Below are 72,089 nucleotides of genomic sequence, written 5' to 3' on the forward strand. Positions count from 1 at the left end.
AGTATGATGACACCCCGTGGTTTAGAAGAAGAAGAATCAGATGATCGAGGACCAAGTCTATGTGCTCTCTGGATGCTAAGAGAAGTCGTTGTCGGCATGTCTACGAGTTTTGGAATAAAGGAAGTGAAGAATGGTACAGGATCATCACCTTCCGGAGACTCCGGCAAACACTAAATACGTAGATTGTTCCTCCTATTCCTGTTTTCCAAGTCCTCAGTGTGTTGTTGAAGAGCGAGTACAGACTTTTCCAGGGAAGTGATGCAACGCGGGTTATCTTGCATTTCTACAATTTGCTGTTCCACAGACGACACTCTATTGTCCATAGTAGACTATTTCTCCTCAAGAAATTGCATCTTGCTATTTGTTTCTTCAACAAAGGTGCGTAAAACGCGAATCTCCTCCAAAATCAGTTCCATAGATATAGACGATGATGATTTATCAGGAAACGGAGGGTCCTGTTTCAAACGTTTGGAAGATGTAGCAGGAGGAGAAGTCTTATTTGAAGTGGATTGTGTCGCAGAGGAGCGGTTAGAGGTAGTACTTGCCATTTGGTCTGTGTTAGGCGAAGACTCTGATGTTAAGGACAACGAAGATTGCATTGTGTTTGTGTTTGTGTTTTGTATTTATATAGCGCACTTCTACCCAGAGGTCTCGTAGCGCTGTATTCATACCGCTGTGGAACCCATCCTGGCTTTCCAGTGAAATGTCCACTCCTGGGCACCCCCAAGGTAAAGCCAGGCATCCAAGCGCTGCTGGGGCCATTGAGGAGATTAAGCAAGCTATTGCCCAGAGTCACAGAGTGGGACTCATGATTAGACTAGGCACCGAGGCGAGAATTATCAGGTCCGGGGAAATTGAGTACAACAACCGCCAAGGCGGGAATTGAACCCTGGTCCCGGGCCAGACCTCTGCATCAGGGTCTGCCGCTCTAACCATTGAGCCACGCTTCTCCATTGAAGAGTGAGGCTTGGAAGGAACAAAAATAAATTTCGGATTGCGCAGTTTGCCCATAGACGGAAGCCTTCAGGGCGTAGAAAGCGCAATAAAATATGATAAGGCTCGGTTAAAATACCAACAACAGTGTTGTCAAATATTCAGTCAAAGTAACATCGAGAGACACGCAGGAGGCATAGATAGGAACAATAAGCCACAGATAATATTAATATAATTAACGATCCCAAGGAAAAATAAATAAAGGTGAGCACACTACAGTATGATTGAAAAAAGTAATCTTGTCAAAACAGGAGCAATGTAAATAGGGAGTTCATCACTATATGAAGAAACATGAGGTGCCACCTAAAATGGCGGGTTATATGAAGGAATAAATATGACCATCCAAGCAGAAGTGTATATATTGCTATGAGACAAGAGGCATTGTTCTAAAGCAGTAGTTATGGGTATTGTGGTAATAAAAGAGTCTTTTCCTTAAATAAAGAAAGAAAATCCTTCAGGGGCAGTGTTTGCAGGCATGACGTGCACCGATGGAAAAATCACGCTTCAAAATGGCGGCCGCATTGATGTATGCGGTGCAGCGGTATAATGGGTATTATTTTATTAAGCGCATTGCGCTTAAATGTTGGAAAAGTCCCACCAGGGGCCGCGCTGGTTCCGATGCATGATATGGTGAAATGCGGGGAGGAATGTCCAGAAAAAGCAGCTCGCAACTTGCAGAGAAGTCCCGATGAGGCGGAGCTGCCGTTCTAGGCTGTAATCTCGAACGGCACCTAAGCCACGCCCCTCTCCTGGTTCTCTGAGCAAGACGATTCCTTCTTTTGAGAAAAGAAGAAAAGTAGCTGACATTGCAGACATGTTCCAACACTCTGGGCTTCACCTTCCAAAGTAGCTGAAATTGCAGACATGTTCCAACTTCCAACACTCTGCGCTTCACCTTCCAAAGTAGCTGAAATTGCAGACATGTTCCAACACTCTCTGCTTCACCTTCCAATGGGACAAGTGACAGTGCTGACACTACAGCAGAGGTGCTTGCAAGTGAATCCATACTCAGTTTTTACCCATCCGCCGATACAACTCTTTCTGTGAAGCCAATTAATGCCGTTGGAGACAGCGATTGTTACTTTTGTTTCTTTTATGCCCTAAATGAATGCCCTTCATCCTCACAATCTCAAATCCCAGTCAAGCAGGCCAAAATCCAGTCATGTCTGAATTTAGGTCTATAACAACAAACAAGCTATTTGCCGGTCGTGAATAGAGAGGTTGCAGATCAGAGTGGATTTTGGACAAAGATACCGGGGTCCAGGTTGGGGAGTATTCTGACCCCAGCCCATATAAGTGATCATTTTTCTGCTAATGTTTCCAAATATTATCAATTAAAAAGACCTTATGTGAGGACAAGTGCAGAGGAGCATAAATGATAGAAAACCCTGATGAAGTTCAGCATGGTCTGAACGAAACGCGTTGACCGTAATCCTTGGCTGTTTTTATGGAAAAGAAATAAAGAATTTGGAAATAAAGGAGAAAATATATCTACAATTAACCTGGGTGCACCTCCCAGTGATTCACTCTTAAATATTTCCGTTTAACAGAAGTGTCAATCAGCGTCTGATATTTGGGTTGCAGTGCACCATACTTGGAAATTGATGGGAACTTTGTGGCGGTGCAGTTGTAAGGGTCCGCCTTTGCAAGTGTTGAGTAAGCAACAAACAATGCCTACTTTCCATAGTTCTGAGTCTTGTAATGTAATAATATCCGACTAGACAATCAAAATGTGACTTCGCTAGCCTTTTCTACTTGTGCAGCTGCTCAGGTCTTCCAAAGAGTTCTATTATGATATTGCCCAATAAGACAAAGTATACAAAATGCCTTAGGCAAGTACACAGAGGAGGTGTAGCCTTTCTTGTATCAAATGCTCAAATTAAGTCCTTTAATCTACTGCTGCTTCCAGTGAACTTGTTCTGACAGCATTAATCAGTGTTCTTAAGGCCAAAACACATGAGATAATGGCACTTATTTTGTGTTATGGGCCGCTGTTTTAGGTGCAGTGTGCCAAAAGTGACGCGAGGTTAATTATCTCATGAAAATGCACCATCCTTCATCTTTTAATGCTACATTTTCCCACTTAAGAGAGCTAGATATGCATTTGTGTCCACACTTACAGAAAGACAGCACAGATTTCCAAATGTAAACAGATTTGGTCTAGCTCTTAACCTTCATGAATGTTGGACAAAGCAACCAGTCACAGCTATGATTCCAACCTAAATTATATATTGTACCAGTCGTCTATAATTTGTGTCTGACCTTCTGGAAAAATAATTATCAGCATCATTCTTCCATGCAATTTATATTTTGAGCGGAATATAAATTATCTGTTCTAATACATTTTCCTTTAACAAGTTGGAATGTTTTTACTCTTACTGAAGAGATGTGCTCCTTAAATATAAATAGATATACATTTTTTATGTATGTACAAATGATCAATCCTGCTCAGCGCCTTTGAGGGAGTTAAACAATCGAGGTTATGTCTATATTGTACCATTATCAATTAATTATATATCAGATTTTATCCTAGTAGATGCAAAATTAAGCTGCACATTTTATGAACCTTTTAATCTTCAGTAGTGCTACTTGCATATATTTATGGTTCTTTATGCACAATCAATTATGTTTGTTTTATTCATTCATAATGGGTAAAGTCTTACAATAAAAATTGATTGGTACTACAAAGGAAAATTTGTAGTAAAGTATTCTCAGTGATATAGAATAGTTTGGAAACTCCTCCCTTTAACACTTCCACCGGACAGTCACATTCAGTTACAGGAAACAGCAAAGTGGGCAGGAAAGCACACAGGGCAGTATGAAATTAGGTAATTAGTTTTGAATTCACATCAACTGAAATTGGTTTTAATTTACAAGGATACTCTGCCAGTGGAATGCTTTACACAGCCATATATCTCTACAGGTGAACTTTAGAGCTGGTGATGTATTAAGTTTTCTTGTGGTACATTTTAGATTTGAGGACTTAGGGCCTGAGTTATAAGTTGGCGGGAAGGGAAATCCATCGCACCAACACAATTGTCCACCCACCCAACTATATGTGGGCAGATCTTCAGTTTGGCCACGGTGGAGACTATTCTGTCTCTGCCGTTGCCAAACTTCTCCAACGGCCCTGAGGAGTAAAAGCCATTGAGAAACGGCTACATGTCCCCCTGCCCAATTTCAATGGGTGGACATGTAGTCATTTTTTTCTATTCCTTTTTTTTTTGTCCTCATTTGCCTTCCCTTCCAAACAGAAGGAATACCAACCACCTCGCACGACTTAGAGACGTGATTTGGTTTTCCGGTGGCAGAGATGTCCCAAGACAAGAAAGGGGGTATCTTTAACTCCATCTAGGTATTTTTCAACCTGTAGGACCAAATCGATTGTAAGCTGGCCCTGGTCCAGGAGCGTTAATGGCATAATCATCGGACCCGGGGGAAAACCCCCCCCCAAAAAAAATACCCGGGTTCACCTCCAGTTAATTAAAAGATCCCAAAAACCAAATTACGTTTACTAGCTGTTCTTTTAAGGTCCATTTTAGAAGTTTCATATAAAGATGAAAGCAATGGGGGAGCTTTTTCCATCCACTGTATACAAATCTGTCTTCTAGCCAGTAAGATTGCGCAGAAAAGGAAAGATTTCGCCTTGCCCTTTATGTTGTCTTCTATCCCAAAGATGACTAATGGAAGAGTTATTGACAAAGATGTATGTAGAATAGAGTTCAAGGTGTTCTTCACATCTTCCCAAAATTTCGAAAGGTCTGGGCAATCTAAAAACATGTGTATGTCATTTGCACCTACCATGTTACATTTATTGCATTTTTTATCTGGTAGGAATTTAGACAGTTTTAGTGGTGTTATGTATGCATGATGAATTGAGAATAAATGGTTACGTCTTAACCATGCGGGTTTTACCGTTTTATACAGCAAGCCGCAGGATTGTTGCCATTTCTCGTCACATGGGATGTTAATCGTTGTTCTCCATAACTTATCTGGTAGTTTAAAATCCCCATCGATTTCTTCTAGTATTTGCCAGTACCATGTGGCTACTTCTTTCCCTCCAGTGGGTCGCTCAACCAGCATTTGCTCTAATATGCTATTTTTCCCAATGTTAGTGTCTATACGACTCTGAGATCTCACCCAGCTATCTAGTTGAATATATTTAAAACTCGATAATCCTGTTCCCACAAGCTCCTGTAAATCGTTTCAGGATATTAATTTCCCGTCTACAACCAGTTGGCCCCACCTAATAACTCCGGCTCATTTTATGTTGTTTGAGAGGCTGTCTTTCAAAAATAGTGGTAAGCCGGGTGAGTCCCAAATTGGGGAATATGTAGAGTAATATGACAAACCTATTTTTATCCTTATGTTATTCCAATTTTTAGCCCATGATTGTACCATTTTAAGTTTAATTTTTTTAAAGAATTTGTGACTTCCAAATTTAAACATAAAACCCTCTGGTGTTAAATTTGCCCCCAATAGCATTGCTTTATACATGGAGTTAGGCGTAAGATTAGATGGTGTTTTTAGTAACATCCTTGAGTGTGACATCTGGAAGACACAAGAATAGTATAACAGGTCTGGGAGCGCAAGGCCCCCCTTTTCCCTTCTTCTTCTTAATTTTTTCCATTCTATTCTTGTTGTTTTATAGTTCCATATAAAGGAATTAATTTCTCTTTGGGATTTTTCAATTTGCTTCTGTTCAAATGCAATTGGAATTGTATTAAAAATAAAAATAAATTTAGGGAGGATACACATTTTAACTAAGTTTACTCTGCCCGTTATGGATAATGGTAAGTGTGACCAAAACTTTAAAAGTTTTTTACTTTCAATATGTATTCTTTCTAGGTTGTTTGATCCAATATTTTCCACTTCCTGGGTTATTCTTATTCCTAAATACCACATAGATGTTGAAATGTTTGCCCCTAACTGGATATTTGGAAGATTCCATACCATAATCTCCGTTTTACTGGAATTTATGTCATATCCAGATATCTGGTCGAATTTCTCAGCACATGTAATAATTGTTGGAAGTGCCTTGACTGGGTCATATGTGCAGACCAAAATGTCATCTGCATATAATGCTACCTGCTTTTCCCACTCTCCATAGCTAAAAGATGGCATATTAGGCTCGTTCCTTAAAAGTTGAGCGAACGGTTCAATATATAAGTTGAAGAGAAGCGGAGAAAGCGGGCAGCCCTGCCTTGTACCTCTAGTTATGTTGAAGGCGTCGGTTAGGCCCCCATTGATCATTAACCTGGCAGAAGGTGTATTATATAGTAGTTTAATTGTTCTGCAAAAGCCTTCCCCACAATTGAATTTTTTTAGTACATCGTTTAGATAGAGCCAATTGACTCTATCGTACGCTTTCGTTGCATCTAATGTCAAGGTAGCCAGGGGTGCGGAGACAGCAGTTGCGATGTCTATGGCCCCTACTAGTTCATGGGTTAACTCCGCTAGTTGTCTCCCTTTGATGAATCCCTTTTGATCAGGGTGAATAATATTGTTAATAACGCTAGCAAGTCTAGTGGAGAGGATATTTGTGAATATTTTATAATCACTATCAAGAAGTGATATTGGTCTGTATGACCCACACTCTAATGGAGATTTTCCAGGTTTAGGAATGAGTACTATGGTAGCTTCTCCCCAAGACTTAGGTGGCAAATCTCCATTTATTAAGATACCATTAAAAAGTACCGTGAGTTCTGGAGCTATGACGTGTTCAAGAGATCTGTAAATTTCTCCCGGCAAACCATCCGGCCCTGCCGCTTTTCCCTTTTTTGAATGGCGAATTGCTTTTATTACGTCTTCCACAGAAATCTCTTTCTCTAATGATTTATTCTCGGTCATTGATAAGGTTGGAAGTGTAATAGCATCTAGCCATCTATCTCTTGCTTGTTGGTCATTGGGGAGATCTTTGTAGATTTCCTCAAAAAATTAAAAAAATGCATTTCCTATTTCTTGATTAGTTGATCTGGTCTCAGTCTCTCCTATAACCTTAATTTCTCTAATATAGTTAAGGGCTTTATCAGCTTTTGTTTTCATGCCAATATTTTCCCTGCAGCTTCCCCGAACTCAAAGTGGGAGGATTTACTCACTTCCCACCTTTTATTTATTCTTTCTTGTAAATTATTTTCCATATGATTTTTCAATTCGGCAAGTTTTTCATGTTCTGGAGATGTAGCTAGTGTCAGGTCCAATCTTGATTCTAGAAACTTCATGTCCCTTTCTAATGTCCTAATTTTTTCATTATATATCCTCCGTCTATAGGAGGCTCTGTTTGTAATCTGCCCTCTTAGGAAGGCTTTAAAAGTCTCCCAAACCACTGTGGGGGTAGCAGAGTATTTATTAATATCAAAAAAGGATGAGGTCTCATCTGACAAAATTTTGAGCTCTTCCTCTTCCAACAAAAGTGTCCGATCAGGAAGGATGTTTAACTGGGATACCTGTTTTCATGGTAAATTCTATCGCGGAATGGTCTGATAGGTGTGATGGTAGATAGTTTATTAATATAATATTGTCCTTTAGACAGTAACTAAAGAAAACGTAATCAATCCTGGATTTATGCTTGAAACGACTGTTTCGAAAGGACACTCCTGGCTTGTTACCCATTCTTTCTCGCCACAAATCGGCCAAACCTAGATGTTTCATAATTGATTTGAGGGTTTCTCTTGATTTTACGGTGCTAAGAACTCTAGATTTAGTTGATTTGTCTAATCTTGGATCGAGAACAATGTTGAAGTCTCCCATCCAAATTATTGGCTCCTGGGCTGATATTAATTGGTTTCTTACAGCGTCCAGATGTGATGGAACATCGGAGTTGGGGCCATAATATCCAACCAATTTCTTAGACTGACCCTCAAGAGAGACTTTAACTATCAACCATCTTCCTGTCTTATCTTCCTTACAATCTAAAATTTGTGCTTTTACAGATTTTTTTAAAATAAATATAACCCCTCTTACGTTCGGGTTATGGTCAGTGGAACAAAATGTATCTATCCACCTTTGTTTCTTTAATATAGTAGTGGCCTCCAATTTAAGAAGGTGAGTTTCCTGCAACACAATGATCTGCGCTTGCGAATCTCTCAAATATTGTAAGATCCGGTCTCTCCTTCCTTGCACTCGCAGACCATTGACGTTCCAGGAAATAAAGTTTAAATTTGCCATAATGATTTAACTTCACCCCCTTTCATCTCCATTATCTTTAACTTTAAGATTCGATGTTTCTCTGATTTTAGCATGTTTTTATTCAGTTGTTGAACGAGGTTGACTTCTAGCACCTTAAATTGAAATGACAAATGTGGATTTTTTGTTTTCTTGCCCCCCCTCCCCCGGGAAACCCCCCTTACTTATTCTGGCTCGGTGTTGAGCCAGATTCCGCCCGCCAATAGCCTATCCCTACCCTTCCACTGCAACCATTATTCCATTATTCCAAAAGGAAAAAAAAAAAAAAAAAAGCTAGCCGTGTAGCCGCGTCTGCGCCTTATTTATAGAAAGTCACCCCTTCCATATTTGTGATTATCTTACTCAAAGTAAAATATGTGTGCTCTCCTAAAAAAAAAAAAATCCCTTTTTTTCCCCTTTTCCCCCATCTATTTTTTTTTGTTTGAGCCCCTTATATATGTGCTTATCTCCCTTTTAGACTTCCCCTTATATATATATATTCCCCCTTTTTTTTTTTTTAACATCGTGCTTTGTGCTTTGTGCTTAATTTGACTTATGTGCCTGGGCTCAAACATGATCACTAATAGAATTAAGTAATTCATCAGCGTCGTGAGTAGAACGTACATTGTGCATCTTATTGTTATACATAATCCGGAGGAATGCAGGGAATCTCATTTGTACAGTCGCGCCAAGTGACCTGAATTTATCCATACGTTGCCCCAGCTCCCATTGCCTCTCTAGTGTAGTCTTGGAGAGATCTGAGCGTATCTCAAACTTGAAATCAGGACCACTTATTGAACCCGCTTTTAGGGCAAGATCTAAGATTTTCTCTTTAAGAGCATATGTTAGAAAATTAATTAGAATCTTTCTTGGTTTAGTCCTTGCCGGGTTCAAACGAAACGGGTCCCTATGTATTCGCTGGATATCTTTTTCTAGCTCCTCAACCGTCTCCTCCAAATTCAGTGTATCTTTCATTAAATGTACAATAAATTTCTTGAGATCCCCACCTTCCTTCCCCTCTGGTATTTTAAGAAGTCGAATATTGTTGCGTCTAGAGTAATTTTCTAAACCTTCAATTCTTTCTTTCATGTCATCCCCATCTCTTTGGAGAGTATGAATTTTAGATCTAGCCGCTTCCAAGTTTTTGGTCAGTAGGCCTACTGAACTTTCCAGTACCTCCGTTCTCTCACAAAGGCCTTCAACTTTTTATCCCAACTCTTCACAGGTAGCTCTAATCTCTGCTTGATTCGTTTTGGAAATTACAAAGTCCTGCCTTATCTCTTCTCTCATTTCTGATATTGAAGAGACTATTGCTTCAAGCGCGCTTCCAATTGCTGGATCTAGGTTTTGAGGGGTGGCTTTTTTATTCTTGCCCACTTTAGTAGTTAGGCTTTCCTTTTCTGAAATTTCCCTTGATTTTGCAGTTTTCAGGCTCTCTACAGTGCATTCTGTATATGACTCAGACAAAATAAGCTGATTATCTTGCACTGGAGCTTCTGATATTCCCCCCTCCAGCAGAGAAGCCTCAGTTTGTTCTGATCCTGTGAGGTCTCTCAAAGTGGGAGCTCAGAGGGGAAACTCTGGACACAGGTAACCTCCACTCATATCATTATAATCACAACAACCTGGTCCTTGACTCCATAGGCAATATTTTCTACAACATCCTTTGTTGACTCGTCGGTGTAGTTACACATAACCTCCCACCCACTGAAAAAGTTACAACAAGGTGTGCCTATCATTAAAACATCCTCGCAACTTCTGTGTGTGTCACTCCACCTGTGTCTGTATCTATAGTGTCTACTCTCAGTCAAGCCTCATGCAACCCCGTGCAAGGAGACAGAGAGAAATACATCAGATCACATCAGAAAATAATCAGAGAAAAATGTGTGGATGGTGGGTAGGAACCTCACGGGAGCAACCACCAGGGAACTGCTGACAGGTTCTCGTCAGTATGTTCCTTTTCTCATCATTGGCTCCTTCCCACCAGAAAACAAAAAAACAAGAAGATAGGAAAACATATATAAAAAGTAAATCCTAATCAACTTAAAGGTGTATATCCCTATAGTACCCCCTCGGTATCAACACCGCTACTCAGTGAGATCCTATTTGTTAAAAAGTGGAGTTAGATAACCCTGGCTGACTGAACAACTTTATTCCATGCTGGGTATCTACTCCCATTAAAACCAAAACTTTGCCGTTGTGCTTCGTTTTGTATTATATGAAGCCAACATGTTTCATTGCCTGTCAGAAATGGTCGGCAATTTCTTCAGGGCAGGGGGTATTTCCTTCGCCACACTCAGCTGGACACTGCCAACCTTTATATCTTCATTGTTTTCAGTAGGGGCTCCCGTTCCCGCTGTAACCGTCTGTGTTCTCGGCGAGAACACAGACGGTTACAGCGGGAACGGGAGCCCCTACTGAAAACAACGCCGTGGTACTAGGCGGTCGACGTGCAGCGACCACTAAAAGTAACTAGAAGGTGGACCACAACAGTGGAAGAGGGTACGAAGAACCCTAGGTATGCCAGTAGGCACCGCAATGAAGATATAAAGGTTGGCAGTGTCCAGCTGAGTGTGGCGAAGGAAATACCCCCTGCCCTGAAGAAATTGCCGACCATTTCTGACAGGCAATGAAACATGTTGGCTTCATACAATACAAAACGAAGCACAACAGCAAGGTTTTGGTTTTAATGGGAGTAGATACCCAGCATGGAATAAAGTTGTTCAGTCAGCCAGGGTTATCTAACTCCACTTTTTAACATATAGGATCTCACTGAGTAGCGGTGTTGATACCGAGGGGGTACTATAGGGATATACACCTTTAAGTTGATTAGGATTTACTTTTTATATATGTTTTCCTATCTTCTTGTTTTTTTGTTTTCTGGTGGGAAGGAGCCAATGATGAGAAAAGGAACATACTGACGAGAACCTGTCAGCAGTTCCCTGGTGGTTGCTCCCGTGAGGTTCCTACCCACCATCCACACATTTTTCTCTGATTATTTTCTGATGTGATCTGATGTATTTCTCTCTGTCTCCTTGCACGGGGTTGCATGAGGCTTGACTGCGAGTAGACACTATAGATACAGACACAGGTGGAGTGACACACACAGAAGTTGCGAGGATGTTTTAATGATAGGCACACCTTGTAACTTTTTCAGTGGGTGGGAGGTTATGTGTAACTACACCAACGAGTCAACAAAGGATGTTGTAGAAAATATTGCCTATGGAGTCAAGGACCAGGTTGCTGTGATTATACTGATCCCGTGAGGGACATACAATTTTCGGACTGTTTATCCTGCTGCGCGTTCTGAATTTTCAGTGCTTCCGCCATGTCTTGTGTAATCTGTAAGACCTGTGGCAAAGCTCTGAAATACGAACGCAACAACGGGGTTATGGACCTCTTGCCTTTAGTCTTATTCTTAGTTTTAGGCTGTTTTAATGTGTTATGCCTGTCTTTAATTGGCTCTCCTACTTTTTTTCTTGTAGCCAAACACTCCTTTTTAACTCCCTCTATGGTGCACTCTGGGAGTTGAAGTGCTTCCTCCACCCCCGTCCCCCTGTCCCTGTCTCTGCCCTTTGTCTTACTCCTGGTGACCCTCGTTTGTATATCCAGCACTTCTTTATTTGTAGCTACTCTGGGCACCTCCCCAAACAAACAAGAAAGCTTACTTGGATCTTGTGCAGAAATGCCCCTGTGACTAAACCAACCAGCCTTCGCGTCCTTCTTAGCCTCAGCCGTGTCCGACCCTACCTCCTTCTCTGCCTCCAAAGCGGTTGATATAGTAGCTCTCAATGTTTCTTTTCCTCCTCTCCTGTCTCCGCCTCCGCCTCCAAGTACAGCCGCCGTATGTGTGTTCCTCGCAGCCGCCGCGCGGCCGCGCCTAATCTCCACGGCTGCCCGCTCCCAGCAGAGGGGAGAGTTGGAAGCGGCGGTGTGCGGGGAAAACGGGGGAAGCGGCAAGCACATCCGAAGTCTTTCCTTCGCGTAAAACAGCCAAAATATCAAATGTCCTGATCGTTATAGAGCAAGCTCCTCTCAGATTCTCCTCGAGTATCGGGGTATGTTACGGCATTGTAACCAGTCGCAGTGGAAGGCTCAGGACTCAGCGAGCGTGCGAGCCGCGCCTAACCTGCGGCCGCCATGTTTCCCCCCTCATGATGGGCACATTTTTACTATTCCTTACCACAAGCTAAAAGCTGACAGTAAAGAACAGTAAAATGGTCGTAATGCTCCCCTCTCTATAGGACAAAACTCCCATGGTGAGAGGAGCATTATGTTTTTTATTTATAAATAGAAAATTCAGTTTTAAAATTTCCTATTTGTAGAGATAAAACAAATACTCTGTGCCACAAGGCTGCATCTTGCTGACGCAGCCGCTGTTACAGCGGTTCCTGCCAATGCTTTTATTTGGTGGGCGGTCCGTCCGTCTTTGGGGTTGGAATAATTTACTCCATCCCCATGGCAGACCAGCGGGCTATACATCTACATCTAAATCAGGCCCTTTGTCTAAAAGGTGCTTAACATGCACTCACTATTGTCTTAAATGTTATGTTATGTTATGTTAAAAACATTTATTAAGCGCACGTACACCAAACGGTTTCATGGCGCTAAAGTCACGGCGAGGCAGCGGCAGGAAGATGGCTTAGTCGTCGTATGCCTGGGAGAAGAACCAGGTCTTAAGTTGTTTTCTGAACTGTGCAAGAGAGGTCAAAGACCTCATCTCCAGCGGGAGGGAGTTCCACAATTGTGGGGCCAAAACTGCAAAGCTTAAACCACTGTGCTTCTTACGTTTAAAGGAGGGTGTTGCCAATAGGTTCAGGTGGGAAGACCTCAGGTCTCGATAAGGAGTGTAGCGTTGAAGCCTAGCTGAAATAAAAGATGGACTATTACCATGAAGAGCTTTAAAAATGGTGCATCCCAACTTAAAGGCACAGCGCTTGACCACTGGAGGCCAGTGGAGGCTTTTCATAAGTGGTCCAACGTGATGCCACTTTGGTTGATGAAAAATCAGCCTAGCAGCTTGGTTCTGAACCAATTGAAGTTGTCTCACATGGTACGCAGGGATGCCAACTTACAATGAGTTGGCATAGTCCAGTCGGGAGATTACCAAGGCTAAAGTGACAAGGATCATGGCTTCCCTACTCAAAAATCTACTAATCTTCTTTATTCTCCGCAGTTGGAAGAAACCGACAGAGACAACTGAACTGATCTGGGCTTTCATGGACAAATCATTACTGATTATTATACCCAGGCTTTTGGTGGAAACAGCCGGCACGGGGGGATTGCCCAGTAGGGGGGCCAAAAGTTGGACTGCCGTGGATTGGCTGACCCACCCGTGAGAATCAGCTCAGTTTTGTCAGGAGTCAGCTTCAGTTGGTTATGCTTCATCAAGTCGCTTATAAAAATCATAGTGGCTTGAAAGTTGGACACTGATGATACTGATGAGTTAATGTCGAACACCAGTTGAAGGTCGTCGGCATAGTTAAAGATTCCAATCTTTCTTTCTCCTAGGGAACAGATTAGAGGAAGAAGATACAGGTTAAAGAGAAGCGGAGAGAGAGGGGGAACCTCACAGGTCATTTCCCTCTTGTTGGATGAAAAGATGGCAAGACGCACCGCTTGAAACCGGTTGCTAAGAAAGGAGGAGAGCCACTTCAGCGCCAGACCCTGGATTCCGGCATTGCTGACACGGTCAATCAAGATTTCACGATCGACCGAGTCAAATGCTGCTGACAGGTCCAGGAGAACCAGGGCCTGGGTGATGCCCTTATCAGCCCCCCCCTCTAAGTACGTCCAAGACAGTGAGAATAACAGACTCCGTGGAATGTGCAGGTCTAAAACCGTCCTGATGGGAGTCCAAAACCTGGGAGTGTTCAACGAAAGAACTGAGGCAGTTTGCTACATGAGCCTCTAAAACTTTACCCAGGTAGGGCAGCAGAGAAATGGGGCGGTAATTACTGAGGACCAACGAGTCTGCACCTGGTTTCTTCAGGATTGGAATACTTTCTGTCCTTTAAAATGAATCAGGGACAATGCCAAGCTTAAGCGAGTTGTTGAGGAATGAGAGGGGAGGGTCTGGGCAAGTAGAGAAGGCTTCTCGAAGTATGTGACGGGGACAGCAGTCAGTGGGGGAGACAGAGCTAACCTTCTTTAGTAGATCCAGAAAGAGCTCCTCAAATTTCGGAGAAATTTGATCGAGTCGATGTGGATTCTTACCAATATTCGAATCCTGTATAAGAGAGGCAAGGGGAAGGATACTAGCCTTAATGGTGACAAATTTCTCAATGAAATATGAATTGAGGGAATCACATAAGACTGTGACGGAGAAGGTTTCATCATAAATATCTGGTTTAGAGAGCTCGTTAACTATAGAGAAGATCTCTTATTTGATGATTTAATCATTTTTTGGGAGAAGTAGTTCGCCTTAGTTTTGAATAATCAAGTTTTTATATTCTTTCAACAAGGTTGAATAAGGGACCTTTTTATCTGGGAGATAATGGCGTCGTCATCGGTGTTCTGCTTCTCTTAATGCAAGTTTCTTCACTTTTAGATCATCAGAGAACCACCATTGGGCGTCGTGGGGGTCTCATTAACTCTTGAGCCTTACGGGTATCAGAGATGGGAAAGGTTGTGTAGTTAGGAGAGGGAGTTTTAAGATAGATTTCAGGGAAGGTATGTCTATATGATAAGATTCCCGCCTTGTCTAGGTTGACTTGGGTATTAGCGTTAATTTGAAAGTTACCCTGCAACAATTTCAGCTCGTTTGAGGAGTAGCAAGAAAATTTGGGCATAAGGGCTGGCCCCAGGCCTCGTTCGGACACGGACGGGCGCAGACGGGCTTGCCTTTGGCGCGCCACCAGCTCGACAGCCAGCTGGAAGTGGGGGTGGTCTGGGCGGGTAGGCGGTGTGGCCTAAAGCGTTTCTCCGTACAATCAGCACAGGGATGCTGTGACAGACCGGAAACGCTGATAATTACAAGTAAACAAGTGAGCAGTGCAAGGAGTGCAAAGACGATAGTGTGAACGATTTAAACGTTTTTTTAAAAACATCCAGACAGAGGTAAAAGGTTTCTCAAACATAGCCCAGCCCTGCCAAGCAGACCATGAAATGTCATATGTGGAATGACATGCTTTGCAAAAGACTGTTTTTTTCCCTTCTGCTGCCTTGCAAAGGCTGCAGGAAGCTAGAATCTGCTTGTCTAGGATTTGTTCACACAAACCTTGTTAAATATTACACAAGTTAGTAGTTTACTCATGTGGCATTCTTGACAGCTTACCTGTAAACCCTATGTAGCTGTAAGAGCACATTCCTCCTGATTTTCAAGTGAGAACCAAGCTGAGAAAGAAAGAAACAAGCAGGGAAGCTGAGATGCAGTTTGCCATTGAGTTAGTGTTGACGTGTGTCGCCAGCACTCAACAGCGCTATTCAAGCAGCACGAGGGAGGGAGGCAGCAGTGCAGAGAGAACAGGCCTACTGCTGCCTAATACTGCAGGAGAGGTAGCAGTCAGGAGTAACCCTGAGCGAAGTACTACGCTATGCTTGCGTAGTTTGCAAAGTTTGGGCTACTTCGCACTACGGGAATTGCACATAGCACAGTGCAAACACGCGTAAGGTACCGTAGCAGTAATTTTTTGCTTGCTCGCGGTCCTCAACGTCAGGTTGGAGACCGCAAGTAAGCAAATGACTTTTTCCTCGTTCGCGATCAGCAACATAAAGTTGCCGATCATGATGGGTGTAGTATAGGGGTCACACATCGGTGTAATTCAAGTGTGGGGCATGATTTTGAGGGGCAGAGGTGAATGATCTTTAGGGATTGTGAGAAGGTCATTTATGATGGTGTTTAGGGGAGCAGTGTCAGTGAATTAAAAACATCCAAAATAGTTGTTTGATAGTGTGAAATATATCAATCTGAAATGTTCCCTGAAACAAACCACTGAAATAAATACCTCAGACGAAAATGTTTCTCAAAATAAGACCAGCAACCATTGCATTTACACCTTAAAAAGTAACTATGAAAAGCCAGTTTCGAAATAAACCAACATTCTATGAATTGGTTTCTATGAAATGGTAAATACTATCAACCTGCAAATTTTCACTGAACAGTTTAGGTTAAATGGTTTCTCATTAAAGATATTCCACAAAACCATTTTTCTATATAATCCCATAAACACTAGCAAACATCCAGCTCTGGCTACAATCACATTATTTCCTTGTATTTCTGAGAGGGAAAGTTTTGGAATCTGTGGGAAAAGTCCAACCAACTAGCGTTTACACATTTCCTGTGGAAGTGGTACCCTGTTGTGTGGAAAAGCTGCAAAATATAATATGGAAATGTCAATCCTGTTCCTTAGAATCACAATCATTCATTGTAGTTGGGTACCTGTGTTATTTGGATAAGGAGTTGCCTGACACCCAGGGTAAAAGTAGAGCATAGGGATAGTTCAGGGTGGTGTGTCTTGTGTGGGTCTCACTTACACAGAATACCCTGTAAATATTAAACTTTGGCTAAAATAAAATAATTTTCTCCGGCTTCTTGGATGAAAAGTTCAGAAATCTCCAAGGATTAAGAAAATAATTGAGTGGCATAGGGTGGAGTAGTGCAGAGTATTTTACAGAGAGTGCATTGGCATAGAGTGTATTGGTTTTGAGTAAAGTGGTGTAGAGTGCATTTATGGTAAAGCGCAGTGGCCTAGAGTAGAGTAGTGCAGAGAAGAGTAGAGTGGTGTAGAGTGGTGCGGCGTAGTGTGCGGTGGCATAGAATGCAGTGGTGTAGAGTGGAGTGGTGCAGAGTGGAGTAAAGTAGAGTAGAATACAGTGGCATAGAGTGTGGTGGAGTAGATTGTTTCAGAGTAGAGTGAAAGTGAATAAAGTGGAATGGTGTGGGGTAGGGCGGAGTGGTGCAGGGTAGAGTGCAGTGGCATAGTGTATATTGACATAGAGTGCAGTGTTGCAGGCTACAGTGGCATTGAGTGGAGTGACTTAGAATGGAGTTGTACAAAGTAGAGTGGAGTGGCCTTGACTGGAGTGGTTCAGAGTGCAGTGGTGAAGAGGGCAGTGGTGCACAGTAGAGTGGGGTAGAGTGCACTGGTATAGAGCAGAGCGGTGCAGTATAGAGTGCAGTGGCATAGAGTGTAGTGGTGTAGAGTGTAGTGATGTAGATTGCATTGTGGTCGAGTACATTGGCTTACAGTGCAGTAGAGTGGCGTAGAGTAGAGTGGTGCAGTCTATAGTGCTGTAGTACAGAATAGAGTGATGTAGAGTTCAGTAGCATAGAGTAAAGTGTTGCAGAGTAGTGGGTCGTTAAATGCTCTAGTGTAGAATAAAGCGGGGTAGATTGCATTTTGTGTAGAGTGCAGTGGCACAGGGTGGTGCAGAGTAAGGGATGTAGAGGGCAATGGTGTAGAGTAGAGTGGCGTAGGGTGCAGTGGCATCGAGCATTGCAGAGTAGACTATTATGGTGTAGAGAGCAGTGGTGCAGAGTAGATTGGCATGGAGTGCAGTGGCGTAGAATGCATTGGTTTTGAGTAAAGTGCATTGGTGTAGAGTGTAGAGGCGTCAAATAGAGTGGTGCATAGTTGAGAATCGCAAGGTAGATTTCAGTCCCGTAGAATGGAATGGTGTAGAGTGGAATGGTGCAGAGTGGAATAGAGAGGTGTAGAGTGTAGTGGCATAAAGTAGTGTCATAGAGTACAATGTTGTAGAGTGCAGTAGATTAGAGTGGCTTAGAGTGGATAGGAGTAGAGTGTAAATGTAAAATGTAAATCCAGTACTTGTATAACGCACGAATCACCCCGAAGGGGTATCTCTGTGCTGGGGGCCGTTGGGAAGATTAAGCAAACTATTGACCAGAGTCGCACGGTGCTGGGCAGACCCTTGCCACCGGAGCCAGGGATCGAACCGTGATCCCCAGCATCCAGCGCCAGTCGCCCTGGCCGTGGCGCCACACCTGTTCCCACCGCCACACCCCTTCCCACCACCAGACCTCTACCTTCTTCCCAGAGTGCAGTGGCGTAGAGTACAGCAAAGCAGAGTAGAGTGGCATTGCAATTAGTGGTGTTCAGTGCCCTGGTGTACAGTGCACTAGAGTAGACTGCAGCTGCATTGAGTACAGTTTTGCAGAGTAGAGGGGCGTAGAGTATAGTGGCATAGAGTAAGATGGTGCAGAGTTGAGAGGTGCAGGGCAAAATGCAGTGGCATAGAGTGGAGTGATGCTGAGTAAGTGGTATAAAGTGTAGTGGCATAAAGTGTATTGGTGTAGAGTGGGGCAGAGTAGAGTGCAGTGGCATAGAGTGCAGTGGTATTGAGTTCAGTGGCATAGAATTCAGTGGCAGAGAGTGCAGTGTTGCAAAGTAGACTGTCATTGAGTGCAGTGGTGTTGAGTGGAGCAGCGCAAAGTGCATTGGTGTGGAGCACACTGGCTTAGAGTGGTGCAGATTAGAGTGGCATGGAGAGCAGTGGTGTAGAGTACAGTGGCGCAGAGTAGAATAGAGTGCAGTGACGTAGAGTACAATGGCGTGGAGTGCAGTTGGCTTAGAGTACAGTGGTGTAGTGTTGCATAGTAGAATATAGTGGCATAGAGTGCAGTGGTCCAGAGTAGATTGGTGTAGAGTGCAGTGGTGTAGAGTGCATTGGTTTTGAGTAAAGTGGTGTAGAGTGCATTGACGTAGAGTGCAGTGGTTAGAGTAGAGTGCATTGGCATTGAGTCGAGTGTTTCAGAGTAGAATGGAGTGGCACAGAGTGCAGTGGTGTGAAGTGCATTGTTTCAAAGTAGAGTAGAGTGGTGCATGGTAAGAGCACAGTGGCATAGAGTAAAGTGACATAGGTGCAGTGGTGCAGAGTAGATAAGAGTGGCATAGAGTGGGTTGGCAAAGAGTGCACTGTCATAGAGTGGAGTGGTGTAGAGTAGAGTACAGTGGGATAGAGTGCAGTAGCTTAGAGTGCAGTGTTGCAAAGTAGACTGTCATTGAGTGCAGTGGTGCTGAGTGGAGCGGGGCAAAGTGCATTGGTGTGGAGCACAGTGGGTTACAGTGGTGCAGATTAGAGTGACATGGAGAGCAATGGTGTAGTTGACAGTGGTGCAGAGTAGAATAGAGTGCAGTGACGTAGAGTACAATGGCGTGGAGTGCAGTTGGCTTAGAGTACAGTTGTGTAGTGTTGCATAGTAGAGTATAGCGGGGTAGAGTGCAGTGGTGTAGAGTTAATGGGTTTTGAGTAAAGTGGTGTAGAGTGTATTGGAGTACAGTGCAGTGGTTAGAATAGGGTGCATTGGCATTTAGTCGAGTGTTGCTGAGTAGAGCGAAGTGGCACAGAGCGCAGTGGTGCTGAGTGGAGTGGTGTGAAGTACATTGTTTCATAGTAGAGTAGAGTGGTGTATGGTAAGAGTACAGTGGCATAGAGTAAAGTGACAGAGGTGCAGAGTAGATAAGAGTGGCATAGAGTGGGTTGACATAGAGTGCACTGTCGTAGAGTGGAGTGGTGCAGAGTAGAGTACAGTGGCGTAGAGTGCAGTGGCATAGAGTGCAGTGTTGCAGAGTAGAGTCGCAGAGAGTGGAGTAGTGCAGGGTGGAGTGGTGTAGAGCGCAGTGGCAACGAGTGCAGTGGTGCATAGTAGAGTAGCGTGGGGTGGAATGCATTGGCATGGTTTACCGTGGTGTAGAGTAGAGAGACATAGAGTGCATTTCCATAGAGTAGAGTGGTGTAGAGTAGAGAGGCATAAAGTGAAGTGGAGTGGAGTAGTGCTGAATAGAGTGCAGTGACGCAGTGTGGAGTGGTGTGGAGTGGCATGGTGTGGAGTTGTCCAGAGTAGACTGCAGTGGCATGGTGTGGTCTAGAGTAGAGTGGAGTAGGAAAAAAGGTGGATAATGCACGGTGTGGTAGCATGCTGCTATTACAGACAACACATCTTCAATTGAAATGACCATTATATTTGCACTGACACACTGTTTTACTGATAAAATTATACAGCCCATACACGATACTGTGTGGAAATGTCATTACCTAGTGTATTGATTTGTTTTCATCATAATAAAACATATTTTTTGTCCATACTTTAGAATTAGCTAAAAATGTGTTTTATTTGTGCTGTCCTTAATCCGATATATTCTTAATTATCTGTACAATTCATTTACAGACATTTAAATGTTGTTACGTATTACAAAACAAATTACATTGTACAATCTTCCTCAAGCACATCACCAGTAGCCAGCATGATTGTCACAGAAATCGTTTCACTTTGAAGTCGGAGAAAAAAAGTAAACACCAAGCTCCATGGAAGACAGAGCCTGACATTTGTCCTCTGTCTTTAAATGCACAGTAAATGTGACAAGATAAGAACAAAATGTAAAGGCCTGAAATCCAGTACTGGTGTAAGAATACAGTAAAAAGAGTTTGGGCAACAGAAGGGATGAACTCAAACTGGATAGCCTAACACAAATAAAGCCAGCAAATAGAAAGCAAGCAAATGTGAGTTACAAACCACAAATCTAATGGTAACCAATGGGCGGAATGTATTCCTAGGGAAGCTTTCCAAATGTCCCGAAGAGGTCATTAGCAAACCAGATAGCTGCTCTGTCTGGTAGTCTTCAACCCAAAAAAGGGGGGCATGAGTGTCTGTGATGGGTTGGCGGTGTACAGGTGGTAGGCCCTGTGTCTAAACCACAATGCGCACAAAAGGAGGCGGCCAGCCACAAGGGGTTGGATGCAGGTCCTGGCCATGCGCCGGGCCCTATGACCAACCCAACACGGAGAAATGGTCAAAGCTGTGCGAGGCCAGGGGCTGATATAGGTATATATGGAAATAAAATATTCTTTTAAGTTCAAAACAACCCTAGAAATTCACAAAAAAACAAAAAACAAAGGTTAAAGTCACATTATAACTAGTTATGGTAATATTAACTTCATTTACATAGAGAAACAAAAACTAAAAACCTTAGAAATGCACTGAAAAAAGAAAAGCTAAAGTGCTGTTGTAGTTTTTTTTTTTTTTTTTTAAACATATTTTTATTGCAGAGTTAGAAACCACAGGATACAAACAATCAACCCGTGCCCCCGCGACACCCCACTGTCCAATAATAAATCCAAACTGTACACAGCCATTCAGCCCGCATCCCGGAGGCCGGGCGGCATGTTGATCCAAGCAATAGGAGAAAATCACAGTGCAAGTCCCACAGGGACCATGGTCGAAAAGCCATCGTACGTATCTGCTTTTTACCCCCCCCCCCACAACAAAATCTCCGTCAGCCATCCCAAAACTAATGCAGTAACATCCCGCGCTTCGGGGCTCCCCCTAAGCGCCCCCGCCCCAACTCGCCTGGCCGCTCTCCCAGCCCTCCCCCACTGCCACAGCACGCAACCTCCCTAATAGAGCCTAGGCACCCAGGCTAGCCACCCCCTAATGGCTTCCGTCCCACCCCAAGTCCCATAAACCAGTCCCCCCCAAGGCCCCCCCCCCCCTGGCAACTGCTAGGAGTACCCCTCGCCCTGTCGAGTTGGATGGACCTACCACAGCGCGGAAATTAGCTCTTCTGTGTGCGCCCCGTGGTGTCCACCGGCTCAGTTCTCTCCATCCCCGTCATCCACCATAGAGTCACGCAAGGCCTGCACCACCTGCTCCCATGCACGCGCCGCGTCCAGAACCCTCTCATTCCCCAACTTAACAGCCTGTTTCATCCGGAGCACACTCTCGCAAGCAGACCACCGCAGCAATTCATTCCTCCACCTACGCAGCGAGGGCCCCCCCCTGGACTTCCAGTGCCACGATATCTCCCTCTGCGCCAGTATCAGACCCAGGTCAATAAATTTGCTCGTCACCTTGGTGCGTTTGGTGTGCGGGAACCAGAGCAACAGGCACGCCGCCATATCAAAGTCCACCTCCCTGGCAGACACTTCATTCAGGAGTTCCCCTACCTCAGCCCAGTAGGTCCCCAATTGCGGGCACCCCCAAAACAAATGATCCATGTCCGCACCCAAAGACGAACACCGTGGGCATCGGGCATCCGGCACCCGGAAGTACCGCTGTAATTTCTCCGGGGTTAAATAGGCCCTATGAAGCACATAGAAATGCACTTGTTGAAAGCGCGCATTTCTCGTGCCCTTCCACGTACGCCGCAGGATGTGTCCCCACGCCGTATCCGGTATGGGGCGGCCCACACTCTCCTCCCATTTAGACTTGAGCCCCAGGAGCGGCTCCAGACCCTCATGCAGCATCCTATTATGGAGGCACGTCACAGCCTTAACCGTACCAGCTGCCATCACCACATATTGGCACGCCATAGTCGTCGTTGGTTCTACGAGCCCCCCTTTCCAGTGCTTCTGTACGGCAGCCACCACTGCCGCGTGTAGGAGGAACCCCCCGTCAGGCAGCCCAAACCGGTCCCGGAGCACCTCAAACGGTGCCAACGCCCCATCTATGTACAGGTCGCCCACCACCTGCAATCCCATCTCTTCCCAAGCCAGCAACGGGGACCAATCACCCCCGTGCGGCAAGGCCGTCAACATGCCGATCGGAATCTCCGGTGCATAAGGCCGCGAAGCCCTCGCTCTCCGAAGGCTCCTCTGCCAACACAAACGGAGCGTCCTTTCCTCCACGGTGAGGGCCCGCAACTCAAGCCTCTGCTGCATGATAATATAGGACAACACATGGCGTTGCATCCCCCGATCCCGGTCCTCCTCCGGACCCCTGAACACCCTAGCCACGTTCTGTGTTAGAACCTGCAGCTGTGCCGCTAGGTAATACAGCTCAAAGTCAGGCACAGCCATACCCCCTTCCATCTTCGGGCGGAGGAGCGTGGTCAGGGCCACTCTACGGCGGCCATGCCCCCACAGAAAGCCAATAATCATCGACCTCAGGTCTCTGAAGACCCCTTGGGGAATCCATATGGGCAGCGTCCGGAAATAATAGAGAAAGCGGGGAAGTGCCACCATCTTCAGAAGGGCAATCCTGCCTAGAACCGTCAGCGGGAGGGTCGACCAGAAAGACAAGCTGCCCCGCAGTGCCCGGACACAACGACCAATGTTGCCCTCCAATAGGTCTGCGGTAGCGTGGTAAATGCGAACACCCAGATAGGTGAAACAAGATGGTTCCCACACCACGTCCAAGTCTCCGTCAGGAGCAGGTGAACCCGCTCGCAGCGGGAACACACAAGTCTTCGCCCAATTGACCTTAAGGCCCGACAGCCGGCCGAACTCCGACAGCAGCTCCATAGCACCGGCCAACGCCCGGGAGGTGTCAGCCAGGTACAGGAGCAAGTCATCCGCATAAAGCGATATATAATGCCACTGCTCGCCCCTGGCTATCCCCAAGTACACGACACCCGACCTCGCATGGACCGCTAAAGGTTCCATTGCCAGAGCAAACAACAGGGGAGACAGAGAGCACCCCTGCCGCGTGCCCCTGCCCACCGGGTACGCCGCAGACACCAGGCCGCCCAAACGTACTCTCGCCGTCGCCGATGCATACAAGACCCTTGTCCCCCTGCGGAACCCCTCGCCCATACCAAACCTCTCCAAAACTCCGTCCAGGAACGGCCATTCCAAACTATCAAAGGCCTTCTCGATGTCTACAGATAGGACCGCAGGGGCACCCTCCCCGTCCAAGATGGCGTCCATTATCCCCACCAGTCGGCGAACATTCAGCGCCGTGCTCCTCGTGGGTATGAACCCGGCCTGGTCCCTATGTACCAGGCCCGTCATATACGGGGCCAGCCTGGTGGCCAGTATCCGGCTCAGAATCTTATAATCCACCGTCAGCATGGACAGCGGGCGGTAAGACCGCACGTCCGCTGCGTCCCGGCCTGGCTTCAGGAGCGGCACAATCAAGGCCTCCCGCATGGATCCGGGCAGCGCCCCAGCCTCGAATGCTTCAGCATACACCGTCAGCAATCTGGGTGTCAAAATATCCGCATACAGCTGATAAAATTCAATCGGTAATCCGTCCACCCCGGGCGTTTTGTTGCGGGCCATATGCTTTATGGCCGCCCGTATTTCCGTGAGCGTTACCGGGCCGCCCAGTTCCTTCGAGTCCTCCTCAGCAAGGACCGGAAGCTGCCTCTCCCCCAAGTATTCCACAATGTCCTGGACCCCCACCTCCAGCTGACTCTGGTACAGTTCCTCATAGTACCCCCTAAAGCACTCCAATATCGCTGCCTGGTTGTACACCATCTCCCCCTGCGCAGTGCGAATGCCGAGGATCGGGGAGCCCCTAAGTTCCGGGTTGGCCAGTCTGGCCAAGAGGGTACCCACCTTGTCCCTTTCCGCATGCGCCCTGACGATATACTGCTTATAGTCATAGCATCGCAAACGTTCCGTCTCAGTGGCAACCACCTCCTTCGCTTCTAATAGCTGGGCTTGTAAGTCCGGTCTAGCCGGCCTGCGGCGCTCCAGGTCCCTCAACCTATCTTCCGCTGTCACGAGGTCATTCAACACAGCCGTGCGAGCATTCGAGAACCTGCCCAGACACACTCCCCTTGCCACCACTTTCATTGCATCCCATTCAATGGACCTACTCGTGGCCGTGCCCGCATTCATTCCGAAATAGCTATCAATGCCTTGCCGAACCACGTCTTGGAAGACAGGATCCTCAAGTGTCTCCGGCCGAAGCCGCCACGTTGGTATAACTGAGCGCTCCCTCTGCCACTGAATGTGCACCAATAGGGGATTATGATCTGAGATAGTCCTAGCTAAGTACTCCGCATGGGAGACCAACGGAGCTAGGGATCCACCACAGAGCACCGAGTCAATCCTGACATGCAGGTCATGAAGCGCAGAGTAAAAGGAGTAATCCCTGGTCTCCCTGTGCCGCTCCCTCCAGACATCCAGCAGCCCCCACCTATCCTGCCAGTCCTTCCTGTGCGCGGTCAGCCTGCGCACCGGGGAGTCCACCAGAGGGGGATGGGACCTATCCAGAGCCACATCAGTAATCGAGTTAAAGTCCCCCCCTAGCACTATCGGGCCCGCCAGGAAGGAGGCTAACGCCCCTGAGAGGCTATCAAGATATCGAGCTTGATCAGTGTTTGGCGCATACACACAGCAGAAAACCACATCCCGGCCATATAACCTCCCCTCCACCGCCACAAACCGGCCATCCGGATCCACTACTTGATTCAGCAATTGAAAGGGTATCCCCGCCCTCACCCAGATCAGCACCCCCCTGGCATACGCTGAGTAGGTGGTGCCAAATACCTGGCCCCGCCATCTTTTCTGCAAGGCAGTACATTCCTTCTTAGTGAGATGAGTCTCCTGAAGCATAGCAATCTGAACCCCCCTGCGTACAAGATATGCATGGACCTTATGACGCTTCACCATAGTTCGCAGCCCCCGGACATTCCACGTTAGGCATTTCAGATTAGGTAATGTCCCCATTCCAACTTCGTACAGTCCAAATCAAATAACGAATGTTCATAACCCCCCCAGTGCAGTTGCCCCCCCCCAAACACACCCAAAACAGAAAAACTTCCCAAACCCCGCTCCCCAGGACAGAGCACACGAACCCAATGTCCGCCCCCATCCAAACCTTGAAACAACTTCTCACACTCATAACCCTGTGGTCTCCACCACAGGCGGCCTTAAGGGCCCAAGGGGGGTGAGTCACCGCCGACCTCAGCGAGCGGAGCCCACGCCCCGCGCCTCCATCCCTCTTGAAGCACAGATCCCCCCCTCCCGGCGTCCCGGCCCCCTATCAACAGGATACCACCCCACCATGAAGTCCCGATCTAGCTCAATCCAACCCAATGTCAGCCGCAAAAGATACCATCCGAGGTCTGTGGGGTCACCTCCGGCCCCTTCGAACTGTCCGCTTCTGAAAGTTCCTCTCCCGACCTGCCGCCTTCTCCTCCCGAGTCAGTGTCCGCACGTTCACTGTTCTGTTGCGACCCTGTAATGGCCGCCGTCGCTGCGAGTGCATCCCTCTTTTCCGCCGCCATTTGGGCCTCCCGCCTCTCCCGTTGGCGCCTGTTGCGGGATCGGATGCGTTGCGATTGTCTCACCCGGGGCTGCTTGGGCTCATCTCGCCTGCTTTTATGCGATCTGTGCGTACCCGCCCTGTACAACTCCAGCCATTGCCAAACCTCGTCCGGAGTCTGAAAAAAGTGCGTAGACCCATCCAACATGATCCGCAACTTAGCTGGGTAGAGCAAGGAGTACTGAATGCTTTCCTCCCTGAGCTCCTTTTTCACTGCCAGGAACGACGCCCGGTTTTTCTGGACCATTTGGGTGTAGTCCGGGAAGATCGTAACCCTACTATTCTCCACGTCATAGGGGCCCGACATCCTGGCCCGCTGAATGAGAAGATCCCGGTCTTTGTAGTGGAGGAGTCTCACCACCATCGGGCGGGGGGGGCGACCAAGCCCCGGTGGGCGGGCAGGTACCCGGTGGGCCCTCTCTAGCGTAAAGAAAGGAGTGAGCCCCTCCGGCGCCACCACAGTGCGGAACCAGTTCTCCATATAGGCCACTGCATCCTCCCCCTCAATCCGTTCCGGAAGGCCGACGACCCGCACGTTGTTCCGCCTATTGCGGCCTTCTGCATCCTCCGCCCTCCGTTCCAACGCGTCCAACCGGGCCAACATATCAGTGATCTTATGTTCCGCGGCCACCACCGACGGTTTCAGGTCCAGCAATAGTTGGTCATGGTCCTTAACTTTGTCCGCTAGCTTCGCGTGATCTGCGCGCAGCAGCCCCAGGCCCACGGCCACTTGGGCGATGTCTTGGTGCAACACGTCCTTAGTCGAGGCGATCGCATCAAGTATGGCATCTAGTCGCTGGTTCAGCCGTTGGTCCCGATCGAGCTCCGAGGAGGGACTCTCGCCCAGCTGGGTGGAAGGTGCCGAGTCCCCCTCAGTGCATCCCGCGGCCATCGACCCACTCGTCGCCGCCATTCCAGGGTGCTGCGTCACAAGTCCAGGAGCTCGGTTACCGTCAGCGCCCGTGGGCAGCACCGGTCGCCGGCAGTGCAATGTCTCCACCGACACTCACAGGCACAAGAGCCACGGCCTGCGACGCCCACTCCACTCGGCCGCCCCCACGGGAGCCTGAGGGGAAGAGGAGAAGTCCCAAGACGGTATCCAGCTAGGGTCCCCAAGCTCCGGACGAGCCAAGGCAGCGCACCACGGCCTCAGATCACAGTCCCGCCGACCCTAGCGCCCCAGTCAGCGGCTTGCAGGATCTCTCGCCAGGATCCCTCGCCAGTCGGCGACAACTCGGCTCAGGGCTGAAGTTCGGGGCCTTCCGACCTCCCCGCCGCCATTTTCTTCGCACCCTCGGCAACACCTCAGCCGCTGCTTCAGCACGGTCTCCTCGGGGGCGGCAGTCCCCCAGCAGTTCATCAAGTGCACCCAGCTGTCCCCTCACACTTCAGAGGGCAGGAGAGTCGTCTCCGGGCCGCCCAGGGTTCCGAAAACAGGAGAATTAGCGGGATCCTGCGCGGAGCTACGAGCTCACGCCGCCATCCCGATCGGCGTCCAAGCCACGCCCCAAGTGCTGTTGTAGTTACGTGAAAATGTCAGCTTTAAATAATGTTTTAAACTAATAAGACCTCGGAAATTCACCAGTTATATTTAACTTAAAAAACTAGTATCATACAGTTCCTAAGAATTGAGTAGGACTGTGCTGCTGACACCATAACCGTCAGAAAATGGGGACCATTTACACACATATCAGAGTATGTTGACCCAATTCCCAGCTCACTCACACTGCCCCATCTAAACTCCTAACCTTACCAGGGTGCCAGATGGTATCTGCAACCTCAGAACATGACCACGCTTATTTCCTCAAGGATATCGCAGAAACAGACCTACCCTTTTGATATATATTTACGCATGCTCTAGGTAAACACAAGAAAGATACAAATTGGCTTTTCAAAGATTTATTGAAACAATAGTATTCTTGTATAGAAAGAATGAGCTAAAATTATTAGGAGGACGAGACAAAGCATTGTAACCAACATTACAAGAATAGTGAAAAAGATAAAGAGTTCAACCAATATAAAGTTGCTGTGTAATTATGATTATATTTTTACTCCTATCTAATACTACTGATTGTATCGAGAGCATAATGGAAGTACCCTCTGCCAGATCCCTTGGAACAGCCTAACCCCATACCTGTGTTTGATGTATCATGAAGCACAGCGTTCTTCTGTTGAATTTAGCAATGTCTGGAGTCTTGGAGCTGTCTACAAACAGACAACCAAATGCAAGGGCATCACATTCAATGTTCCTTAGCCTTGGACAGAGTGTACCAACAACATGATAATGTGCTAACTTAGAAATGTGCTGCATGCAGAATATTTTCCAAGTACAAAGTTGTGTAAATGCAAAACATGTAAAAAGTCACCATATGAAAAAGATGTCAAGTTAAAACATGTAGCTAAAATGGAGACTCTAGTGTGGGCCCTTTTGAACCAGACAAACACTAGAATTGATGCCTCCGCCATGTACTGCTGATGACCCCCCATTTTACATCATTCATTACATGTTCTATTGATAAGTTCACCGATGACATTTGAAAATACATGCTTGATCACAACACAATACAATGGCCCGCCCCTCTCTACCTATGACAGAATACCATGTGCACAGGGAAAGGGCGGGCGGGGGGGGGTTGGCTGTCTACCGGACGGGTTGGCCAGACATGTATAGTAATAAGATCTTACTTTAAATTTTTTTTTTTTAAAGTCAAAATTTACTGAAGAAAACAAAGGTTAAAGTGAAGTTATTTGTAAATCTGGTAGTCCGATTTTAACTTACGTAAAAAAACTTGAAAATTCGCTGAACTAACGAAGGTTAAATTGGTGTTATATGTAGGTCTTCCAATAATTAAAAAATAATGTTAAAACCAAAATAACACTGATATTCACCAGTTATACAAAACCGACCTGTGTGTAACGTGCACTGCTATGATGAACTGCTTGTGCCATCTCATATTACAACACTCTATGGTGGTGCGAGTTGTACTTTTCTTATAACTGGTGCACTTCAGTGGTTTTTGGTTTTCAAACAGTAAAAGACGTGGTTAAAGATGCTGTAAAATTTAATTTCACATCCTCCATTTTAAAAGTAGATATTGGAAATTAATTTTAATTTATATTATACATTCCTCATTTTGAAAATAATAAACTTTATTCCTCCATATGGAGATTGCCACCCCGGTGTTTGAGATCTTTACACTTTTAAATTTTGTTGTAGCAGACTATGGATGGAGACACAGCTACAGAGTTACACAGTGGTGATGGAGTAAATCTACTCATGGATAAATATGCAGGTGTATATTTAACTTTGTCCTACTTAAAATGAAACTTGGATTTGCTTTAAAAGGTGAACAAAGACACTAGCGTGGGGTGAAGTGTTGGCTCAAATCCTTGGTGCTGGGGGCTACAATTAGCTGACAAACCCTCTCTACACTTTTAATCATCAATTTTCGGGAAAAGTGAAAAATTTACAAATACAGCCTGCTTCTTTTGGGTGAGAATGGGCTCAGGGCAGCATCTGAAGGTAATTAACATCTGTCATTGATAGAATATCATTCTTCATCCCTGTGTGCTTCAACATCCTACGCATGCTACGGAAGATCTTCTGGTGGATCCCCACCGAGACCAGGAAGACCGTCACCCAGGCCCTCGTCACCAGCCGACTGGACTACGGCAACGCCCTCTACGCCGGGACCACCGCCAAGCTCCAGAAGAGACTCCAGCGGATCCAGAACGCCTCAGCCAGACTCATCCTCGACATCCCACGAACCAGCCACATCTCCGGACATCTGAGAGACCTTCACTGGCTCCCCGTCAACAAAAGAATCACCTTCCGCCTCCTCACCCACGCACACAAAGCCCTACACGACCAAGGCCCGAGCTACCTCAACAGCCGAGTCAACTTCTACGCTCCCAAACGCCACCTTCGATCAGCCAACCACGCCCTCGCCGCCGTCCCCCGCATCCGAAGAGCGACTACAGGAGGAAGGTCCTTCTCCTACCTGGCCGCCAAGACCTGGAACTCCCTCCCGACAGACCTGCGCCTGACCCAAGACCACCTCTCCTTCAGGAAGAAGCTGAAGACCTGGCTGTTCGAGCAGTAGCGGCACCCCCCCCAGCGCCTTGAGACCCTACGGGTAGGTAGTGCGCTCTATAAGTGTCAATGATTGATTGATTGATTGATTGATTCTCTCGTAACTTTAGGGCTGTACTCCTTGTCCCTCGATGACAGCTTCTTTTCTGCAACTGGTTGTTTGTTTATTTATTTATTCTATATTTATTTGTTTTGCCACTGAGGGGCACGACAGTTCTAGCAAAAATGGTGTACATAAGGACATTAGCTGCACATTGCATAATAGTCAAGTAGGATGTGTTATTGTGGTATAGTACAAAGGGTTGTATGACAGAACAATGCTGGGAAAAACTCTGCATGCCTTTACCACGCATTTTGTACCCCACATTTCTTTTAGATCGCATTTGTTTTTACAACGTATGTCTTTACCACACATTGTTTGTATATATATTTATATTATATGTATATATATCTCTAAAAATGTATTTGTGGGGGAGCCTCACTCACACCCCGTACTTAGGTTAAATGCGTGGTAAAGAAATACGTTGTAAAAGCATATGCTTTCTAAAAACATGTATGGTACAAAATGTGTGGTAAAGGTACAACCTGGTAAAAACCTCGTTGTAAAGGCTGTTTCCTGGTACAAAGATGTTCATTGTGGCAGGTACAAACAAAAACTATGTAGAGAAGTTGTAAAGTTTGCCTTTGTCAATCGCTATTTTCGAATGTATTTCTACTGCTTAAACGGTCACGAAGCACTGATTCATTGCATTGTAGTACTTTAAGACCCGCCAAGGGGTCTGGAAAATGCTATATAAATACCAATACAACACAATTGTCAACTACAAGGAAAGGGGGAATACCTCCCTGCACATGGTCTCCTTGCAATTTGCAAGAAATCGCAATGTTGAATTTTGAGGTGCAAAGAAATTTTGCAACACACAGTCACATTTTATTATATTGTTAATTGGTTTTTCATGTCACAAAGCCTCCAACTGTTAAGGATGAATTTTCTTTAAGACTCCCCCCACCCCCCTGTTTCGCTTTCAAAAACTAAACAGTTCTTGCTCTTTTGTGATTTGTCTAAAAAGTCTACTGATAACATGGAGAGTAGCATGATTCATTAAGAGGCATGCCAAAATGTTTCAGGACAGACAACTTCCCTTATTGCTGAGGTACTAAATAACGACAACCTATAATTAAAGACTGCCAAACTTCTATTTTTCAGGGTGTGTACCAAAGTCGAAACACATTCTACATGTTGTGATCTGTTTTCTCCGGGTGTGAGGTAACTTTTTTAATGTTATACTTTTTTTCTAAATTTGCTTTTCACTTATACAGGTTAATTCTCTGTTTATGAAAGGCATAGTAGGTCTAGTTTCTACTGATATTGTTCATTATGAAAAAAATTAATGGGAAACAAAAAAATAGCTCATGGTTGATAGAAAAACTCAAGTTCCCTACTCAAACATGCATTGCCAAAGCCAACTGAGCTCCCCTTTAGGACTAACTTATCAGTGCCTTTTAGTAATACTGTACAGCATTTGCAAAGAGCATTTCTTACTGATGTTATACAGCATGGGCAAAAGGAAAAAAAGGTGCAATGATGAGTGGAGCGGCGTAGAGTTGAGTTGAGTGGCTTGTTGTAGAATAGAGTGGAGTGGTGCAGAGTTGAGTAACATGTTGTAGAGTAGAGTGGAATGGCGGAAAGTGGATTAGCATACAGTGGAATAGCATAGAGTGGAGTGTCATAGAGTGCAATAGCATAGAGAGGAGTCACTTAGATTGGAGTGGGGAACAGGGAAGTGACATAGAGTGAATTGGCATATAGTGGGGTGGGGTAGAGTGGAATACTGTGCAGTGGAGTGAAGGGAAACAGAGGGGAGTGGAGTACAGTGGAGTGGCGTACAATGGACTTGTATACAGTGCAATAGCGTATAGTATAGTTGGGTGGTGTAGAGTGGAGACGGATAGAGTGGAATAGCGTACAGTGGAGTGGCAAACTGTGCAGTGGCATAGAGTGGAATACTATAGAGTGGAGTTGCTTGTCATAGAGTGTAGTGACTGGTCATAGAGAGGAGTGTCATGTACAGTGGAGTGGAGTGGTGTGTTGTATGGTGGAGTGGTGTGTTGTACAGTGGAGTGGCGTATCATCTCGTACAGTGTAGTTTAAAGTGACACAGTGTAAAAATGGTTGAATGGATGTACATGAAATGTTACAGGAATATAGAATATGGTGTGTAGAGTAGCGCAAGGCAGCAACTTATGTGGAAAAGCAGTGCCAGCTCCCGCCATCAAAGGCAGTGAGTGCCCTGGGTGGCACAAGGATGCCCCACTTGAGGCCGGGGTCATCAGTGATATCACTGACCATGTCATGAGTGATGTAATATATGAGGTCATAAGCAGTGCATTGCGGGGCGCAAGTTATATTTAGATCAGCTAACAAACTGCTGAATTTCACTAGTATTGTGTGAGTAAAACCTGAGCCTAACTATAACATCCTTGTAATCTTTGAATTTCTAAGTTTTTTTAAATTCCATCTCCTAACTATAACGTCGCTGTAACTTTTGGTTTATTCAGTGAATATATATATATATATGTATAGGGACCAGAGATTTTCACTGTTATTTCCAGTGTAATTATTCACAGCAGTTAATTAGATCTTGCCCACTTGGGCTCGAGTTTGTAAATAGAAAGATCTGTGGTACATACCAGTTGATATTTACACCTATTACTGCTGATGGACGAACGTAAGCACAGTTTTTTAGGTCTCTCAAGAAAACTTTATTGACATGCATGAAAAGCATAATATCAGATCCGTTGTGAGCAAGCACTGCAATCATTATATGAGTGGTTAATTTAAAGACAAGCGGTTATGCACTTTTCTATTGTTTTATTACACAATATTAGGCATATATTCAGCTGAGTACGTGTTTTGTGATTAATGTTAAAATCACTGAGTCTGTCTTCACTTTTTCACAAGTGTCACATGGTATTTAAAATGTTTGCACCGGTAGATCCATTACTCATGACTAAGGTGCGTCTGCACTGAAACGCGTCGAGTATTTTTTGCCTGTAAGACCATCGAAGAATAAATCTCCGATTGCTGCACAAACTTCTGGTGTGTCCTTTGCTATCGTGTTCTAGCTTGGTGTTAACACGATCTTGTGAAATATATGTATATATATATATATATATATATATATATATATATATATATATATATATATATATATATATACATATTACCTACTGGCGGTCGCCAGTAGGTATATATAGTTAGGATTTTTTCTCTATGGGATTTTTGAAAATTCTATGTCTAATAACTTTGGCGTTTGTGGACGGAATTGGCTGAAATTTTCAGGAAAATGGCACATTTTGTTTCTGAGTAGCCCTTGAAAATTTGGGGGGGGTTCGTCAAGGGGGGGCCGAGAAAAAAGGGGGGTCCCAAAACGTGTTTTTAACATTGAGTTTTCCATAGGGCGGTTGGCCTCACTTTTAGCCCGAACGGCTGAATGGATTTGCACGAAACTTGGCAAAATTGTAGGGACTGGTAGCCCGATGTGCCTTTTGTAGGTCTCAATATATGTGCTACAGTGGATTTTGAGAAATTAACGTTTAAAAAAAGATATATATCTGTAACAGCGGACCGGGCAGCGCTCCGCTACGCGTACTTTTCGCGCAACGGAGCTTTGTGAAGCGAAGCTGATTGGTTCTCCGGCGTCTGTCAACATTCCAAACAGTCCGTAGCGGCCGCCATCTTGTCTCTCGGTAGGATCGAGAGACAAGAGGAGGCCAAAGCGAAGGGGCAAATGACCATAAGGGGGCATAGTACATTGTCGCTCACCCCCTAGGTTTGATGTGGAGGTTTTAAAAGGGCCCCGCGGGGCAAAAAAAAATAAAAATAATAATAATCGAACAGCTGAATGGATTTGCACGAAACTTGGCAAAATTGTAGGGACTGGTAGCCCGATGTGCCTTTGCTAGATCTCAATATATGTGCTCCAGTGGATTTTGAGAAATTAACGTTCAAAAAAAGGTATATATCTGTAACAGCGCACCGCTTCGCGTACTTTTCGCGTTACGGAGCTTTGCGAAGCGAAGCTGATTGGCTCTCCGGTGTCTGTAAACATTCCAAACAGTCCGTAGCGGCCGCCATCTTGTCTCTCGGTAGGATCGAACAGCTGAATGGATTTGCACGAAACTTGGCAAAATTGTAGGGACTGGTAGCCCGATGTGCCTTTGCTAGGTCTCAATATATGTGCTTCAGTGCATTTTGAGAAATTAACGTTCAGAAACAAGATATATATCTGTAACAGCGCTCCGCTTCGCGGAGATAAAATTATATGTGTATTACCTAGCTGTTGCTAACACCAGTTAGCGACGGCTAGTAGAAGATAGCGACCATCTTGGGCCCCACTTTGCATGTGAGTGATATTTATCACTAATGACATGCAAAGTGGGCATGCCAAGATGTTAGCGACTGGAAACAGTCGCTAACATCGCTATCTCCTATTATCAACTTTTGGAAATATTCGAGATAAGCGCGAATATCTCCAAAAAGTAACAGCTGCCCTGAGCAGTTCTTAGCCATGTTATCCAATGGGAGGTGGATAACATGGCTAAGAGCATTAGCTCGGTAATGCATGAATATCGCTGAGTTTTCAGCGATATTAATGCATTGCGGTCGTTTTTTATCGTATTTGCGATAAACCTTGATAATAGCAAGGTTTATCTGCGATAATTTCTGACGGTAAAAAAATCTTTGCAATGCATCGTTAGGGATAAATATCGCTTAACTTTGGTAATATGCCCCAACGTCTGTTAACGTTCGATTCGAAGGAAATCAGGAAGTGTTGAAAAACATTGTCTGCGCCATCTTGTCTTTTTTCAAATGCCACACTTTTGTCGTGCACGGCAGCCATTTTAGATGCCTTGACCAGACCCACTCTGTGCACGCTGTCGGTCCTTAGCATGGCTCCCCACCCTCGCAAGCATCTCACCCAGGCAGTGGTCACCCCCGCTCTCTGTCTTATGCATGGGTAATAAACCTCCCCCCATCTGCGCTGCTCTTCCCTGAGAATCACACCCTGTGCCCGCCCGACACCTCCCTTTCGCCCTATTCACTACCGCACCCTCTGACACTCCTTTTCCTCTGTGTCCGATTGTCCAGGCCGGTCCTAGGCTATCAGCTAGCCCTGCAGATGTAGTTTATGGCCACAGCTGTAAAGAATCACCCCTCTTCAAAGGAGTTATAGTAGATCAAGGCCCACACTCGATGAGATCCGTCACAGCAGAAGCGTTGCTATTATCTGAAAACCATCCTGTATTGTGATTGGGGAGGGGACCGAGCGTGAAGCGGAAGATTCCAGGGATGACTCTTTGTACATCAAAGTTTTTACAATTATGTGTCACATTAAAAATATATAGCACTCCGACAAAGTAGTAAGATTATAAAACTTTAATAATTTATAAATATATACAAGAAAACAAAAATAGTAATAACATATAAACATTTTTAGGGAAAAACAACGAAGTAGCGGTCGGCTGTGCGAATAGTCCCAACGCAGCACAACGTCCAGATTTCCGGCGTGGGGCGTCGCGGGGGGTGGGTCATCAGTAGCAAACTGTTGTGCGAATAGTTCCAAGGCAGCAGAACGCGCCGAAATCTAGATGACACGAAAGTGATGTCTAGTAAGTTGCCACCCAGCAAATAACGGCGTGGGGCGTCGCGGGGGGTGGGTCATCAGTAGCAAACTGTTGTGCGAATAGTTACAAGGCAGCAGAACGATGGCACCAAGGTGATGTCCAGTAAGTTGCCGCACTGGTTTTGGTATCCTACAATGCTGCTCCGAATAACGGCGTGGGGCGCCCCGGGGGAGGCGTCGTGAACGGGCCTCTCCAGGTGGAGTGTCATCTGTTGTAGTGGGGCGCCCCTTTACCGTTTCAGTTGCCATTCCGTCCGTTTTTGGTCCACTGTGTCAAAAGCCGCAATTCAGCTGAGTTGCGCCCACTCTTGCGGTGCAGCAATAGGCGGCTGTCACAGGACTCTCAAAATGGCGGCAGGCTCTTTCCTTTTTGGGCCTGGTCCACTGAAATGGCCCTGGGACACCTTGGAAATCGGACGCTTGTCTGCTAGGTCTTGGACCCCATTCTCAAAAGCGTCCCCTCCGCCTTGAGAATTCATCAAAAGTTTTGGGGGCCCCGACTCCTGCAGGCTTCTGGTGGGGAGCGGCTGCCATGATTGCTCGCGGAATGACCACGATGGAGCTACGAGATGGTGGTGCTCTCATGCTGACGCCAGTTTAGTCTGAAACATCCAGAAACAAGGTGGGGCTTTCATCGTTTGGGAAAAAAAAAAAGTTTTCATCCAATGAAAAGTGTTGTTTTTAGGTCATATGATCAAGCCTTCCATCATTAGGAAACCAAAAGTAAAATGAACCAATGAAAAGTTTTATAAACAAGTCACATGGCCTGTTATGCGGCATAGGGTATAAAATGCGGAGAAAATACGTTGGCACGTGAGGCGGCGTCAGTAGCGGACCGATGTGCGAATAGGCCGAAGGCAATACAACGCGCCAAGATCCGGATGGCACCGAGGTGGTGTCCAGCAAGTTGCAGCACTGGTGTGGCCATCCTTCAATGCTGAAAGTAGGCGTGGGGCGCCCCGTTGGCCTGTGAGTTTGCGTCAGTAGCGGACCGATGTGCGAATAGGCCGAAGGCAGCACAACGCGCCAAGATCCGGATGGCACCGAGGTGGTGTCTAGTAAGTTGCCGCACTGGTGTGGCCATCCAACAATGCTGAAAGTCGGCGTGGGGCGCCCCGTTGGCCTGTGAGATGGCGTCAGTAGCGGACCGATGTGCGAATAGGCCGAAGGCAGCACAACGCGCCAAGATCCGGATGGCACCGAGGTGGTGTCATAGTTGAGAGTTCTGAGCAGCGGTTGTAACACTGTCTGAAGCTTATTTGCAGCTGCTGCAGCTTCACTACGCGCCAAGATCCGGATGGCACCGAGGTGGTGTCTAGTAAGTTGCCGCACTGGTGTGGCCATCCAACAATGCTGAAAGTCGGCGTGGGGCGCCCCGTTGGCCTGTGAGATGGCGTCAGTAGCGGACCGATGTGCGAATAGGCCGAAGGCAGCACAACGCGCCAAGATCCGGATGGCACCGAGGTGGTGTCTAGTAAGTTGTCGCACTTCTGTGGCCATCCTACAATGTTGAAAGTCGGCGTGGGGCGCCCCGTTGGCCTGTGAGATGGCGTCAGTAGCGGACCGATGTGCGAATGGGGCCAAAGGCAGCGCAACAATATTTTCTGACTGACACCACAAGGCGCTGAGATGCCAAGATCCGGATGGCACCGAGGTGATGTCTAAGTTGCGGACTGATGTGCGAATGGGGCCAAAGGCAGCGTAACAATATTTTTTGTATGGAAGATACCACTAGGCGTTGAGATGCCAAGATTCGGATGGCACCGAGGTGATGTCTAGCAAGTTGCTGTACTGGTGTGGTCATCCTACAATGCTGAAACTCGGCGTGGGTCGCCCCATTAGCCTGTGAGATGGCGTCAGTAGCGGACCGATGTGCGAATAGGCCGAAGGCAGCACAACGCGCCAAGATCCGGATGTCACCGTGGTGGTTTCATAGTTGAGAGGCACTTCACCTGCAGTGGGGCGCCGAGATCCGGATGGCACCGAGGTGATGTCTAGCAAGTTGCTGTACTGGTGTGGTCATTCTACAATGCTGAAAGTCGGCGTGGGTCGCCCCATTAGCCTGTGAGATGGCTGTTCTTTGGATTTGGGCCTGGTCCACTAAAATGGCCCTGGGACACCTTAGAACTCGGACGCTCGATTTTTTTTTCCTTTCCTGTACATGCAAAAAAAGGTAAATGCCCGGTACGTTACACGCTTCATCTGCCACGATGAACTCTCCAGAGGAACCGAAAAAAAATATAGTTGTGGTAACTATACCATGCATCGTCATATGGAGAGGTGGCACCAATTAATTATAGTGCTGCATAAAAGAGAGATTTGGAGGAGAACCCCTGACCTGCTAGTACATTCATCAAAGAAGTGGCACTGAGAGCTTCAGAGGCAAGGGAAACGGTCCCAAATATTTAGAAGAACTTTGGAAAGATTAAAATGACATGTTTAGATTGTGGCAAATTAATTTCATGTGGACAGATGAGTGTTACTCTAATAAATACAGCATATGAACATCATCATAGTCGATGGTTGGTAGAGACATTTTGACTAAATCCTGGACCTGCCCGTCCTCGCCCAAAATGGCGCCGGAATAAATGGGACTCGTAACTCCTTGTTGTGTACTGGTTGCAGAACCGTGAAATCACGAGATACGTATGCAGTTTTGAAGCACATGGCGGGCGGGGACGAGAATTGATTGAATATTTCGACATCCCTATTGATATTAAGTTCTGATGTGTTATTGATTACTGTACTATTGAAAGTTCGAATTAACGTCACCCATGGTACTTGCCCGCAAATGTATATCTAGATAATTTTATTGTAACTGGCCCTGTCGTATTTTAATTATAAAATGTACGTCCACCGATTCCGTAACTGTTAGACACCTTAGTTCTTGCAACCTAATGGCCCGCCCGTTACGTTCCTCTACAGTGTAAATGTCTACTCATCATATACGATTACAGTTTGCTCTGTGGCAGGCCCACGTGGTTATAGGCTCGTATTTGTATAATGAAATTTTCACAATAAAGGTTTTTAAAAGAAAACATGGTAGTAGTATATACATTGGTAAAGTTTTTAATAATAGTGACTGTTTTAGAATCATTAAAAGGCAAGTGAAATAAAGCAGACCAATTACATGAAGGGTAAAAGGTATAATACGAAGGAACGCAGTAAAGATAAATGGTCAAGGGCTGTTGTGTTTTCTATTCCTGCAACATAAAGTGATCGATAAGAATCTCATATTCAGGCGTATCGGCGACTAAGACAGCAGGTCGACCCTCTTTTGCTCAACGGCTCCGTCATGGGACGAAGAAACGCTCTTTTTCTCGAAAAAAGAATATATTTTACTTGCAGGACAGTTGTAAAATTTCCGGGAAAGTACATTAGCCTGGAACATTATAACATATATTTAAGAAAAAATAATGTTCGGAAGTAATGAAAAGCATCATTTTTAGGTCATATGACCAAGCCTTTCATCATTACAATAAGAAAAGTAAAATGAACCAATGAAAAGTTTTATTAACAAGTCACATGACTTGTTATGCTTACGTTACGCGCTGCGCGCCCCGGATGACTTCCGGATGCGCTAACGCGGCGCGTCATATGACGCATTACGCGACAACGCAGGTACAGAATATAGTCAAAATGTCTCCACCAACCAGCGGTCGGAACACAACCCCTTTCAGCAGGCTAAATAGTTCTGTTAAATGACAACAGAAGGGACAGGCAACAAGAACCATCAGTCAAAGAGGGGAGGGCTAGTTCTTCTCTACCGGGTTACATTGGGGCGCTACCGGAACTGATCGAATTGGTAGTCTACAGTGTTTCTGGATGTTTCAGACTGAAGCTGGGGTTAGCATGAGAGCAGCATCATTTCGTAGCTCTGTCGTGGTCATTCCGCAACCAATCATGGCAGCCGTTCTTTATCGTTATTTTGGGCGGGGTGGGTGGCGGAGCCGAGCTGTTTTGCAGCCATCATTGTGTGGAGTTCAGTTCATCTCACTAGTTTTGTATTTGTAATGAGGGGTTGTTCCTAATGTTTCTATTTTAGCGAGGTCAAAAAGAGATCCCATTAGTGGCCTACTGATTTTGCTCGATTCCTTTTCTTTTTTTTACACGATTTTTCGTTATCTGCAAAGACTAAACAGAGTATTGCGACTCTGTGTTTGTTTGTAAATAGAGAATGAACCAAAGAGAACTAATTCTAAAACAGTAAATACTTGGATAACAATCAATCAAATGGAGAGAGAAGCAGGCACGACGGATTACAACGGGGGCAAAGGCCTGCGTTAACTACCTTTCACTATCTGCAAAGAGAGAGTACTCCTAATAGAAATGAGGGGGGGGGCACCATTCAAAGCAGATCAGTGTGCATAAACACGAAAATGTTTTCACTTACCACGTACTTGACATTCGACAGCTTATGATATTTGCTATTAAAAAACCATTGAAATTCACTGAAAAAACCATAGGTTATAGACCATATATAGTTAGGAATTAGCATTTACAAAACCTTGAAAATTCACTGAAAAAACCATAGGTTATAGACCATATATAGTTAGGAATTAGCATTTAAAAAACCTTATTTTACTCACACAAAACCATTGAAATTCCATATATAGTTAGTTGCACTAACTATATATCGCGCACCCGCAATCCACTGCTGATCATGTCACATATTACATCATTCATGACATGGTCAGTGACATCACTGATGACATCACTGATGACATCTCAAATGACATCACTGATGACATCACTGATGACATCTCATTTGACATCATTCTTGTGCTAATACGATAAATCTCTTCAGACTCTAATATAACCTTAGATACACTCAGTGTATACAGACACTCACACACTGCCACTCATCCATGGAGTTACTCACACACCCAGTCAGTCATGCAAAGAAACAATCTCACCTCCATTTCTTCAACTATACAGTTAAACACACCTTACTTATTGAAACATATACTAACACATATTTACTCTCTTATACAATCCCTGATACAAGTTCACAATGATCGATACAACCACTCACTCATTCAGTGGCTCTCATGCACAGTTATTTATATATGCCAACTCTCACATGTACTGTGTTTTACATATGTACTTACTATGACATGTAGCATTGAGATATCCATTCACTCATCAATACACTCATGCACACAGTCAACTGCCCATGTAGCTGTTTCCACATGCACTCTTGAACTCATACACCTAGTGAATAAACTGCTCACACATCTATGCATAGAGTCACACACCTTCCAGCCACCCCCACACAAACTCAATCTCCCATAGAAATACTTGGGCAACCAATTAATAACACATATAGCCTCTCGTATAGCTAATGATCAACACATGCAGCAGTTTACAGAACAACAGACATAATGATGCACAAATTAAGACAGTTTAGTCACTAACCCATGCACTCAGTGAGACACATTTAATCACTCACTCATACATTCAGTCATGCACCTACTAAATCCTTCGTCCAGACACGTATACTTCCACTGTCATTTGAGATGTCATCAGTGATGTCATCAGTGATGTCACTGACCATGTCATGAATGATGTAATATGTGACATGATCAGCAGTGGATTGCGGGTGCGCGATATATAGTTAGTGCAACTAACTATATATGGAATTTCAATGGTTTTGTGTGAGTAAAATAAGGTTTTTTAAATGCTAATTCCTAACTATATATGGTCTATAACCTATGGTTTTTTCAGTGAATTTTCAAGGTTTTGTAAATGCTAATTCCTAACTATATATGGTCTATAACCTATGGTTTTTTCAGTGAATATATATATATATAATTACACATACACATAAATATACATGCATATATATATAAAAATAAATAAGTATATATACATATATATAAATATATATATAAGTACACACACATAAATATATATGTGTGTGTCTATATAAGTATAGATTTATATATAGCATTCAATATTAGTGGAATCTTTCTAATTTACATTATATTAATTATTATATTTTCTAATATTTCAGCTTTACTACTTTAAACTCTCTATATATTAAAAGAAGTCAATATTTTGATCAAGGGCTTGAGGGCCCGAAACGCGTCATGGCGGACGAGTGGTTGCACTAATAAGAAAAACCAGCAAATTCACCTGATTGGGTCCGGTTCGTTCTTTATATCCAGTAAAATGGTATGCAGACGAAGTTCCTGGCATATATATAAGTATATATATAAGTACACACACATAAATATATATGTGTGTGTCTATATAAGTATAGATTTATATATAGCATTCAATATTAGTGGAATCTTTCTAATTTACAATTTATTAATTATTATATTTTATAATATTTCAGCTTTACTACTTTAAACGTTCTATATATTAAAAGAAGTCAATATTTTTGTATGTATTTGAAATATTTTAGTGTTAACAATATTTTTTGCCGATATCTTTGTACTTAACCATTCTAAGTATAGGAACACCACATTGTAGCAAACAATATTTTTTCCCACATACTTATGATCTGTATATCACAATTGAACCAATCTGCCTCTGACCACTTCATCGGCTTGTTCTTATTATAACTTGCTTTATCTAAGGATTTTATGAAAGCAATTAAGACACAGGATTGGGCAATACTATTGGCTAATATGTTGTGGTCTTTTGCACATGTCCTTAACAAAGTGTTGTTTATCAATACTAACAATTGTTTCTAAAAGAAAAGCTTGCTTAATTATAATGTCCCATGTACTTTTCTACGATGGAAATTTTAGTATACAATGAACAACTTGAAACTCAGTGGTCACACATACAGGATTTTCAAGGTTTTATAAATTTGGATGTATAACAAGGCTTCAAAGGATTGAGGTTTAAAAAAAAAAGGAAAGACATATTTTATTTATTTATTGTGTAGATTTTATTAAGTGCTACAAAAATACAGCACCTAGAGCTCATAGCAAGAGGTAGGTAACAAGTGACATAGCTAATGCTGAATTTTTTGTCTGCTAAATTGGATAGGATGTAATAACTTTGGATCAGCCCGCTGGAGCGCCCTGTGAGGGATGGCCCAGTGATTATGAGTATCAAGATTACAAGCCTGATTTAAAGTTTAACGGATGACCCTTCTGTTGTAATGAAAAGATTCCCTTTTGGTAAGCAGAAGTCTAGTAGCCAGTTCACATAAATTAATAGGTTGTAGGATTATTGAAGAGGTTTCAGGTTGCAGAGTAAAGTACCCCACCAGGAGCAGCACCCTCTCTGCTCAGCCCACTCTCTCTAACTGTAAACTCCTTCAGGTACTCACCAGCATTCCATGACATCACACACTGGCTGAACAGCAGGGAACAGAGAATTTATGGTGTTATATTCCATATAGGTACCCCAATATAGGCTCAGGTATCATCCTAACCCTTCAGCTATATTCTTCCCTATATTACAAACATAATGGTTCTTAAGGACTGACCTTTTACGTAGATACGACTCTGCGCACAGAACATGGGATTTTCCCTGGTAAAGGCCTCATCCATTATGCATGAGGATTCTTGGAAACTACCATCTCCTGTATAATATCTATGTATTTATAATCTCACATATACTCACTCTGGCACAACATTCTTATTAACACAACTCATCTAGGACAGGTGGTATCTTACATTTGGACATCAAATCCCCCACTCCACTTAGCATCTATCAAGTAATCCATAACAATGTAAGCTCTACCCACTGTTACCAGTTTCACTTAACATAAACTGACACTCTTGACTTAATAAAATATTATGTCGTAGCAGACGTTTGTACAAATTAATGTATGTCACTAGGCCTACATTATTTAGGCTCTGGTTTTAGAAATAAAATATTACTGTATTCTGGGATTTTATTTTTACTCCTTTTCGTAATTGTTGTACAAACAAGTACATCTTTAATTTATACTTAAAGCAAAGAAATTGAATAGTGGAGTCATAATGAAGTTTGGCAATTTGGCCATTAAGTAGCATTCTGCTTTAACACACATTGTCAATACACATAACGTTGAATCAGTTGTTCCTGTGCAAGTACAAGGACTACTCCTTTTTAACAAACACACATCCAGAGGTTCATCTACATAGGCATTGAAAAAGAATGATGAATTAATAAGACACTCAAATTTACTGCAAAGTGACCTTGTCCAGGGTGTTTCAACTCAACAGTCTTGCTCAAGTCTCACTTTCTTTTGAGAAAATACTATTATGTAGGTAGTATGTAATATAGTATGTAAGGAAAGATGGATAGTGCTACACCTCCACTCAAGTCACAGGGCCGTTAGGAAAGGGCTGAAGCAGGATCTGCTGTGGGGAGAGATGCTCAGGGTGCAGTCTACAATGTCTACACAATGGGTAGAGACTTGATGGGTGAAGCAAGCAGGAGGAGGAACACCGAGGCCAGATTTATGACCTTCTAAGGGCCCAGAATGGTCTCCTTGACTTCCTTGAGAGTCACCTGCATGTCTAGACTTTAGATCCTGGGGGCTACAAACATTGTATGCAACAGTCTCTCATTTAGACTAGGACCACTTTCTGTGGTCCTATTGGAAAATTAGGGGGCTGCCCAATATTTTCTGCAGCTCTGGGGCTACCAAAATATCCCCAAAGAAAGTAGGTGAGTACAGAAGAAATTTATCAATGGTAATATGTTGTATCACACATAAATCTGTTTGATACGCCAAATAACTTAGGGGGTCATTACGATGGTATTGCACCTGCCACCCACAGGTGAGACCATTTCTCGCCCGACATATGATAATGGCGGGCGGGAGTGTAGAGGTCGAAAAGTCTGACCGCCACACATCTGACAGACTCCTTCAGCCCACCAGTGCGGCAGAGGCCTTCCCATCCCTGAAATGGGGATTAGGATGGACCATCCCTGCCAGCTTTTCATGGCGGGTGGCTGGTGGGGATGGACATTGGGGGCCTGTAGCGGGCCCCACTTCATCCGGGGCCCTTTCTTTTGGGGGTTGCATTTCCCTGCACCATATGGTAGGCACCACACATATAATTTTGCCAAAGAAATTGAGTCCATTCTAGGCCTCCCCCACGTCATCTTACACACATTGATCAGAATATGTGGCAGTGTTCTTCTTTTTCTTAAATGTCTAATCTGCCACAAAACAGTGTTAAGGGGACCGTTAATATTCTATTTCTAATACGATGCCCAGTATCCAGTATTTGATTATCAATATTGATCATTTGATTTTCTTCTCCTAAAAAAAAAAAGGATGGTGGACATGTTTCGGTCTTTGCTTCATTTAAAGCCTCATCAGGACCGGTGGTATAAGGGGTGACCCATCAATGCTATAATCAAAAACACACATAAATCTGTACATGAATTCTTTAGGGTATGTAAGTTCATACAAATTCAATGTACCATGTACTGCTCTCCCTTGTTTTATTTGGAGACTTTCTGTGGTCCAACACCATTGGCTGCCAGCTCAGTGCTAAAAACATCTTGAGCTGGCAGCTCCACGGAAAGGACAATGCTGTTGTACATGGAACCACCTTTCACTACCTCACTGTTGACACTCAGGCCGCTTCAGTGGCCTTTGGGAAGAGTTGGTTCATCTGGCTCAGTTGAGGACAATACCCAAGGAGTCACCACAAAATGTGACGTACTATTCACCATTTCCACCTTATGTACTCACATTTGTAATCCACTTATGAACTGTTTAATGGATAAGAACTCTAAGCAATTGTTGGCTCATTTTTAATTCCGCATCCAAAATGTATGTTAACTTGCGCATTACAACCTTCATATAAAATTAATTCAATGTTACATTGATATGCATACTGCTTGACACACTACAAATATTTTCTAAACATTTATTACATATACATTATAAACATTTCATAATAACACACATTTTAAATTACTGTCATCTTGGTATGTTCAACTACATCTATAGTAGCATTTTTTGTTTGATAGTCAACCTTTACATCAAAAACCCATCAGTGTAAAAGGATACATAAACAATGTGTACACGCACACACACGGAAACCATGCATAGAAGACACAACATTAGGAAGTACAAAATAAAAAAGTATTATGAGGCATTATGAGAAATAAAATATGACTTCTACAATACAATATACATATTGAATCCACCTACTGTGAGGATATAAAGTCAGTGTTTCATTTTGTTAGCAACTATTCCTCCAAATACATTAGCAACATAAATGGAGTCTTCAGCCACACGTTGTGCTGTTGAATGCTTTACAGAGATATTATGCTCATATACAGTCATAAACTACACCAAATATTTACAAATATGCTGCAATTGACTTCTTCAAGTTTGATTTCTAGACTTTGACACACACACACACAACCAGGTACCTTCCACGGCTGAGAGTAAGAGTATTGTTTTTTTTTTTCAGAAATATTCCACTGATGGGCAGGCAACTTGCACTGCAGATATCTTCATACCCACTATCTGTGCAACACTCCAAAGAATCCACCTGTCACTTGCTTGTACAACAACAGATAACAGGACTGTGTGTGGCTAACATTTTGCTCATCATTATATTGTCAATTTTGGCAATATATTAACTAACTAAACAATATCTCAAAACATATTTAAAAAACAAACACTGAAACGTAATTTGTCGGTTAATAGCACAATTTGTAGAAGGGTAAATGTCAATAGGGAATTAAACAAAATTGTAATATCCTGAAAGTCACTTACAAAAAAGTAATGATTTCTGCAATGAGTACACGCCCGAGGGCACTGCCTTCATCCTTATCACTGTGAACTTGCTGACACAACTCACCAACATCAGCCTGGGGTTCCCACTGGTAATAATGATATATTTCTTTGCAGGGCAGGATGAGAAGCATACAACACTACAATCTTGCAAACCTTCGCAGAAGAGTAGAGGAGAACCTCTCCTGACTTTTCCAGTCACCTGAACCAGGCTTCAGGACACCAACAGCCTACTCCACAATGGTGGTAAAAGCCACATATGAGTAGAATAAGTTGAGTCCACTGAAAAATATATAATCAAAAAACCAAACATAGGTGAAATAATTTTTCGAAGGGGGGAACATTCTGACAAAATATCACTGCAACACAATTAGGCTCAATTACCAACAAACCAGGCCCTCCTCGGTGAAAGGTCTGTCATCTGTTATGGACCTGTTGCATAGCACTAAAGAGTCATGGGCGTCACCTGGAAATCTTGCACATGCACTGGTGCTGTAGAGATCTGCTATGCAAACCACCTGCAGATTGATGGAATTAAAGTGCTTCCTATTGTGGTACACTTGGTCCTGGTTATGAGGAGGGACCTGTGCAACGTGGGTTTTATCTATGGCCCCAACCACATGCGGTCTGTCTCCCAAGCCACATAACTCAGCCGTGAATGTGTTCAGTGTAGCATTACCTGTATTAAATTGTGTTGAAGTCATTCATATATCTGAGCATAAAATCTAGAACATGGCTGAGGACAGCTAAAAACATTGACTGTATCATTCCATTGGAATTGTTGGCTGTATACTGACAGGAGCCAGTTGCCCAGAAATGAAACACTGCCATAATCTAGGTGAGTTGGTAGCCTGAATTCTTATATCCTTCAAATGTTTGGATTGAAATTGTTGTGATAATGAATCAATGGTTGTATGGTTAAGCCTGTACTTCTTAATGACTGGTCTTTCCTTCATGTTTTCTAGATTGGGACGGGGTTTGTATACTTGTTCATTCCATTGACATATCTTCGCTGTCTTCACTGAGGTGAATGATAGACATTTTTGCAACATATGAGGGCAATGTGTCAATGTTGTATATCACACAAGGTTATTTGACATATTACAATAATTTTTGCCCAGGTAAATGATAAACATATATGAGATTCCAAGCATGTAAATAAGTTACCCAAAAATCTGGTGCTAAAACATATATTTTTTTCAAACATATATAAACATGTATTGTCAATAATTTGTTAAAAATCACCAAAAAGTAAAACATTTAGAAATACAATTTGGACATTAACAAAATCACAATTTTAATTTAAAAAATATCTACTATTTTTTAACAATGATTTCCATTTTACTGAATTGTATGCTTTATTTTGGATATTCTCTATAAATTGTACCAGGCGCGTGCCACTATTGAAAAACTCAATAAGGAATTGTTGCAAAAAAAGAGGATTTATTTCCATTAATCTGTATTTGGTCACTATTTCAATTTTTTCACATTTGTTTCTGCATACTTCGTTAAGGTTGACATAGGTTGCACAGTGGGTGGTGTATATATATATTATGGTTGCATTGTGGATGTTCTAGTTGTTATTGACATTTATGATTGTTTTTAATGATCGAATAAAGCTTTTCAAACTGAAACTGAAACTGACAGAAGCAATGGCAAGAAAGACTTATGCTTCAATCAATAACACACTACTGCTCCGCTATATTTTCTGGCATAAACTTTGTTGAAAATATTGGTTTATGATTCCAGACAAAAATTGCCAAATGAATGATGTATCCATCATGAACACACGGACTACTAAGTGCTGTCTGTGCCCACCTTTTCTGGTGACTGTAGTCCCACATAGAGAATAATGGTCCATTATTAACGCAATCTGTCGTCTGTCGTGTAGCAATTTCTGTCATTTTGCCTTACAAGTTCTTTAAGGCCATTAGGTCCCTTGACGCCTCACCACCAAGTGTAGCAGGCCTCCTCAACAGCTGTTACTCATTTCCTTCTGCAGGGACCCACCATGGATGTAGAAGAATGTGACTTGGCCCCCAACTTCATCTGAGGAGTTCAAAGTCCTGGTGAAGGGAGCCCTGACCATCTACTCTCGGGTATATGGGCCAGCAGAGAGTCAGGTAAGTTCCATACATTAAATACGCTTACTTTTATATTCAGTTGGTTGCAGGGTGTCCCTTTGGCATGGGGAAGCAGTGTGGTCAACCAGCGATGCGAGAGACAAAATGATAAATATTCATGGTGTTGCTTAGCATGTTGTAGTTTAATATGAAGGTTGTTTCAATGTCATATATGTTTTAATACCTGACTCTATCAGAGCCAAGGGAGCCATGGATGTGAAATTTAAGTCAATGGTAAAAGTGCCTTTAAACAATTCACAGTGCACTTGAATTTACCAATGACTAGAAATGTCTTCTTTTGAGGACCGGTACTCCCTGACACTTCGAAAGAAGTAACTTTTACATAGAACACAATTGTTTTGTGTTACTTTTTGAGGAATTACTACTCCATCATAATGTGACATATAGGTCATACCTATACATAGAAATCCTATACTACATAAGGCACTTGTACTACAGGGGACGACCTACCCTTTACTTTGTCATGCTGTGGAGTGACTTGGTCTAAAAAATAAAAAATGTCCTTGAATATGGACCTTAATGCCATCATTGAGTGATGACCAACGTTAAAGAGACATGCACTTTTTAAAACAATAACATAGAAAAGCATTACTCATGATTTGTATGTGTAATGACATTTTAACCCCTCACAAGCAGGTGGTCTTTAAGGAGCACAGCTTCTACTGGCAAAAACAGTAGAAGGACCTTTGGCGATGGACCCGCTTCATTGCGCTGGCAAAACTGGGAAGGTCCACCCACCTAAAACCAGGTGCGGCGGTTACTGACTCCCATGATGTGATGCATTCTAGCAGTGGCCTAATCAGTGTTGGATGTGGAGCTGAAGGCCATGGAGCTGTGACAAGGGGGGGTAAATGTATTCACCAGAAGAAATACCCATATGTTGTTCTTAACCATTCTTTCCAGTTTTCAGGTTGCAACATATTGTCACAATGTTTAAAAGAAGTTCCTATTACAAGTACCATGGGATCATATAAGTATCATAGGATATATTGGACATTGCTCCGGATAAAGGTGTTGTTTAGAGTTTGGCAGAGAGAAAATGCCAACAAAATGTGTTGGATATACCATCTACTGTATCACATGGCCCATGGGATGTAATAAACTTCACATTTGTGACAAAATATCCCATCTGCAAAACTCCAAATAAGGACCTTAGAGTTTGCTGGACAGCTATTCGGTCACAAATCCTGTCCACCTTATTACAAGTGAAATTAAATACAATGCATTGATAAATGCAATAAGGCAGACAGGATATCTGTAAAAAAACATCAAACTATATATGAGATAGAGTGTGAGTACAGTATTTTTAAAGTAACTTTGTTGATGTCATATCTCCAACCTGCCATTTCATCAAGTGGTTCGCGAGACTCACACTTCTGTGATGAACGTAAACAGTTTTGGGCATGCTCATATCTACATTTAACCTGATGTCTTGCCACAACTGTGTTTTAAATAAAATAGTATGTAAAATGGATATTAACCTTTGGCCAGTACTTCAGGCTATATTTTGTATATGACGTCCAGGTCCTTGGCAAGTGTATGAACACACTATTGTCAAAAAGGTTGTCTAGGCATTAACATACACCTAGTTGTTTTCATTTGGTCCATATAGTTGTGCAAGTGTGAGACCAGATATGTATAACACTATATGTACACAAAGTTGATGCCAACAATATTTAAATGACAAAAAAGTCCATTATGTGCCTGAGTTGCTTTTTTGCCAGATAGAATAGTCTTTAAAACAAATGGCAGAACAGACATACACCATTTTCTAAATGTATTAAAGTGTATGTACCTTTTTATGGGTTGGCCCAAAAAAATGTAAAATGTGTGCTTTATGCCTGATTTAGAGTTTGATACACAGGGTACTCCACCACAAACGTGATAGATATTCCATCCACCTTATTACAAGTGCATAATATCCTATGGCCTTTGCAATAAGGCTTGAGGAATATCCGTTATGTTTGTAATGAAGTAGCCCATGTGCTAAACTCTAACTCAGGCCCTTAGTTAAATGTAAATTTGACTTTAAATTACGCAATAAGATGTAGTGGATGATCTGGACTTTTGCAAGGGGGTAGATTGTCACATAAATTACGGATATACATTCTGCCTTATTAGAATTACCAGATAATTTAATACACTTGTAATAAGGCTATTAGTGATGGAGCAACTGGTCTTCCAAATCAGGCCCTGTATGATGTCCCATTGTGTGCCTTTTATTGAGATTAGTATGGTAAAAGGTCTTATGTTTGGCCCTCTTTGCTGTGTGTGACTTTTATTATTGGCTTCTCTACAATGTATGCTTTCAGCTTTCTTCAGAGCCAGGGAGGGAGATGCTGGTTAGATTCCAGGTGACACATTGGGAGTCGGAAGGTGGCACCCATGGCAATGAGGATGATGGGGTAGGCCAGGGGGCACCATCTGAATTTGAGCCCCTTGTGGTGTTGGATGAACCAACACAGAAGGTACATTCTGTTCTTATATCCTCCATCAAAATTATGGCGATCTATACCCACACTACTATCACCCCGGTAAAAGGGGAGTACCCAGTCTGTAAATTGGCTGCAACCTATTTCGCCCTAGGCACCTCGCCCTCTGCCCCCATGCCACCAGCACTGGTATCAGAGGAGATACTGGAAGTTCTAAAAAACCTTTCTTTGGAGCCAGTTATTATTAGAATTATTCGGGCACCATTTGTTTCGGCACCACCCCCAGACTTTTAATTGCATTCATTTTCGTTTAGAGGACATTTAATACCCGGAGGACGAAGATGTGTGTTGTATCTATTTTCTTTTTTAAGTCATAATTGAAAATATTGCTTCCGTTTGTTATTTGTAGATATATTTAGTTTTTAAAATGGTATAATGTTTGCCATGTGTGTTTGCGTATTCAAACCTGTTGCATAGGTTAACCATCTATTTCCTTTTCCAGGTCTTGAGATTTGTTTTGCATTGTAAGTGATGTAGTTCAATCCCTTCCCCATGTGTGTCAAAGGAAGTGTCAGTGTTGTTGAGAGGGCCTACTGTGAATGATATTCAGAGGGGTAATGGGTAAGATTGCATCTAACTTCAGTATTTTGGTGATTAAATGTAGGAGTATCTTGAGATTGGGGTTCACATATAGCACTTACAGTTCATTATGTATGCCTACACCTAGGTTAAAGATATGAGTGCTGTGTCTAGCATGTGAATGTGTGTACAGTACTTGATATTATGTGCCATATTTAAAGATATAACATATCAGTGACAGGGTAGTATAAATATGTACTCAAGGAACATAATACAGTTCAATTTTTCTGAGCACTCTGTTTTCTCAGCTATTCAAACGTTCTCAAGAGTTCGTGGCGTGCTAGTACATAATGGAAAACTACGTGGGTCAGACAAGTCAGTCCCTTAGATGCGTGCACTGTTACTTGAAACTAAAAGTTTCTTAACAAGATTTTATATGTTTTACAAAACATTTGCAGACTTCATCCTTGATAATACCATAAATGTATTCATTCTTTTATTTGAATCTTCTAAAGCAATTTCATTAGTTCATCAATTTCTCATAACTTCATCAAAACACAGTTTTTTAACACACTCAATACATTTCGGGTCATTTGTCGACCCTTCATCAGGGGTCTAAAAGATAAATACAGGAAAACCAAATGAGCCAGTCTCAAAATTAATTATATGCTAAACACAACATCTTCACTCATTATGAATCAAGTGTCTTATGTAAAACACTGAAGCATAATCCCCTTAATTTTCAAAATACTCCAAAATAATCATTATATTGACATAAATAAAAACTACATCTGTTTCCAAAACCATTTCAACATGTGCACGCTAGATGTCAAAGCGTATTAATTTAAACGCAAGCAGCGCATTTGTGTTGCTCACTGTGTAAAAAGACCATTTCGACATATGCACGCTAGATGACAAAGCGTATTAATTTGAACTCAAGTAGCGCATTTGTATTACTCTGTGAGACACTGTACCCAAAAATATACACCACTCACAAAACCACCTGTTGAGTTATGCACTTACTGTCCACACGTTCTGGGAAGCTTCATAATCAAACCACACGTTGAGTTTCACTCCGTGTAAAACAGCAGAAACCTCTTCATCGAAATCACCTAGATCACGAGTTGACAATAGACCTATGGGTTCAATACTAAATACTCACTCTGCACGTGACTCTTACCTCGTGGAATGACCCTAGTTACGTGTTAGTCAGTGGCCTCTCTTCTCGCTCCCCCTTCACGTGACACGCTACTCTGCGCTCAATGTTATTATGTGAATAGCAGGTCTAAAATATTGCAACCTTCAAAACTAGCGCTTTAAAGCGTCTAATGCGCATATGACGAAAATATAAAAATAAAAAATCAAACAGTGCTCAAAAAACATTAGTCAAGCTATGAGTTCCATTTAGAGCGCTGGTTTAGCTAGTATTGTGCACATAAAGGAAACAATAAAGCATTTTCAAAAAGTTAATGTATCTGCTTCAAAGAAAACATGTAAGTTCAATCCTATCATTCATCCCATGCGGTTGCATGGAATTCAGTTCAGTTTCCACATGGGAAAATGCCTTATTTTTTCCTTTATGTGCACAATACTAGCTAAACCAGCACTCTAAATGGAACTCATCTGAATAGTTGTGTGATTGATGTTAAACACTCTAGGCCTAATTCACAAACTACCTTCTGTTTTGTTGTGCATTGTGTTGCTGTTCATCCTGCACAGTTAGATAGAGCCCCAAGCCTTGGAGTAGCATGGACATCTTGATTGAAAAGGTTTTGTGGTTGGTGTGGGCAGGGTTTGGCTATTTATGCTATATTTCTTCCAACAGATGTGTGGAGGATGAAACGTCATGTTTCTATCAATGGGAATTGCTCTCTAAGCACAACAGAGTAGAAGCTTTCTGTCTCTCTCCCCATCATGTCGGAAGAATGTAAAAAAGACAAAGGAAGTCAAAATCGGCAGAGCCGGTGGACAATTGACAGATTTTTTAACGTCAAACCTCCATACTCTAAATCCGACAGACAGACCCCCATGGACGGAACAGGTAAACAGGCAGTTTTGATGGCCACTCTGCTTCTGCCAAACTTTAAATCAGGCCCTTTGTTGAATCATATACAATCTAGACTTCCATGACATTTGCTTGTAGGAGAACTACAATGAAATAGCCTTAGCAGGGACCCATTATCCATTAAAGCACAGTCCAGCTGGCTGGTCATAGGTAGCTGATCATCTGCAGTACATCATGGTGGTAGGTTCTTTGTGTCTTGTTTTCCAATGGATCTGATTGGTGATCTATAAGAAACTAGACCATACATGTTGTGGTGGGTGACAACCCACCTCAGGAGTAATCAAATTCCATCCCCTGGCAGATATAGCACAGAGTACACAGGCCTAACTTAGGGCTGTGTGTGAAGTATTTATGCAGTACCAAAATGCAAAACATTAGAAATGCCAAAGCAAATTAGAACTGTACAGTACAATATAAAAAATAAAATGATACCAAAATGACAAAATTCCAACAAGCAGAACCAGAGATATGAGTTTTTAAATATTTAAGGGGAAATAGCACTATTGAACACAACCAGCAAATATAGTCTATGGTAGACCATGACCTTGGCTCAATTTCAGGCTGACAGCGATGGAGCTCAGATCAGATACCCCAACCAGGTTGGTCCAGTTAAAGATTTTACCTTCTGACTTAGTTTCTTAGGCCCCAATCCACCACAATTGTACAAGTCTAAAGCCCACAGGACGCAAGGGGAGGCATATAAAGAATCACAGAGTATCAAGCAGAGGCCAACAGCAGGGTTCAGTCCAGTTCCATTTGCTACTGGTCAGCTGGGTACTACCAGGAAAAGGCCTCTTGCAGCTTATTGTCACCCTGTAACCACACAGGAGGTCAGCTAACTGGCCCTTAGAGTCCAGTTCTTTGTCCTCGATACAAGAAAGAGCAGATCCAGTCCTTCAGAGCTTCTCCCAGGTCACAGATAGCAGGTCTAGTTTTCTTCTAATCTTCCACAGGCCCAGAAAGTGTTCAGAAGTGGGTGTCTATAAGGGTACACATTTATACCTTCACAAGCTAGTAGGTGGGCGTAACTCTTGCCCCCCCAGCCAATGGAGTAAAAGCTATCTGGCACTGACCTACCTACTAAGGCAGTAGTACCTGTTTGACTTGCTGCAAACAGGACCAAAATGTGATGTCAAAAACACAAAGGGCGACGTGAGGAATGCTTGCAATTTGCCTAAGCACTGACAATCGCTTGGGTAGCATTCCAACCCATCAGCCTTTTGCCCATCATGCCACTTCAGTTTGAACCCAGCCGTAGGCAAATAAGTCTTGGTCCTACTCCAATATAAATAGTCCAGCCTGAACTGCCAGGCCATGTCCTCCCTGAACCGTAACACAAGCAACCCACGACCGATTTCTCCCTGATTGGGGCTCTTCAGTCAGGTGTAGCTTCGTTCCAGTGACATAGTGAGCATGGAACCCATGTCAGGGGATAACCTCCTTGCTTTCTCAATATTCTAACAACCCCACTCTGGTTCCTCACCACTCTTGTTCCACTTACATTAACTCACTCGAAGAATTACACCTAACGCATATTAACTTAATACATCCCATCCTGAAAATAGAGGAAATTCTTCAGTTTCCTTAGAGCACAAGACAAGCTCAATAACCAACAAATCTACAACCATAATAAATTAAAATTGCATATTGGCAGTCTTTCTAATTCCCACTATTAAATAATTCCAGCTTACAAGTAGTGCATTTGGAAGTTTCCGGTATTCTCATTAATGTATATTGTAATGTTTCATAGTGCCCAGCAATACAAATGGCCACTTTCCAGCGGGGCACGGGCACAACAGCGATGGTGCCAGACGTGAAGATCCGAGGTCCGGCATGATGGGCCCTGCGGACACAGAGATCATGGGAGCATCTCGCTCCATTGCTCTGTTCAATGCCATATATAGGAGCCGATCAGGTCCGGCTGCATGGACCAAGATGACAGTGTCCTAGTGAAGCTAAAGGTGGTGGTGCCAACCTGGCCAGATCTGGTGCTTTCGGCCTGGTAGGAGGGAACAAAATTCATGCACCACCCTCCCCAGAGAACAACAGTCTGACAGTCTGGGGGGGTCTCCCTTAAGCCCTGAACTGATCGTTGATCTGCGAAAACCCCAGGAGAGTTGTTGAGCTAAGGCGGGAGCCCGAGGCCCTCAATAACATGCCTACCGTAAGGTGCCAGGCCTGGCAAAAAGGTCATGGAGCCCCACTGCGGCATTCTCACATGGCAGTGAATGGACAGAGAACACTTCCCAGCCCACTGGGCACCGAGCACAGACCCAACAAGGCACCAGGGAGCAATGCCATGAAGTGGCCCATTGGGCAGGTACAGTGTGATCACTGAGGAGAGGCAGGCCTGCTGGGGCTTAGTGGAGCTCAGTGCAGGCCCAACCCAAGTATTATACAGGATAACTCCTAGTAAAGACACACGAGGGCCCAGTGGAAAAGTATAGTGTCTAACCCTGGGCGAAGTACTACGCTAGTGTAGTTTCCGTTACTTTGCACTACGCGAATTTCACATAGCACAGTGCAAACATGCGTAGCCTAGCGGTCACTTTTTGCTTGCTCGTGGTCCTCAACATCAACTTGGCGACCGCGAGCGAGCAAAATGATATCCCGGCAAGACTTTTTCCTTGTTTGCATCAGCAACATCAAGTTGCCGATCGCGAGCGTGGAAAATAAACCTCCCGGCGAGATTCTCAACGTGGGGAGGTCAGGTTTCTCATTGCGAGTGGTCGCGTATGCTCGCGACCGCTCGCGATGAGAAACTACCAGTCCGCGTTGAAAAAGCTGACGTTCGAGTAGAAATCTACTTGAGTGTCCAAAGATGACCGCTTGCAAGATGCAGTTTGCACTGATTGCACAGTGCGGACAAGCATCCGCCACTGTGCAATCAGTGCGAACAGTATTTTGCACAGTGCACTACGCAATTCGCGTACCTACGCGTAGCTCGCGTAGTGTGAAGTGCACGTCGCGTAGCTACGTGTAGTGCTACTACGCAAACTACGCCCAGGGTTAATAGTGTCAGCATCAGGGGATGAACTAGAGGTGAGCCATTAAGTACTTGAAGCCTGCTGGGGCTGTACAATGGGGGACAGTGCAAGGCCTTACCTGGTTATTACAAGCTGGGTGGGGGACAACACGCTGATCCTACAGTGAGAGGATGGTACGCCCCCAAGGCTGCTGCACGGCACGGAGGACTTGGGACCACCGAAGAGTAGCCAAGCTGAAGCAGGGACAGTGCCGGACCTCAAGACATGACCATAATACTAGCAGCAATTCAAAACACAAAGGAATTGTTAGAACATAAAATGTAATTGTTGACGACTGTAGGAAGGTGGAATCTGACTGCATAGTTACCCCCACTATTTTCCTGGTGTTTTGTTGGTTTTCGACTAGTCTGACTGGGATCCTGCTAATCAGGACCCCAGTTCATCTGCTTTCTCCTCTAAATTGATTGCATGTACTTTAGGTACACTCCAGATTGGATTCTGGACTACCCTTATGAGTTCCTAGTATATGGTATACTATGTACTTAGGGCATAGGTACACCAGAGGCCTCCCAGGGGCTGCAGCATGTATTCTCTGAGAGACCACTCAAACTGACACCACAGGTTTGCTACTGCAACCTGTGTAAGGTGGTGCATGCACCCCATACTAAGATATAGGTTCACTATATCTACCTAATATGACTGCATATATAAATCTATCAGGCAGGCAGGAATTTGTGTGAGAGGGTGCCCATGCATGAGCAGAGCCCCTCTGCAGCCTTCAGAATCCATCCTCCGGGGTTGTTAGTGATGCAACCAAACCATATATACATATATACACCTTGGAATCATACCACCACACCAGTTACTGGTGTGGGAGGTGTGATTCCCCCCTCCTAGAGGGAGAAATATGACAACATCGGTACACCCGGTACCAGCTTTAAAGAACCTGGCATCACAAAACGGATGCTGCCAGCAACAGACACGAGTCTGCCCTCCTGCTGCAGAGCGGTGCTCAAGCAGGGGAAGGCTTGACCATAGGCTCCTGTCACAGGAAGGTGTAACCACCTCCCAAACAGGCTTTAGTGTATTGGGGCTGAGTATGTGCACTCTGAGAGTGCTTTGATGTCTGCACTAGGGCCACATTTGATGTCCCTGTGCATAGTCCAGTCCAAACCGGTTGCAGGAGCCATTGGCTCTTGCTCTGGCGCGAAACTGGACAAAGGACATGGGTGTAACCACCCTTTGTCCTGAACCTCCCATAGGTGGGTCCCCAGAGTTTGTGTCACCCCTCCTTGGGTATAAAGTAGGAACCCTTGACTACAGTACTTTAGATTTACCTGGTCGAAACTCTGTTACCGAAACCAAGTACTTCGATTATCTACACTACGCTGGCACCTTAAATGCAACTGACCGGTTTGTATCTCCCAACCTCCTAAAGACTCCAAAGAGTTCTGCTACATAGGAGGTGGGTTTCCAAGTGTCCCCGAGGTCGACTAGTGTTTTCAGCAATCCTGAGACCCGCAGCCCTCTTGGTGACCGTGCAACCTGTACCCCTGGACACCATGTCCATTTGTAGCAGCATATGCTTTTCGGCGATCCCTGAGGCTGTGCTTTGGGCTACTTGTTGTCCTGGCCCCGAGCAGTAATACAACCAAAGATTTTCACTCTACACTCCACTAGTGTTCCGTGGGCTGGTATTTTGTGATTCAGCTCAAGGTCCCTTTGCGATCCCTGGTCCGTTGGCCTGTGGGTCCATGTGAAGGCAACTTTAACTTTCAGTATGCTTTCCTGGTTGCTCCACACATGCCCTGACTCACCATCGCTTAGAGAGTCTCCAGGACCTTGCTGGTCCTCACAGAAGCATCTTTCTTCTGGGTTGCAGTTGACAAGGCTTGTGTGCAATCCAGACACTGACCCCCAGCACTCGACATCCTTCGTGGGACAGCTCACCTCCAAACTTTGGTTGTCCTCGACATCTCCTGGTCCCCGTGGTTGCAGAGACAAGCTTCACCTCTTCCAACCTGAAGCACCCGACATCGGTGGGCATTCGTCTATCGTGCTCGTGGTCACTGTGAAGTGACCCAGACTCTCTCCCCTCTGCTTTCAGGTTCTTCTCAGCTCCAATCCAGGCTTGGATAATACCGGACACTTTTCATCTTCCCGTGAGCAGCACTTCTTCGCATCATGCCATTGAAATCAACGAGTGTTTCCAACACCACTTGACCCCTATGCACCTGGCTCTCCTGGGATAGGTAACATGGGTACCTCGGTACTGTCAAGGATTCTGGTCTTAGAACCTTCTATTTTCCAAAGGTTTGCTAGAAGTCCTCTTCTAAGTGCCCTTAATCTTTAAAATTCCAACCGCAACTTTCCCATAGAGTTGTACGGAGCTCGCAACTGTGTTCTCACACTGCACACATCCTCTGTGGGTCCCCTGTGTCACTACCTTGGATGGTTCCTTGGGGTCCCAGAGATTCTACATGCTCTAGGCACTGTGTCTAGTCAAGTCGTGGTTATTATACCACTTTCTTAGTATATGGTTTGGTCTCCCCCTGGAACCCACTGTGTATTGTGCTATTTACTGTTGTTCTAGGGATTACATATTGTGTACTTTGTGCTCTAATCTCATAAAGAGATTAGTAGAGAGTGTTTAGTAATAAATACATATTTTTTTAATAACACTTCTGTGGTTTTCCTTTCATTTGGTCATTCAGGAGGTTATGATCTGGTAATACAGGCTGCTTCACATTCCTTCGAGACTTAGCCTGCAGGCTGCTCTCCATAGCTACCACTAGGATAGCTTTCAATAAAGGTTGTCTTTAACCTAATCATCAATAAGGGTTGTTTGGACTGGTGCAAGGTGCCCACTTTAATTAGTGGACAGCATATACCAGGCCAACTTCTCTCAACGGCAAGATGTGGGGTTGCTGCTCGCTGACCATAAGAAACTGCCTGATAGAGTGGCGGACACCAAGTCCACCACTGCACCAGCTTCGTACCACAGTTTCAGAACCCTTCACCTCGATCCATAAAATGCAACAAGAGATCTGCTTCCTCATGGCCAAACTGGATGACGCAGAGGGTCGATCTCAGAGGAACAATATTCGGATTGTCGGGCTCCCGGAAAAAGTGGAGTGACCTTTTTTATGGAGCATTGTTTTCAAATATGTCGATTCCTACTTCCCCGTAATTTCACTGGAAAGAGTACACAACCCACCACCTGGCTGTTTTGGCGTCTGGCGGTTTTTATAGCATTTCCCAACTTTCACATTTAGCGGGAGTACCATTCTACCATACCAGAGCTGAGCCAATATTGTGGTGTGACCCCTGTTCACCCTTACCACTGGTTTATTACAGCAGCGTTGTTTACAAGCTGGCCCAAGCGAATGCAGCTCCGTCTTTTGAAATAGCAGTATCAGGTCCAGTGCCTTGGACACCCAAACAGTCCATTGATTGAAGTTCGCTTACTTCTACAGATATTAAGCCTAAACATCTCTCATTTAGTGAAACAGTTGTGGCCCTCCTGATGAAGTCACCCCCAGTGCCGAAACGCGCATTGAGAACTTTCATCTTCTAGCCACTTCATATTATCTGCTGTTTACAATAACTGTCATTTATTATATTCCTGAATGCGTATTATGTGTCCTTTTTTTATTCTTTTGATCAATTTCTTGATCTGTGATATCAAATGGTAATCATAATTATACTTGATCCATCATGCATCAAATTGTTGTTGTTCTACCCCGTGTTTTATGTTGAGTTTTATATAAATATGAATAAAATGATCTTTGATATGTTTTAAAATAGTCTGTTCTCTCCTACACTGAGTTCTTGTTATCATGTTGGTCATGTTGAATATGAATTAATTTAGTCTGAATCCTTAGATTGCCTAGGAATTTTCTTCCCACTGCATTGGCTGCTATCTACAGTGGAGAGGGGCAAGGCCTTACACCTCTACACAGTGAAGCGGGCTCATAGGGTTCCCGATCTCGGTTAACTGAGGAGAGACTATTTCATTTCTGTGGTAGGGACAAAATCCTTAAAACGGCACGATTCCACAGGCCATGGCAAGTTGAGGGGAGCCTGGTCAGCATCTATCCCAACTATACCAACACAATACAGCGACAACAAGAAACATGTCTCTCAGTCAAAAAACATCTGTGTCAACTCAATATGCAGTATGCTCTGCTCTACACTTCATACCTCTAGATCACCACAAAGGGTGAATCCCACTTCTTCACCGCCCCGGCAGCCATATGGGACTTTCTTGAGAAGGTGGGTCATACTATACCGACTGAACAGGGGGAGTCAAACCTCCTCAGAAGGCGCCAACAAAAGTTGATACACCGGCTGCGACGACGCAATGCTTGAACCCCACCAAACACCAGGCAGAACTTGAGAAGGTCCAATTGTTGAAGAGGTGCGACAGGGACCGTTGTGGACCTTCGAAAAACTGAAGGGCAGCCCTCGGTGAAAACTCAGGAGACTCGGACAAGGGAAACACTGCTTCAGACGAGGATGCAGATGAACCGTGGACACTGGTGGTTACCTAGATGATGGCAGACAACATTATCTGAAGGACACCGCGACGCACACAGTGATAGACATCACCAACATGTGAGGGGAATGTAGGAGGTGAGCTGCTGTAGCATTCTGTTCACAACAGTTTTCCTGAGGGCATAATCACTGCCACACTACACTGTGACCTATTGTGCAGAGGTCGGTAATGTATACCACAGTTATGGGGGGGTGACAGGCATCTTGAACGTTGTGGGTTTGGGTAGTTGTAAAATCGCAGCATGAGATGCTAGAGTGAGGGGATATGGGAAAGGGAGTTCACAAGGTTACAGCTTAGGCATTCACATATTGTTACTGCGGGTGGAGGGTTTGGCGGGGAATGTAATGCAAGTAGCCCTGAGATGTCACAGGGGAGTCCCATTGACATAGAGAAGGACATATTTATTAAGTTCCTATCCTGGAATGTAAATGGCCTGGGTAATAGACTAAAGCAGGGTTGGTGATGAGATACCTGGCATGAAATTCTATCGATATAATCCTGCTACTGAAGGCCCTCCATATGGGTAACAACTGTGGGTTCTAGGGGAAAGGCAGGTACAAAATGCTGGTGCATGCTGGTTTCTCCATGGACTCAAGAGGGAGAGGAATTCTGATCCGGAGATCCTTACTGCTCCAGGTGATACAGACATGGGTTGAGTATAGGTTCTGTGGTCGGTGCACAGCCTCTGATAATTCTGTTCAAAATTAAGGATTAGTAATTCAATCGTGTTTAGATAAGGATTTTTGTTAATGTGCTCCTTAGGTGGCGTTTTCCGTCCTGGGATAATGTCCAGTATTGATAAGTCAGTATTGTGCTTCCAACATTGGTTGCATCCCTTTAGGGCACACCTTTGATTCCTTACAGTAAAAAGGACTCCGCCATTGTTTCTTTGAACATTGTGGTTTATTTTTAAGCTTATTGCATTGTTTTGGGAATTTCTTTCATTCCTGTACGAGTAATTATCATTCAATTGATCCTGATCAATACAGTCCAAAGGCTCCAATGCATTTCGGGCTAGGTAGCCCTTCTTCGGGGAGCTAATCTGTATAAATACCAAGGACACAGCAGCTATACATGAGTATACTGACAACAAATAAGTCCTTATTTACACAGCCACCAATATTTGTATACTCTTGAATGGTGATGGCCTCCTGGTATCTTCGGTCTGGCAATCAGAAGAAAAGGCTGGAGAAAATGGGAGAATGCATAGCCACATTACCTGATGCAACCCTGATAGTAGGAGACCTTAAGCTCACTCTAGACGGAGACCTAGACAGGGTGACTAAGGGTGAGAGGTGACCTAGTGAGGACACTTGGCTGAACTCATTTACGGATGCAATGGGTTGGTTGATATGTGGTGACCACCCACCTGGAAGCCAACCAATACTCCTATGCCTCTAACGCATCTCACTCCCTCTTCATTCAGGCTTAACTACTTCCGGTGACTCAACAAGACAGAGTTTAAACCGCTGCATATATGCAGAGGGGTATCTTGGACCACTCCCCTTTGGTGACAAATCTGTAGTTAGAGGGCACCTAACAACTCATATTGCGGGGAAAAAGAAAGAGAAAAAGGGAGAATTGATAGAATGAGAGACTAAACTTCTTAAATGGTAATTTCACAACGCTCTGGAACCGGACCCCACACTAGCCGCAAAACTAGAGCAACTCAGAGAGGAACACAGGGGCTTGCAATATAATGAAGCCAGAATACTACATATAGCAAAACAGAGTAGAATATACGAAATGGGGAACAAGGCTTGGAGAATGCTAACCCAGTTGGCTAAGAGAGATGAAAGCCAGAGGTGGGTATATGAGATACAAACTGAAGAGGACACTCACATAGGTCTTTGCACATTGCAGGGGAAATTATACACATCCTCTACTGGGGGCAGGAAACAGCAAGACATGGATGGTTTCATAGGCGATATCCCGGTCAGCCCACTGAGTAAGAGTGCCTGGATGCGCCTAGATGAGGAACTGCAGGAGGAGGACATTGCAGAGGCCCTGACCCAACTCAAGAACCAAAGCGAAATAGAGTTCAGCCCATATACCCCTCTAGAGGCTAGGTTACACATACAAAGTATACAGAATACATATAGCTCTAGCAGGATAGATTCAAAAGTATAACTCAACTGAAATTGCTTTCTGTAAGGATTTGTATGATCCTACTTGAATAGTTTCAAAATTCTTTTTATATAGAGCTGGATATCGTATATTATGATTAAGGCTCCCTGTTTTCCGTTTCTACTGATTTTTACAGATAAATACAGACAACAAACTATTTATTTTCTTGTCTGTATTTATTGTTAATTGCGAATAAAAACGGAAATTGGGTGCTTTTTGACTGATTCTAAATACACTTTGCCATGACTGCCAGTGTGTATTGATAGGTAAGGGGGTTCAAAAAGAAAGGAGTTTTAGTAAAGAGGCTTAAACAGCAGTAGACATACCCAAGGTTGATACAGAAATGTGCATATTTTTATATAAGTGCATTGATTTATCTTCTGCGGGTGTTCATGTCACTGAAACCTGGCAGGTATTCAAGAATGACTGCATATTTATTGGTTAAATAAATGTGAAAATATACCAGTTCAGTATTTTTTTTCACAAAGCCACTAATAAATATGGATAAATACAGATAAACTTGACAAAAAATAAATATGGATAAATACAGACGGAAATGTAAAAAAAAAAAATACTGTAATACCTGGAGCGGTAATTATGATATAATACAATACACATTGATGCTAAAAAGCTTTTTTCTTTTGCCTTAGATCAAAACAGGGAAATTAAACAAAAGAATATATACTTGTGCAAAAAAGACAATTTTACAAATGAAAATCATATCTCTTAGTTGGTGCACAATCCTTGTTAAAAGAATACATTTGGAATGTGACGGTCACTCTCGTTAATCTGGGCTATGTACCTTCAGTCGGTACACCACTAAAGAAAAAAACCAGCTCAAATAGTTGTGTATCCTTTATTGTCTTTGATGTTAGGAGCGCAAGTCTCTCGTGGTTCTGGGGGGACTCCGAAAAGGAAGTTACGTGATCGGTTGGGAGGTGTTAAGGTGTGGCTATTAAAATGATCATGTAATGTGTGCAGTGTGTGATTGTGCTTGAAAGAATAAAGAAGTCTTTTATGGAGCTCCATGTGTGGCGTGTTCATTTGCATGCTCCCAGGCTTCAGTGGACAACTATCGACCAATGGAGGATATGTGGCCCGAAGAAACAAGACTGGTCTCCCTGACAATTTGCAACAGTACAAAGCCCTGCTCCAGCCCAGACACAGCCTTTGTAGAAGCTGAAGGCCGTACAGAGGAGCACATTCGAAAAGCCCGCCAGAATCTGCTGGCAAGGCTGAAAGACGGGATACTGCACTGCGCCATAACACAGAGCCATTATCCATGCAAAGCAAACGCTGAAGGCAGTGACATCCGGGTACAAAAGCAGAAACTTATTTACTGACATAATCGAGTGAAGTGCTTTACGACCTACAATCGGGCATGGGGACCTACGCATAAAAGCGCTGGTTGTGTTTGCAGAAGTTGCAGGTGCTAGGGACTATGCTCCAACGCGATCGCTTAGACGGCATGTGCCAACACAATGTCGGCAGAAGGGAGTGCAAAATACATGGCATCCGCGTTCCTGAAACCACCACCACCATTTGACACTACCAACTAGCAGAACATTGGCACCAGGTGGACTGCAACAGATCGAGACATTCGATGTTTTCATAGATGCACGGGAAAACACAGACAATAAGACAATGATTACGTACTTTAAGAACCATGCTGCTGATAAAGTGAAAGAAGTGATAAAGAAAATATCACAAACTGATGCAGTATCATTCCGTCAAATCAAGAAAGTGTTAAAAGCCAAGTTTAATTCAATGCCAAATGTCAACTATACAACAATACAAAGCCCCGCAATCAACCACGACAACAAACGGGTAAAACGATGGATGAGTTTGTTGAGAAACTTGACGTGCTTATCAAACACTGCAAGTTCGGTGAATTCTATGATGAAGAAGCTATGTGACTTAGAGTCACCAGTGGTTGTCTTTCAGAATCTTTCAAAGGACACATGTTGAGACAGAGACTCTGTTTAGGGAAAGTGTTAATGGTCGCTTGGGCTTAAGAAAATGTAGATCGACTGGCCACTAATAGGAAAGCTGGAACAGCGCACAGTGAATCAACATTGACCAAGAAAAGCAGGCGTAAACACAAGGCAGATGCACATAAGTCAATGTCTCCGAAGGAAAAAAAGTTGTGTTTCCGATGTGGATATCCATTTCCCCATGAAAGTAAATGTCCTGCTATGGGTGTGGGAAAGAAAACTATTTGAAGGTATACACAGGGGCTGCTTCAAAACCATTACTGAGTCAAGGGACATTCATGGCAGCCATGTAACACAAAATGACGTCAGTGCAAGCGCCAATTCATGTCCTTCGAGGAACTTCATCCAGTGCTTGTCTGCTAAGTTTTGACACTGCTGCTGGCATGGAACTGATATCCCTCACTTACAAACTTCATGCCTAGAGTAACGTTGTGAATCAGTTTCTGTCGTTGTTTCATGGTTTAGGGATATTCAAGACAATGAAAGTGTCATTTCATATCAATGACGACATTCACCATGTTGCACAACGGCACCATAGAGTTGCTTTTCACTTACAAGAAGCCGTTGACAAAGAACAAGAAATGCTGTTGAAGCATGACATCATTAAACGCTCCACCAGTTCTATACCATGGATTTCTGCCATAGTGGTGGTGCCGGAAAAGGACAGTGGAGGTGCAGTGCACATCTGTGTTGATATATGCCACCAAAACAAAAATGACTGGGTCTCCATTGGCATCTATATGTACAAATTCTAACGTTTAACTCGTATTGTAACTTTACAATTATCTACCCATTTCCTTACTTCCACTCGGGGTAGTGAGTATCACGTTGAGTGCCAAATTTTGAAAAACACCTCCAACCCAAATGCAACAGTCTATCAAGCAACACCAAACAACAGTGCGTGCTACTGTGCAAAAAATGTGCAAAAGCGAGATGACCCCTCACGGGCGGAACACCATCGGGATACCTGATAGGTACTCACCAGATAAGCCCTGTTCTCATCATCGGCGGTCATCAAGCCAAAAGTAAATGTGTTCAAAACAAACAGTTAGTGCAGTGCAAAACACGTAAAAAAATAATCATAAATGTGTGTTTAAAAAGGATAGGTATACACGATTATTGACTCTTTATTTTTAGCTTCGTGCAACCTCTCAAGTTAAAAAGCAAAATTGGCTGCTAGACATGCATCCCAATTACCACAAGCCGACATGTTTCATTGCCTCCTCAACTTTCTAGGCAATTTCTTCAGGGCTATAGCTTTATGCCACTGCTATGTTTGTTGAACACATCAAGACTGTCAATAAAAACATAGAACAAACATGCATTGTTTTTCTTAATTGCCGATGACACTGCTTTTCGTAAAGTACACCAATGCACAGAAAATTAATATTTACCCTTAATGTACCCTGGTCTCTCCTACCGGTCATAAGGATTTGTACAGATGTACTGCATTGGACTACACCCCTGTATGTGGGTCACCTCTTATTTCAGGTCGGAAACTTAACTCTGCAATAAAAGAAGCGAGTGTTAACAACCAGGATTAGCCAAGTTAACTCGTGCCATTTTAAATCTGTATATCACATAAAATGGGCATTTGAGCCACCGTTTATAGAACCTCAAATCGCCATGCGTCTCCTCTCTTTTACACACACGACCCCCCTCTCTCCTTACCGACCAACAACTGGGACAGCCTGTTGTCTCCACCCGTTGAGCCTGATTGGTATAACCTCCATTTTTATATTCTTATGCTGACGCTCGAAATCTCGTGGCCACCTGTTCCTATTCTCGTGAGACTACGCCCTTCATGTAGGTGCAAACCCACTTTCAGCGCTACTCCCGCCACCATCTTAGAGTGTGTTCTATTTTAAGCTCGGGCCATTGATCTCTGTCAATTATCGCCCCAACCTATACATATATGTAATGATCATGACGAAAACCCATTTATTTGGCGGTCCTGCGTTTCATGTGCGACATCAGCATTTATAGCCTCTAATAAAAAGTTATTTTAAAAAAAGTTTTTTAATCGTTCCATTTACTCTCTCTATATTATTTGTGTATTTGGATCATAAATTCACAGAACTGCACAGTATAGACTTGAACCCGGCATCAATTGGTAATTGCTTATATAAAGATGTTATTTAAAGCAATTGCTGGGCCCATAACAGTTGTTATTGCAGATGCACCCCATTGTTTATGGCGAAAAGAACCATGCCAGTTGTTTATTCTTAAAGATGCACCTTACAGGGTAATCATTATTACCTCCTTGGTAGCACAAATATGTGCAATATCTCACGGAACCCTCTTCACCAATACCAAGAAAAACACTGTAGCAACTTTATTCAGTTATCTCACAGTCAAGACGGATGGAACCTAGTGTACCTTGTTCCACTCCAAAAATTCGTTCAATCCTGATTTTTCACTTTGCTCTTGGAATATCCATCTTGCTTCTTTTGATATCAACAGTCTTTCCACATTTTGTTGGTCACCGGTTACTTTTTCCAATACTGTCCATGTGAAACAGTATTTTGTTACATAGCAATGTTGTACTAATTTCGTTGATAATTTGCCGCTCTTATTGTGCTCAAGTGTTCCTGGATCCTCGTTTTTATTTTTCTTGAGGTGAGTCCTATGTATCCATTCGCATTGCAATCTATACTCAACATTGGTATTGTTGCAATTGCTGAATCGGTTCAAGACACGTGAAAAAATAATAATAATCATAAATGTGTGTTTAAAAAGGATAGGTATACACGATTACTCTTTATTTTTTTTTGTAAAAGTTGTTTTTATTGCATTTGAAAAAAAAAAAATGAAATACAGAGAGACAACAGGCGGCAACATTGCAGTTTCAGACACTATAACCCAGCAATACTCCCGACGTATCCAGTCAGAGCTACGGGGTACATTGCACCGCATAGAACGGGATACTCTTTATTTTTAGCTTTGTGCAACCTCTCAAGTTAAAAAGCAAAATTGGCTGCTAGGCATGCATCTCAATTACCACATCTCTCAGATTACTCTTTATCAGATAATGAGATAAAAGTCCTGAATAAAGGTTTGGTGTTCGTCCCCACTCCTACCCATGATGCTTTTAAATGCAGGGTGGAGTTTCACAACACAGTCAGGAAAATAAAACTCAAAAAGTTTTTTGCAAACAAGAGTCCTAGTGTGTTTAACACCAATCTGAGTACACCCTCTTTATTCTGTCCCCCAACAAGTTCAGTGGGTCCTCAAGTGGCTGTCTTCGAATCCTTAGTATTACAAGATATTTCAAATCTGGAGGCAAACAACACGAATGTGAAATTTAAAAACATGTCAAAAGACGATTGGTCTTGCGTTGAAAAGCCTCCAAACTAATCCCCTCTTAACAATTAAAACTGCGGATAAAGGGGGAGCAGTTGTCGTGCTTAACACCGTAGATTATGAAGCTGAAGTTCATCGGCCCCTCGATGTCCATACTAATTACTGCCCTTTAGTAAAAGACCCTACTCCAGATCTCCTTAAAACAATACGTGAGATGGTGTGTGTTGCAAAAGAGAAAAAATGGATATCTATGAGGGAAGCGAAATTCCTGGTAAATGACAACCCCAGGACTCCCGCGTTTTATATACTCCCCAAAATTCATAAGGCCACCCGACCCCTCCCAGGACGCCCCATTGTTTCTGGGATACAATCAGTGTTAGAACCTCTATCCCAGTTCGCGGATTTCTTTTTGTGAGAATCCGTGATCACCCAAAAATCTTTCGTAAAAGACACGATGGATATTTTAAATCTAGTGGGAGAAATGGAGTTTGACCAAGAAAAGGAGTTCCTTGTCACCATAGACATCGAGTCTCTTTACTCGTGTATTGCCCAAGACGCGACTCTGGTGGCAGCAGCACGCGCTCTTGGGGAACAAGAATGGTTTTACGATGTCCCACAGACATTCGTACTCCAGTGTATAGAACTGGCCCTAACAAAAAACTTCTTCAGCTATAAAGAAAACCTGTTTTTGCAAACTACTGGGACACCCATGGGTGCTACTGTGGCACCCAGCCTGGCCTGCATTTATGTAGGCCAGTTCGAGGAGCACGTCGTCTACGCAACATCGAAACCCGTCCAGAGGCACTTACGCCTCTGTAGGAGATATATTGACTACGTGCTCTGCATATGGTCTGGGGATGAACCCGACTTGCTAAACTTCTTGAATTGGTTGAACAACCAGGATCCAAGTCTCCGGTTCACATGGAACTACAGCCATACGTCCACCGTATATCTAGATTTAGATATAGAAGCTGAAGCAGGGAAGCTCCATACTCAAGTTCATCAAAAACCCACCGACAGGAATTCACTCCTTCTATACGATTCGTACCATCCCAGGGCATTGAGGGATAACCTGCCGGTAGGTCAGTTCCTGCGATATCGCAGGAATTGTTCCACCACAGCCACCTACATGGAGCAAGCTAAGGATTTGAGCAACAAACTTCAAGAAAGGAAATACCCTGCCAAAATCATTAGACAGTAGGCAAAAAAGAGAGCACTCAATACCTCCAGAAGTGCGCTTTTGGAGAAAAACCTAAAGACAAAAGATGAGTGTGTCCCTGTAGTAATGACATATGATCCACTTGCCACCAAAATCAGGCAATCCATCAGAAAACATTGGTCACTATTGTCGGATAATGACTGTAAAATGCCTCCCCCTAGGTTTGCATTTAAAAAGGTCCAGTAGTCTGAAGGACAGATTGGTTCATACACGTGCACCCACGGCTAAAATATCAAGAGAGAGCTCCCTACCTAAAGGTCATTTCCCGTGCGGATCCTGTTCGGTATGTCCCCTCACAAAGAAAACCCTGAGTATTACTTTAAGATCTGACAAAAAATGGTTCTTGAACCGATTCAGCAATTGCAACACTACCAATGTTGTGTATAGATTGCAATGCAAATGCGGCTTGCAATACATAGGACTCATCTCAAGAAAAATAAAAACGAGGATCCAGGAACACTTGAGCACAATAAGAGCGGGCAAATTGTCAACGAAATTAGTACAACATTGCTATGTAACAAAACACTGTTTCACATGGACAGTATTGGAAAAAGTAACCGATGACCAACAAAATGTGGAAAGACTGTTGATATCAAAAGAAGCAAGATGGATTTTCCAAGAGCAAAGTGAAAAATCAGGATTGAACGAACTCTTGGAGTGGCACAAGGTACACTATGTTCCATCCGTCTTGACTGTGAGATAACTGAATAAAGTTGCTACAGTGTTTTTCTTGGTATTGGTGAAGAGGGCTCTGTGAGATATTGCACATATTTGTGCTACCAAGGAGGTAATAATGATTACCCTATAAGGTGCATCTTTAAGAATAAACAACTGGCATGGTTCTTTTCGCCATAAACAATGGGGTGCATCTGCAATAACAACTGTTATGGGCCCTGTAATTGCTTTAAATAACATCTTCATATAAGCAATTACCAATTGATGCCGGGTTCAAGTCTTTACTGTGCAGGTCTGTGAATATATGATCCAAATTCACAAATAATATAGAGAGAGTAAATGGAACGATTAAAAAACTTTTTTTAAAATAACTTTTTATTAGAGGCTATAAATGCTGATGTCACACATGAAACGCAGGACCGCCAAATAAACGGGTTTTCGTCACGATCATTACATATATGTATAGGTTGGGGTGATAATTGACAGATATTAATGGCCCGAGCTGAAAATAGAACACACTCTAAGATGGCGGCGGGAGTAGCGCTGTAAGTGGGTTCGCACCTACTTGAAGGGTGTAGTCTCACGAGAATAGGAACAGGTGGCCACGAGATTTCGAGCGTCAGCATAAGAACATAAAAATGGAGGTAATACCGATCAGGCTCAACGGGTGGAGACAACACGCTGTCCCAGTTGTTGGTCGGTAAGGAGAGAGGGGGGTCGTGTGTGTAAAAGAGAGGAGACACATGGCGATTTGAGGTTCTATAAACGGTGGCTCGAGTGCCCTTTTTATGTGATATACAGATTTAAAATGGCACGAGTTACCTTGGCTAATCCTGGTTGTTAACACTCGGTTCTTATATTGCAGAGTTAAGTTTCCGACCTGAAATAAGAGGCGACCCACATACAGGGGTGTAGCCCAATGCAGTAAATCTGTACAAATCCTTATGTACGGTAGGAGAGACCAGGGTACATTAGGGTAAATATACATTTTCTGTGCATTGGTGTACTTTACGAAAAGCAGTGTCATGGGCAATCAAGAAAAACAATGCATGTTTGTTCTATGTTTTTATTGACAGTCTTGATGGGTTCAAGCATTTGGGTTGGAGGTTTTTCAAAATTTGGCACCCAACGTGATACTCACTACCCCGAGTGGAAGTAAGGAAATGGGGAGATAATTGTAAAGTTACAATACGAGTGAAACGTTAGAATTTTTACATATAGATGCCAATGGAGACCCAGTCATTGTTGTTTTGATGATTATGTGAGTGGAGGGCGACTGTGGTTTTGACTTTACCCTCTTTGCTCCTTGTTGGATATTTGATATGTGCCACGCCAACAAAGCAATTGAGGGAGAAGGAAATCCTGGTCCACTCATAGCAGAGATGATCAGGCAACT

This window comes from Lissotriton helveticus, chromosome 1_2 (genome assembly GCF_964261635.1).
Source record: "Lissotriton helveticus chromosome 1_2, aLisHel1.1, whole genome shotgun sequence".
NCBI classification, from domain to species: Eukaryota; Metazoa; Chordata; class Amphibia; order Caudata; family Salamandridae; genus Lissotriton; species Lissotriton helveticus.